At 43.6% G+C, this 72,089-nt stretch overlaps 1 protein-coding gene across 3 annotated transcripts; it reads left to right on the top strand.

Annotated features, from left to right (window-relative positions):
- The first annotated feature begins 44,539 nt into the window (after positions 1 to 44,539).
- POMGNT2 (protein O-linked mannose N-acetylglucosaminyltransferase 2 (beta 1,4-)) lies at positions 44,540 to 71,397 on the top strand. Of its 3 annotated transcripts, none has more exons than XM_033212239.1 (3): positions 44,553 to 44,777; positions 45,996 to 46,112; positions 69,073 to 71,396. In XM_033212239.1, exon 3 carries the CDS (start codon positions 69,178 to 69,180, stop codon positions 70,918 to 70,920), a length of 1,743 nt encoding a protein of 580 aa, XP_033068130.1. In that variant the 5' UTR covers positions 44,553 to 44,777; positions 45,996 to 46,112; positions 69,073 to 69,177; the 3' UTR covers positions 70,921 to 71,396. The 3 variants fall into 3 exon arrangements, with proteins under 3 accessions (XP_033068128.1, XP_033068130.1, XP_033068129.1); XM_033212238.1 differs by having other exon boundaries at positions 45,910 to 46,112; XM_033212237.1 differs by lacking the exon at positions 45,996 to 46,112 and having other exon boundaries at positions 44,540 to 44,777; positions 69,073 to 71,397.
- Positions 71,398 to 72,089: the final 692 nt, after the last annotated feature.

The following is a 72,089-nucleotide window of genomic DNA, read 5'->3' as shown; positions in this document are numbered from 1 at the left end:
AGTACAGGCTGGCCTCCTACACATGGCTAGAAACAGCTGCCCCACTTTTCTCAGAACCAGCTAGAGAAATTCACAAAGGACTGTTTTGACCTTGCTTGCACCAGCTGTCCATCCTCAACCAATCTCAAGGCTGTCCCCAGAGAAGGTAGAGCCACCGTGAGCCAGGAAGCAGCTCTAACTGGAGTGTGTGAAGTCCCCTCCAGCCAACATGGATTCAGACGCTAGGGCTCCATCTTAAGAACCTCATAGCCCTTGAAACAGGGCTAAGCACATAGTATATGCTCAGTGAACATTGTGGCAGACTGTATTTCCTAAGATGTGTGCAGCAATATCTCTCAACCCACATTATCTTCTAAGTGATTTCTCTCAATGACACTCTTCTCATTGAGACATTGTGTTCATTCCATATTCCTTCCCCTCAATTTGGGGTGAACTTCTGAGAGTAGTAAAAATGACACTTGGTTATTCTGGGTCATAAAAGTCAATATAGCTTCTGCCTATATTGGGATGCTTAGTCTTGGAACCCAGCTATCATGCTATAAGGAGATCCAAGCAACCATATGGAAAGGACCCATGTAGATGCCATAGCTGGCAGCCCCAGCTTGGGATCCAGTCAGCAGCCAGCATCAACCAGCAGACATGTGAGTAAACGAGCCTTCAGTGGTTCCAAACCCCAGCTGTTGGATCATTCCCAGCTTTCAAACCTTCCTTCCCAGCTGAGACTCCAGATATCATAAGGGCAGAGAAAAGCTGTTCCTATTGTGTGATGATACGGCTAGGCTTTGTGTCCCCACCCAAATCTCATCTTGAATTGTAATCCCCATAATCCCCCCATGTTGAGAGAGAGCAGGTGGAGGTTCTGCAGTCTGGGAAGTCCAACCTCGAGGCACCAGCAGATTCAGTGTCTGGTGAGGGCCAATTCCTTGTAGTTGGCACCTTATATCTATGTGTCCTCACATGGCTGAAGGGGTGAACAAGCTCCCCTGGGTCTTTTTTATAAGGGCACTAATCCCATTCGTGAGAGTTTTGCTCTCCTAAGCTAATAATCATCTCCTAAAGGCCCTACCTCTTAATACTATTGCACTGATGATTAAGTTTCAGCATATGAATTTTGGGGGATACAACTATTCAGATCATTAGCAGAAAGTGGTCTCAACAAAGTATGGTAAGAGAAGGGGAAAGAGAGTCCAAGAAGGGAGGAAAACCAATAGAGAATATAATGATGATCAGATTGACTGTGGGTACTGGTGCTGTAACTGGGGTACAGTCCTACTGGGAACCCACTAAACAACTATGCAGATCATATCTCAGACACGTCTTATCAAGGGGTCAGAAGCTGAGGTATTTATTCACCAACTCTTTCCCCTTATTAATTGAAGGTTGCTTCTGGTCATGGACTCCCTGGAATTTCTGCCCAGCCTCTCATACATCAAGCACAGTTCTACAACCAGAGAACACCCTGGGCAGTAAGTCACAGGTATTGTGGTAAGAAACTGGTTGTGTGGAAGTCCTAGCCAGAGCAATCTGACAAGAGAAAGAAATAAAAGATACCCATATTGAAAAAGAGGAAGTCATATTATCTCTGCCAATGACATGATCGTATACCTAGACAGCCTGAAAGACTCTTCAAAAAGACTCCTAGATCTGATAAATGAATTTAGTAAAGTCTCAGGTTACAAAATCAATGCACACAAATTAGTAGCACTGCTATACACCAACAATGACCAAACTGAGAATCAAATAAAAAACCCAATCCCTTTTACAATAGCTACAAAAAATCTTCCACATATAATTAACCAAGAAGATCAAAGATCTGTACAAAGAGAACTACAAAACACTGCTGAAGGAAGTCAAAGATGGCACAAACAAATTGAAAATACATCCCATGCTGAAGGATGGAAGAATTAATATTGTGAAAACAACAGTAACACCCAAAGCAATCTACAGATTCAGTGCAATTACTATCAAAAGACCAACATCATTTTTCACAGAATTAGTAAAAAGAATCCTAAAATTCATATGGAACTGAAAAAGAGCCCAAATAGCTGAAGCAATCTAAATGAAAAAGAACAAATCTGGAGGCATCACATTACCTGACTTCAAAGAATACTACGAGGCTATGGTAACCAAGACAATATGGCACTGGTATAAAATAGATACAGAGACCAATAGAATGGAATAGATAACCCATAGATAAAGCCAAATACTTACAACCAACTGATCTTCAACAAAGCATACAAGAACATACAGTGGGGAAAGGACACTCTATTCAATAAACGGTGCTGGAAAGTTGGATAACCACATGTAGAAGAATGAAACTGGATCCCTACCTCTTATCGTATACAAAAATTAACTCAAGATGGATTAAAGACTTAAAGATAAAACCTGAAACCATAAAATTCTAGACAAAAACCTAGGAAAAACTCTTCTGGACATTGGCCCAGGCAAAGAATTTATGATGAAAATCCCAAAAGCAAATGCAACAAGAACAAAAATTAAAAAATGGGACCTGATTAAAAAGCTTCAGCACAGCAAAATAAATAATCATCTGAGTAAGCAGACCACCTACAGAATGGGAAGAAATATTTGCAGTTTATTCATCTAAGGACTAATACCCAGCATCTACAAGGAACTGAAACAAATCAGCAAGAAAAAACAAATAATCCCATTAAAAAGTGGGCATATGATATGCATAGACATTATACTGCTCAACATCACTAGTCATCAAGGAAATGCAGATTAAAACCCCAACGAGATACCCCCTACCCTAGCCAGAATGTCCATTATTAAAAAGTCGAAAAATAATAGATGTCATAAGTCTACTTTTGTGGGCTTTGCTTCCAATGACAATTTAATTTTCAGAGCCTTTGCTGTGCAGTTTGGCCTGCGGGTGTGTCTAGTGCCACTGGGGCTCCCACTGATCCCTGGATGCTGCTTATCAGGCAGAAGGAGGTTTCCCAGATCTCAACCACCTGGAGCCTCTAGTGGGAGAAAGGAAGTCTCTGGCTTACAAAAACAAAGATTGCTTTCTGGGCTGGGCACTTGTAGTGGGATACACCTGCCAGGGCCACCCAGTCACCAGGAGGAGGAAGGGAGTCTCCAGCTCACGGGGACGAAGAGACTTCTGGGACTGGGCCACCTCTTGCAATGAGATCACTCTTATCTGAGATGCCTGGCTGCCCAAGTGTCTCTTGGAAGGGGAGGCTTAGGAAGTCTTAGGCCCAGTGGGGAAGGAGAGTGCCATTCTTGGCTGCTTATTGTTATCAGGGATCCTCATCCATGGGGTGAGGGACTTAAGCCGCTCTGCTCCCATGTTGTTCCTTCAGTGGTGGGGTCCCCAACCCATCAGCTTCTGTCTTTCCACTGTTTAGAGTTCTCCTTTGGTTGGCCATTTCAGAGTTTATCACTGAGGCATTTCCAGAGTTTATAGTTGTACTTACTGGGGAGAAGCAGGGAGAAATGACTGTACACCATCTCATCTCTGTCTTGTTTTGTTCGTATAAGAACCCAAAATAGCCATGTGGCAGTTCCAACTTCCAACTTAATGGGCCCACTGTTGAGTGCCCTGGTATAGGTGTTCTTCTCTCAAGGAATAAAACCTAGACCAACAGAGCCCAACCTTGTGAAGAGTAGAATAGAAAATTCTGCATGTGTGTTTTCAGGTAGACGAATGAGAGGGACCACTGCCACTGCCACCCCTTGACTCCTGAATCTGTTTACTGTGGCTCTGGGAGGTGTGGTATACATAACAGTTGCTGGTTTCAAGCATATATCACACCCCAGAGGGCAGTGCCCCAGCTGCTCATGGTCTCCCAGCTGGTGCCATGATGGAGTCTTCAGGAGGTCATGCTACTCTTCTCCCAAGGCAGGTGCTTCTAGGTGGTGGGGTACATGGCAAGGCAATGAAGTCCGTGGTTATGAGCCCATTGCTGTGCTTCTCTTACTCTCAAACAAATTCCTTTGTTGGAAGAAATGAGAGATACCATGATGGTGAATAAGGTATTTTACAAGTCCATAAATGGGGCGGTTGGCAGGAGCACCATGAGCAGGGAATGCAAATTCATGTGCAGGACTTACATCTCTTCTAATGAGGACAAGTATCTGCCTCCTCTATGATGAAAGGGATCCAATGGACTCTACTCGCCACAAGGGAGCTAATTAATTCCTCAGGAAATGGTGGATCCTGAAGAATGAGCGTTGGCCTCTGCTGTTGGCAGGCACTTAGTGGTACCAGTAACCACAGCACCCACAGTGGAGAAGTCCAAGTTACTGAGTCCAGGTGAATCCTCTGTATCTGCCACCATGTTTTCTTCCTTCCGTCTCTCCTCTAATCTCCTCCTCTTTCCTCATTATTTCCTTTTTCCTCTTTTTGGTTTTCTTCTTTCCCTTGACTAAATGTGATTGTTTTCCTTATATAATAACTAAAATGAATTGCTATCTCATGTCTCTGTACCACTTAATGATCTAGATCTTCGTTTTGCTTAATTAAGGTTAACATGAGTTGATTCAGGTTTTTTCCATTCAATTCATAATTTTTTTCTCCATTCAGCACTTTAAGTATCTCCCTTTACTTTCTGGCTGGTATCCACTTGGGGAGTTATGAAGCATAGAGGCATTGTGATTCAGCGAATCTGGCAATGGGTCCTTCCTACTCTGACTTTGCTGAACTTGCATTATCCCATCACCCAGAGATGTCTTTATCTCCTCACACTGGGACCCTTTGAATCTTCTGCATTCCCATCTAGTTTTCTGTTAGGGTCTTCACACAGACCTCTGCTATTACTTCTCCTTGAGGTATTTTTCAAAGCATCTTCAAGGCCAATAATACTTTCTCTTTGCTAGCATTTTCATGTCTCCTCCTTGGGGACATAGGAAATATCTGACTGTGCTGCCTCACCTTCTGCAGACTTTGGGAAACTTCGTGAAACCATCAGAGCTCCCTGGCCACACTGTCATCCCTGGTCACTTCTGCTCCACTATGCGTGGCTTGATTTTTCAGCTCCCTCATTTTCCTTTCAGCTTTGTCCCTTCTTCTACGTAGTCCAGAGAGTGAATTTTTTCATTTTGGCAGAGAACACATTTTTCTTCATTTTCATTTTGTTTTTTGGTTTTAAGAACAAAACCTTGCAGATAGAACCACAGCATCTGTGCCTTCCTCGCTGGTCTTCTTTCCCACTCCCTCTCCAAAGGGAAGCATTATCCTCTAGTTGATTTATACTTTTCCTTATGGAAATTTTTATACTTTTAAGACATATATTCATCTACAATAAATTCTATCTACTGTGTTGCCTGTTCTATTGTGGTATTGCATCACAATGCACATAGGATTTTTCTATCAGCTTTATTCATTTAACATTATGGTTTTAAGATTATACATGTAGCTCTAATTCATTAACTTTACCTACTGCTCTGTATGAATACTTTACAATTTATCAATTCTTTCATTGATATGGACATTTACACTGTGTCAAATTTTTTCTTTTTGCAAGCATAAACTCTCCTTGTGCATGACCCCTTATGCAGAGGTGTGAGTTTTTCAAGGCATATACCTTTAATTAGAATTGCAGGAATTCTAGGACACAGGCTATCAACACCTTCAACTCTATGAAATATTGAAAGATTGCTTTGCAAAGTGTCGTAGCAATTTACATTTTCACCAGCAATGATTAAAAACCACCAAGCTCCAGTATCCTTGTCAGTATTAATACAGTCATGTTGTTTTGTTTTGTTTTACATATTTGTCAATCCAAGGAATAGTATTTCATTTTTGTTTAAATTTGTGTTTCCCTGGTTAATAAGAAAGTTGAAAACTTCCCATATGTTTATTGGCTATTTGAATATCTTTTGGGAACTGCCTTTTTATATCATTTGCTTACTTTTCGCTTGGGTTTTGGATCTTTTTGTCATTTGTGCAAGTACTACCTGAAATTTTGGGTAGTAATTCTTAATAACAATGTACAAATATCTTCTAACAGTCAGTGGCCTTATTTTTTTCTGCCTTATTTTTTCTACTTTATTTGTGATGTTGTTTGTTATACAGGTGGGCTGATAATTAAGCTCTCATCTCTCGGCTTCAAACTCACTTCACCAGCAACAGGAGATTTCACATTTAACGTAACAAAAATGCCATTATTTTCCTGTGAGGCTTATATTTCTGTGACTTGTTTTTTTTAAATTTCCTATCCCAGTGTCATATTTTCTTACATTTTCTTTAAAAACTTTAAAGTTTTGTCCTTCACATTTAGTCCTTTTTTGAGCTCACCTAGAAATTATTTTTTGATATAGCATTAGGTAAGGATCTATTTTTTTCCCACATGCATTATCTATATCTTCAGCATTATTTATTGGATAACCCGCCTTTCCTTTATTGATGTGTAATATCATCCCTGTCATGTTTCCTTTCCATGTACGTATAGTCTATTTCTGGGGCTCTCTGTTTTGTCCCTTTGGTTATTCTTTGTGTCATTAGACAAATATTATAGCATCTTATTACTGTAGCTTTATAATGAACTTTGACATATAGTAGGGTAAGTCCCCCCTCCTTAGTCTTCTTCAGAATTATCTTGAGCCTCCTTAGCCCTTTACTTTTCCATATTAATTTTAAGATCAACTTATCTCAAATTAAAACATAAAAAGAAATGCTTTGAGAGTTTAATTAAATTTATGCTGCATTTATATTTCTCAGGGGACAAATGACATCTTTACAATATTATATTTTTCTATGCATGATCACAGTACATTTTCCCATTTTTTTCAACCTTTTCCTCCTATGTCTTTCAATAATATTTTGAATTTTGTTTATTAAAAATCTTGTTCATCTTTTTTGTTTTACTTCTAAATAGTTTTGTTGTTGTTGTTTGTCCAACTCAATTAGTATCTTTTAAAAATTATATTTTGTAATTCTTTGCTGTTGTATGTATAGAAGAAGCACTGCTGGGTTTTTTGTTTTTGTTTTGGATTATTATTATTTTTTTTTTTAGCTTATCTCCTGCAATCTGAGAAAAAGCATCAGTCTTCCCTGTTTACCTAAAGATTTCTTAGGTTTTCCAGGTGGACTGTGACTCTTCTGCTTTGAAAGCCCTTCAGTGGCTCCCCATTTCACCCAGAGAGAAAGCCAAAATCCCTACCACGGCCTGTGGTCTTTCCCTTCCCCGATCTCTCTGACCCTCTCTCTTGCTTCCCTGCCCCCTCCCTTTCTGCACTTTAGCCACACTATTTACTATTCTTTGAAACACACCATGATTGTGCCTGCCTAAGGCCTTTGTACTGACTGCTTCCTGTGCCTGAAATGCTCTTCCCCAGATTCCCACGTGGCCAATTCCCTCAGCCTCTTCAAATTTTCAATTAAACATCACTTTCTCGATAAGGTCTAATCTTGGCCACCGTATTTAAAATTTTAATCCCACCCTACTCTACCCTGGACACTCTTTATCCTTTTATTCTCTTCTACCCATAGTTTTATCATCATCTAAGACATGACATCATTTATCCATTTATTATGTTTGCTGTCTCCCCCACAACTTCATTAGAATACAGACTCTACAAGGTGAGAGAATTTTATCTGTTTGGCTCACTGACATATCCCAAGTACCCAAAAGAGGACCTAGCACATGTTATGGGCTAAATAAATTTTAAATAAATGGATAGATATAGCATATTAAAAGAACCAAGATGCTTTGCAGTAAAGAAATCTGTTTGTTTTTGTTTAACTCAGCATTTCATGGACTTATTTAACTATAGGACACTTTTTATTTTTTGCCTGACACCCACTATCATCCCATGGACATTTTAAATATTTTGCTATAACATCTTCAGTCCAGTGACCAATCATTTTATGGGGCCTAATATTTGGAGTAAAACAAGGCTTCGTGGCACTCCTGGAACACCCAGAGCTGAAAAATTCAGCTTGCTCAGTGAGGTCACACAGTGAACCCAGACGTTAGCTTCCTCACCTGAGAAATGGGATCTTAAGAATCAAATGCCCTTGATTAGAGTCTTATGACATGGGGTGTTCTAGGTAAATCAGAGTAAGTGGATCTCGTACAACTTTCAGAAAGTTAGATAGTAGACTCAACTGTAGAGCCACACTGACCGTAAGGAAACATGCTTTAATAACTTAGAAAGCACAATGGGATCTCACAGTGCCTCATAATGTGGTGACTGGTGCTTAGATGTCACTGGGATACCTGAGAAGGCCAACACTTGGATCACATGAAAGCTGGATGTCAGGAGATGTCAGTAAAACCAAAAGTGTCCTTCGCAGAGCCTCAAATGTCATTCAGGATGCAGTTATTCCTAGTTCATTGGCTAAACCCATTTGCGGCAGGTTGAGATTCCAGGAGACTCTGAAACTCTGAAATTTGTATGCTGGTGGTATATTGAGGTGTCTCATGGGAGCAATATCTGTGAAGGGTGAGGGAAGTAGAATTGAGCAGAGGGAGAACTTGAACTGCAATGTTGTTGCAAACTCAGCTGGTCTCACAGTGGAACTTGCAACTGTGATGATCCTGTAGAGATATCTAACATTGAGGAAGAGGGCTGAGCCTTTGTATCCCCATATTAACAAGGAGCTGGGGGAATAAAACCACTGGCCTCACTCTCTTCCCATCCCCTGATATCCTACTAGTGTTTCTCATTGGCCAAATTTCTTGCTAAGCTGCCCCTTTCCCAGTCCTCTGATTAGAGAGAAGCTTTTGTGGGTACTTTTTCCCTCCGTTGGTGTTTCTGGCTTGTTAGCTTCTTCAGCTCCAAGTCTTAGATATATAAGGCAAAAAGGAAGCCCAGAGAACTCACTGCCATGTTGTTCCTTAAGTCCTGAGGTCCCTATTTGGTCTGCATTCTTCTCTCTACTTTTCAGAGCATTTTCATGTTCATTTTATATGTAATATCCAGGGAATTTAGTTGTACTTAGCAGAAAGAATAGGGAGAAGTACACTTACTTCTACTTCATACTCCTGGAAATCCCTGATCACTTTTTTTTTTTTTTTTTTTTTGAGAGAAAGTCTTGCTCTGTTGCCCAGGTTGGAGTGCAGTGGCATGATCTCGGCTCATTACAACCTCGCCTCCTGGGTTCCAGCAATTCTTCTGCCTCAGCCTCCCAAGTAACTGGGATTATAGGCACACACCACTGCACCTGGCTAATTTTTGTATCTTTAGTAGAGATGGGGTTTCATGATGTTGACCAGGTGGTCTCGAACTCTTAACCTCAAGTGATCTGCCTGCCATGTACTCAGCATTTTTTGTTTGTTTTGTTTTGTTTTGTTTTACAGTCTCCTTCTGTCACCCAGGCTGGAGTGCAGTGGCATGATCTTGGCCCACTGCAACCTCCGCCTCCCAGATTCAAGTGCTTCTCCTGCCTCAGCCTCCTGAGTAGCTGGGATTACAGGTGTGTGCCATCACACCCAGCCAATTTTTGTATTTTTAGTAGAGACAGTGTTTTGCCATATTGGCCAGGCTGGTCTCAGGTGACCTGCCCTGGCCTGGCCTCAGGTGTTCTGCCTGCCTCGGTCTTCCAAAGTGCTGGGATTACAGGCATGAGCCACTGCACCCAGCCCACGTTTTAAAATTAATATAAAAGAAGTATTTTCAGAAAGATGATATGACTTATTACAGTGGTTTATAATTGATAAAATGGATGCTGGCCTTCTCTATGGAAAAGTTCTGAGCTTATGTGACTTGATACTTTAAAGACTTGGCTTTCCCACAGATCTCTTGACTCTCTTGCAGAATAGGTGCATATAACTTCTGATTCCTTACTATAAGGTGGCCCATTAATTATGGATATCGGTTACCAATAATTCGGTAAGCCTCCAATGAGAACAGCTGTAAAATTCAAAGTGGTCTCTTTTTATATGTTTTTAAACTCAAGCACATTTTCATCCACAGGCCAGGCCTACGTCTATAATAAAATGCAAACAAGTTTAGTTAGAAAAAATAATTTGTCAACCTAAAAAAGAGGCTTAGAGAGACAGACAGGATCTCTAGAACAAAAGATTTTAATTGCAAATTGCAAAGGGTTGCAACTGGGGATATATGTGCTGTGAAAATTATAGGCCCACACAAGGAAATTCAGGACAAAAGGAAGTTTTTAAAGACAAAGAGAAGCCCATGCAAACTGCTTTGAAAGAAAGCTCATTGGTTACAGGCACTCATTGCAGGAGCTGCTGTTTAGTCCATCAGGGAAGAAAGCCATTGCTGTGCAACTGTCCTGGTCCAAGGGTACTATCTGAAATACTGTAGGCCAGAGGAAATTCCTGTGATGAGCTCTGCTTGCTCTGTTTACGAGATAGAGCAAGCAGGGCAGGCATTTCAGGACATCACGTCTGACAGCTTCTTCTTCATGACCCTCTCTGACTTCATTTTGGTTAGGGTTTTCATTTAAATGACTCTATTTTATCACTGTTAACTTCCACATGTTGTAGGAGTGACATCAATGAAAATGGTGGAATAAGGACATCTAAAACTCTCTCATCTATAAAAACCATGAGAAGGCCAGGAACGGTGGCTTACGCCTGTAATCCCAGCACTTTGGGAGGCCAAGGCAGGTGGATCACAAGGTCAGGAGATCAAGACCATCCTGGCTAACAGAGTGAAACCCCATCTCTACTAAAAATACAAAAAATTAGCCAGGTGTGGTGGCACGTGCCTGTAGTCCCAGCTACTTGGGAGCCTGAGGCAGAAGAATCACTTGAACCTGGGAGGCAGAGGTTGCAGTGAGCTGAGATTATACCACTACCCTCCAGTCTGGGTGACAGAGGAAGACTCTGTCTCAAAAAAAAAAAAAAAAAGAGAGAGAGAGAAACTGGCAAAAAAATATTAGAATAAACTTTGTCAGAACTCTGGAAATTAACAAAAGACTTGTGGCAATACAGAAAGCATTTACTTAAGAAAAACGGCTGAATTTGCAAGAACAGTGAATTTGGTGATATTTAATTTGCTCCACATTAGTCCCCCCTTATCCTCACAGGACATGTTCCAAGACCCCCAGTGAATGTCTGAAGCTCGGATAGTCTCCAATCCTATATATACAATGTTTTTTCCCTACATATATGTGCCTATGATAAAGTTTAATTGATAAATTAGGCACTATAAGAGATTAACCATAACTAATAATAAAATAGAACACATAACAATATACTGTAACAAATGTTATGCAAATGTGCTTTCTGTCTTTATCTCTTCTCTCTCTTTCTCTGTGTCTCTCAAAAGATCTTATTGTATTGTACTCACCTATTTTCAGACCATGGTTGACCTTGGAAAGTGAAACCGTGGATAAGCAGGGGACTCCTCCCATATCTAGTGGTGCAGTAGTCTTAAAAACTAGCGTCCTACAATCATGGTAAAAAACACTAGCAGCTAGGCAGCCACTGAAGGGAACAGAACAGAACAAAACAGGGTTAGAGTTCCTTCAGAGTTTAGTATCAGAGTATTGTCATTATTTGGTTTTTCTTTTTGTTCCCTGGAAGACATCACTTGCAAAGCTCTCTTTATTTCACCTGATTCAGAAGTCATTCAGTGGAATCCCCTTTTCTTTAGGGGCATTGATGGAAAAGATGAGAAGCAACTGTTAAACTATGCAGCTGCCTAATGGATAACAGTAGGACAAACAATAGGTTAACCAAAAACATAAAAGGAAAATTGAGGAAAGAAATGTTCACATAGAGGACTTGAAAAGCTCTGACCTATTCCTGGAAATCTAGAGGCTGTGCTCTAAAGCTGCGCGCATGGCCAGGGCTGTGCACACGTTAGGGGAAGACCTGTGAAAGCCCTAAGCTCTCACCTCTGTCTGACCTTGAGGCTCTGCATGAAGAAAGTGAAAGGTAAGGCAAAATTGTCAATTACCAATCTGAGTGTTGAAGAGGTACTCCACCCTTGGCAAAGTCTGGGAGACTACCAGTTCCACGCATTTGAGGAAATATCTTTCCAATCCATACCTAACAATTAAACTAACAGAGCAGGAACACCAGTGGCCACACACAACAAAGAATTTAGACTAATGCAGAATTAGTTGAAAAAAGTCATAAACAACCAACAACAACAATGACAAATAGCAACAATAAAAAAAAAAAACCTGGGAGGGGAAATCTGATTTTCAGAGTTGCCAAATTGTATTATCTAAAATGTCCACATTTCAACAAAACATTGTAAGAAACAAAAAGTATGACTTATACACTGGAAAAATGGGCAATCAGTAGAAACTGTCCCTAAGGAAGCCCAGGCATTGTACTTACTAGAAAATACTTAAATCAGTTATTTAAAATATGTTCTAAGGACTAGTTTGAGACAAGCCTGGGCAATATAACGTGACTTTGTCTCTACCAAAAAATGTTAAAAATTAACTGGCGTGGTGGCACATGTCAGTAGTCCTAGCTACTTGGGAGGCTGAGGCAGGAGGATTCCTTGAGCCTGGGAGGTGGGGGGTTACAGTGAGATGAGATTGCACCACTGCACTCCAGTCTGGATGACAGAGTGAGATCTGTCTCAAAAATAAATAAATAAATAAATTATGTTCTAAGAACTAAAGGAAACCAGGCCTATAGAAATAAAGTGTGAGAATAATGTTTCAATAAAGAGAAAATATAAAGAAAAAGGTAGAAATTACAAAAACAAACCAAATAGAAGTTCTGGATTTGAAAAGTACCATCACTGAACTGAAAAATTCATAAGAGATTCCCAACAGCAGATTTGAACTGGCAGAAGTACATAAGCAATAAACTCAGAGATAGGCCCATTGATATTATTCAGTCTGAGGAACAGAAAAAGGAACAAAGAAAAATGAACAGACTCTCAGAGACATGTGTGACACTGTGATGAACTGAATGTTTGTCCCCCTCAAATTTTTATGTTGAAACCCTGCAACGCCCAAGTGATGGTGTTAGGAGGTAGGGCCTTTAGGAGGTAATTAGATTAGATGAAGTCATAAGGGTGGAGCTGTCGTATTGCCCTTACAAGAGTTATGAGAGAGCCTTCTCTCTCTCTCTGCCCTTCTGCCATGTGAGCATATAATGAGTAGATGGTCGTCTATAAGCCAGGAAGTAGGCCCTCACCAGACATCATATTTACTGGCAGCTTGATCTTGGACTTCCCAGACTCCAGAACTTTGAGAAAGAAATGTTTGTTGTTCAAGCCACCCAGTCTATGGTTTTTTTTGTTATAGTAGCTCAAATGGACCAAGACAGACACACCATCAAGTGTATCAACATACATATAATGGGAGTCACAGCCACAGAGAAGGAAAAAAAGGGGCATAAGAATCTTTGAAGGAATGATAGCTGAAAACTTCCCAAATTTGATTAAAACTACACATCCAAGAAGCTCAACAAATTCCAAGTAAGGTAAACTCAAAAACATCCACACCTCTATACATCATACTCAAACTATCAAAAGCCAAAGATAAAGACAGAATAACTACCCAGAAAGTGAAAAAACAACCCACAGAATGAAAGTTTTGCAAATTATGTGTCTGATAAGGGTTGTGTATCCAGAATATTTAAAGAATTCTTACAATTGAATGATAAAAAGACAAATGGCAAAGGAGTTGTATACATATCTAAAGAAGATATGCATATAGCCAATAAGCACACAAAAAGGTGCTTGACATCATTAGTCATTGGGGAAATGCAAATCAAACCACGAGATACCACTTCATACCTACTTGCATGACTATAACAAAAAGGATAGAAAATAACAAGTTTTGGAGAGAATGTGGAGAAATTATATTTTATATATCATATGCATTAGAATATTATATATTATATGTATCATCATATATATTTTCATTACATATTATATATCACACATTATATTTCATTTTATATATCAACAAAAAAATGAAAAAAAAAGGCTGGACACAGTGGCTCATGCCTGTAATCCCAACACTTTGGGAGGCCAAGGTGGGCAGATCACAAGGTCAGAAGGTTGAGACCATCCTGGCCAACATGGTAAAACCCCATCTCTACTAAAAATACAAAAATTAGCTGGGCGTGGTGGCACGTGCCTATAATCCCAGCTACTTGGGAGGCTGAGGCAGGAGAATTGCTTGAACCCGGGAGGCAGAGGCTGCAGTGAGCCGAGATCATGCCACTGCACTCCAGCCTGGCGACACAGCTAGACTCAATCTCGAAAAAAAATACTGTAGTTGCCAATAGAACGATAAACATACCTGCAATATAAACTTAAGCAAAAGGAGAAAGGCCTAAATCTGCAAGTTCACTGCGAATGTTGCAGTGTATGTGGTGATTAAAAGACAGCAATAGTCTTATGCTGGAGAAATTAAAGATTTTTCTGAGGTATTACTTTTTAAACAGGTGAAAATTGAAAAAGGAAATATAAGCACTGCTCTAATTAGTTATTTTGACTTTCCTTGAATATTGCCACATCATGGCATAGATGCATGATAGTCTTGTACGTATCTAATATTCAGTGGGATTAATAGCCAACATTACCTAATTATTGGCTAAGTTTGAATATCCAATATTAACTTATCAAATTGTCAGAAAACAAAAACAAAATTGTGAAGTAAATCACTCGACTCGAAAATGGTGTATTTTTAAAATTTTGATTACCCAGCACAATCAGACATTTTCTTTCATATTGGACATCAGTCTTGTAATAAGCCTGAACTACAATGGATACACACACACTGAGAAAACAGAAGGAGAAAAGAAAGAGATGGAAAAAGAGTATAAGTGGGGAAGGCGGGAATAACTAAGAAAAGCTTGATACAATGTGCAGGAGCTACTTATGTCCTTGGTGAGAGTTAAATTCTGAGTAAGGGCTGTGATGAGAACCTGCCAATGGCTCTCTGTGGGTTGGACTAGAGTTTTGATGCCAGGATGATGAACAGCTCTCAAATCCTACATAAAATGCAACTGCTTTTCATTCATTTTGGAGCAAAAATAATTTGCTTCCTCCCTTCTAGAACTGTGTAGCCCAGATTTCCTTTCATTATAAAAATTTTCAAATATTCTTAAAAGCACAATAATACAATAGGCCTCTATCTACCCAATTTCAGTTATCAACATGTTGTCAGTCTCATTTCATCTACCCATCCTTTTGTATATTTGTTTTACGATGGGGCAATTTAGTGCAAATCCTAACATCATGGTATTTCCCCTCAAATTACTTCAGTATGCATTTCTAGCTAATGAAGACATTTAAAAACATGACCACCACGCCATTATCGCACCTAAAAAAATTAATAAAAAATTCTTCATATAAATGTTCAATAAGAGTGTAGTCAATATTTTGGCCAACAATGCCTCAGAGTTGGTGCTTTACACTTCACATTGCATCACATGAGTAGGCACATAATGCTTGATTATTCCACTTTTAGTAGTGCCGAGATGGAACAGTGGATCCAGGTGTTATCACCCTGATTTATTCTTATAAAGTTCTCCATCAACATTTCACCCAGTGGTTTCAGCATCCATTGAGGATTTTTGCCTAAAGTTACTCTAAAATATTTACTAATTGTATCCTTCCATCTGCCTTTATTAGTTGGAATTGTCCACACAGAACTTGCATCACCTATTTGGTTACGCTGAAAAGTAGTTCATGCAGGAGGGACAGGACGAATGCTTGAATCTTTCCCTTTCTTTGTCAGGATCCCTAGTAACATTGAAGATTGACCAGTAAATGTCTATTTTTTAAAAGTATCATTATAAACATGGATTTTGATTCAGTTGATGGCAATTTCAGTCTACTGCATTAATTTTTTATGCTTAAATTGTTTCATTTTTAGCCAGTGGGAGACTCTTCAAGTTGACCCCTGGGTGCCTTTGATATGACCCACTAAAATGGACAGTTACCTCCTTTTGTGGCACAGCCAGGACCATCTTGTACATTTCCTGCCCTGGGTGTGAAATCAGCCATTCCTCAGGGAACCCTGATTTCTTTTAGTGGGAAATGATATTTAGAGACCACAATTCAGGCATAAAAGTCACTCATTGTTCCTAGGTCCTTTCAGCAAACAGATCTAAGATACACACATGTCTTTTTAGAAACAAAGAAATAACGAGGTACTGATATGTCCTATTTATTCATGAGACTACAGGGTTTTCCCATTATTTGTTTGGTTGTACAGTATCTTTTTTTCTTATAGCCTGCCAGCTTTTTCTGCCTTCCTGAATTTGGTTGGATAGGCTCAAGACCTAACCCCACAGTGGCTTCAGATCCATCCTTTAGTCCCCTCCCCACTTTTCCGTCCCAGCACCTCCCAGCTCTGAAATGTAATGAAATGTCTGATAGTTTCCTCATTAGCACTAACGTAGTGAAAATGAAATGAACTTGAGGGCATGTGCTGAAAATCTTCCTATTCCAGGCCAGCCCAAGGTCGTGTGAGCCACTGGATCCCGTAACACTAACATTTCCATACAAATACCTCACAGATTTCCCAGGAAATTACTCCTGGCAGAAATGCCTCCCCAGCAAAATCACAAGCAAAAGTAATTAAATGAGCTTGGTAGTCAAGAGCATATCGCCAGAGAGCCCATCTCTGATAGTCCTCTGAGACAAAGCTGAGTGTTTTTCCATTCTTTCTTTCTTAAAAAAATTGGAGTCAGGTTGAATTATGTTCCATAGCAACTTCTGCCAATGAAGTTGTCATGGTTACAGGTGAACTGGAAAGTGAGCAGTGACAAGCTGGACTTGGAGTCCCTGAGCTACATGTCTTAAAGATACATCCATTTGTCCTCTGGTCCTGGCCAGAAAAGTAATGAGAATTAACAGCATTTCCCAGCAAGGTGTAACCTGTGGGCAGATGCCGACCAGGGGAAGACAGAGCCATGGGCCTCTTCAAATAAATATTCTCCTCCAGAACCCAGGGTCACGTTATTCCCCCATGCCTTCATCTGCTCACACATGGGGGATGGGGCTGAATCACTATGTGCTTGCAGCTTCCCAAATGCAGAAACGGTGAGCCACACCCAGGAATTCTCCTTAGATTAAAAATGGAGAAATAATATCTCCCTCTCATCTATGGTAGTGCTGTCCAATAGAAATAGAATGCGAACCACAAATGCAAACCATGTATGTGATTTTACATTTTCTTTTTTTTTTTTTGAGACGAGTCTTGCTCTGTCGCCCAGGCTGGAGTGCAGTGGCTCGCGATTTCTGTTCACTGCAAGCTCCGCCTCCCGGGTTCACGCCATTCCCCTGCCTCAGCCTCCCGAGTTGCTGGGACTACAGGCGCCCGCCACCACGCCCGGCAAATTTTTTTTTTTTTTTTTTTTTTGTATTTTAGTAGAGACGGGGTTTCACCGTGTTAGCCAGGATGGTCTCGATCTCCTGACCTCGTGATCCGCCTGTCTCTGTCTCCCAAAGTGCTGGGATTACAGGCGTGAGCCAGTGATTTTACATTTTCTAATAGCCGCATTTTAAAAGGTTAAAAGAAACAGGTGAATTTTAATGATTTATGTTTAACCCAATATGTCCAAAATGCCATTTCAATATGTAATTAATATTAAAATGAGAACTTTTACAGTCTTTTTTCATACAAAATTTTTGAACTTTGGTGTATACTTTACACTTATGGCACTTCTCAATTCATTATAAACTCTCATTGGAAATACTTGACCTATACTGAGATCTCATAAATCTTACAGTTGAAAAAGTTGATTCACGTACTAAAGTTAATCCAAACATACTTAAGGGTTTTAAAATAACAAACTGACGGCCGGGCGCGGTGGCTCAAGCCTGTAATCCCAGCACTTTGGGAGGCCGAGACGGGCGGATCACGAGGTCAGGAGATCGAGACCATCCTGGCTAACACGGTGAAACCCTGTCTCTACTAAAAATACAAAAACTAGCCGGGCGAGGTGGCAGGCGCCTGTAGTCCCAGCTACTCGGGAGGCTGAGGCAGGAGAATGGCGTAAACCCGGGAGGCGAAGCTTGCAGTGAGCTGAGATCTGGCCACTGCACTCCAGTCCAGGCGACAGAGCGAGACTCTCCCTCAAAAAAAAAAATAAATAAATAAAATAAAATAAAATAAACTGAGTATGTTCTAAATATTAAATTTAAATGAATTAAACTGAAATAAAATTTAAAATCTAACTCCTCCATCTCACTAGCCACATTTCAAGGGCAAAACAGCCACATGTGGCTGATGACTACTATATCGGACAGCATGAGTCTAAGGCTTTGCTACTCAAAGTGTGGTCCCAGATCAGCAGCATCAGTATCATGTGGGAGCTTATTGGAAATGTGTTCTTGGGCTCTACCTCTGACCTGCTGATTTAGAATCTGCATTTTAACATGATCCCCAGATGATCCTCATGCACATTACAGTTTAAGAAGCTCTGCTTTAAGGGAAAAAAATCTGAAACTCTTAATGTGGCTTTTAAGGCCCTTGATGAGCTGACCATTGCCCCAATTTCCACTCTAATCTCTCATACTCCAAATCCATTTTCTATCTCTTCTTCCACAGTTCGATATCTCTGTTCCTGCTGTTCTCCACTTACCTGGAAGGCTCTGTTTCTTTTTTTCCCATAGACTCTCACCTTCTTTCCAGACCCATTCAGATGTCACTTTCTCTGAAACCTTTTCTGATCCTTGCATTCTGGCAGTGTTAAACATCATTTCTCTGCATTTTGTATCACTCTGTACCTTTGCTACAGAGTCCTGTTTTTGCAGCCTGGCTTTAGCACCTATTTACTGTGAAGTCTTGGGAAAGTTACTCAACATCTCTGAGTTTCACTTTTTCATTTGGGGGAATGGAAATTATAATACTTCCTTCATGTACTTGCAGGGACTATAGATGCAATAATATTTCCATGTAAAGGTATCAATAGTTTCTAAGTCATGGGGCATCTTCGGCCACTTATCATTTATGTAACATCTTGGACAGTCACTTAAGCCCATCAGGCCTCAGTTTCCTCATCTGCAAATATAAGAATGTGACTAAGAATTAGGATTTGAGCTGGGCGCGGTGGCTCAAGCCTGTAATCCCAGCACTTTGGGAGGCCGATATGGGCGGATCACGAGGTCAGGAGATGGAGACCATCCTGGCTAACACGGTGAAACCCCGTTTCTACTAAAAAATACAAAAAACTAGCCGGGCAAAGTGGCGGGCGCCTGTAGTCCCAGCTACTTGGGAGGCTGAGGCAGGAGAATGGCGTAAACCCAGGAGGCGGAGCTTGCAGTGAGCTGAGATCTGGCCACTGCACTCCAGCCTGGGCGACAGAGCAAGAATCCATCTCAAAAAAAAAAAAAAAAAAAAGAATTAGGATTTGAATGTCTATTCCTCCAAAACTCATGTTGAAATTTAATTGCTACTATGGCAGTATTGGTGAGTGGGACTTTTTGTTTTTGTTTTTTTGAGATGGAGTCTCACTCTGTCGCCAGGCTGGAGTGCAGTGGCACAATCTCAGCTCACTGCAACCTCCACTTCCTGGGTTCAAGTGATTCTCCTGCCTCAACCTCCCGAGTAGCTGGGATTACAGGTGCCCACCACGACGCCCAGCTGATTTATCGTATTTTTAGTAGAGACAGAGTTTCACCATGTTAGCCAGGCTGGTCTAGAACTCCTGACCTTGTGATCCGCCTGCCTCGGCCTCCCAAAGTGCTGGGATTACAAGAGTGAGCCACCGCGCCCGCCCAAGTGAGTGGGACTTTTAAGAGGTGTTTAGGTCATGGTATTAATTAATGTCATTATTGCAGGAGAGGGTTCACCTGCTCATGCTCTCGTTCTCTCTGTCTTTTTGCTCTTCTGTCATTTGATGCCTTCTGCCATGGTTTAGCACAGCAAGAAAACCCTCACTAGATGCCAGCACCTTGATCTTGGGAGTCCCAACCACCAGAGCTGTGAGCCACACCTTTCCTGTTCTTTATAAATTACCCAGTCTGTGGCATTCTGTTATAGCTGCACAAAATAGACTAAGACACTGGAGCTCTAATATTATGTTTCTGAATTACATTGTTCAGTGTGAAATTTCCTTAAAGACATTAAATGATGCTGAAATTTTTGTTCCTTTCAGCTCATGTGAGCACAGTCTTTAATTTCCCAGAGTTTGCTTTTCACCCATCTCTTTGGCTCTTCTCTAAGCCCTTCACCTGGTTTTAATTGGTTGGATCTGCTTGTGGTTTCATTGACCGGTTAGAACATTAGTCTGTAACACCTATCCCCAAGAGCATAGTTGGGATGAACAATCTTGGTGAGAAGCCATACTCTATGCATTTTACATAGTCTGAAACCATTCTTATTCATTCTTAGTGCATATTTGACATGTCCAATCCAATGGATATTGAAGAAGAAACATCCAAAACACAAACTAAGACACCTAAATTATGATTGAAAACATATGCACGTCCATCTGCTAGAGCAGAAGAATGCAGGAATCTATGCATGTATGATGGCATCAAGTGCTCAAATTAGGCCAAGAGGTGGTTTGCTGTGATTGTTCATGAGGCCCATGGGCTAGTGAGGTCCTTTGGTGGATTCCATCACCACTGCCTTCTTCAGGGGTTTCTCCCTCCAGCCCCAACTGTCATGCGCATGTTGTTGCCCAGCAGCTGCCATGTTTTGATATGATCCTGACCCTGCCTACTTGAAGCAGTTGCTTGCTCCTGGAGAGGCACTTAATCTCTTCCTTGGGACTTTTTAGGAATTGGGAAATAGAGTAAGCTCCTCTTTGTGGTCCTTGCATTTCCAATAAAAATGTTAAGAATTATGGTTTCTCCCATATGGTAGAAGCTGATCTATGGTGAAGGGAAGAAAATGAAGCCAATATGTAGACAGAAGTTGAAACAAAAGATGGAGCACACCCATATGGCCTCACTCCTGCTCTTTCAGGATTTCATGAGCAAATAAATTCCATTTCTATCTATGGTATTTCCAATTGGATTTCATTTACTTACAACCCATAAACTCTGAATTCTTCTTACACTTGAGGTCCTGGTGGGGTTGGCTGGTTAGCCTTCTGCCAGTGCTACAGATACTGGGAGTGCTGACCAGGCAGTCCAGGGGAGGATGCTCTAGACCTAGATCATGACCTGGCATCCCAATGGCAGCAGCATCCCTATCATGCAGGTGTTACTTCAAACCATTAGAACACAAAGCTCGTAAGCATCCAGGTCACAAAAGTAGCTCGCCTTGTTCCAACTCATTCTAAGGCTGACTATGTGGGGAGAGAACATCAAGCCAGGCGACACTAGTGTCCAGGCCCCCAGTTACTACATTTGTCCATGTGAATTGAAATTCAGATCCATGGCTTGTGGATATCAGCCTTCTGTGAGGATAATCAGTTTGAATCAATTCTCTCCAATTGATCATTTCTGGGGCAAGTACACAACCGTTTCTGCACTGTTAAGTTTTTGTGGCACACTGAGTATTGACAGCTTCCCAGTACAGCAGCACCCTGAGGCCTTTTGCTGTTGCTCAGCCTTCTTCTCCTGGCACCTACAGCCTCCCCACATGTCTGACTTCAAAGTTCCTGCAAGCTCCTGAGCCTTGTTTGTTTATTGTTTTTAGAAGTTCATACAGTTTTGGGGTTTTTTTTTTTTTTTTTTTGAGGTAGGGTCTGGCTCTGTCATCAAGGCTGGAACGCAGTGGTGTGATCTCAGCTCACCGCAACCTCTGCCTCCTGGGCTCAAGCAATCCTCCAACCTCAGCCTCACGAGTAGCTGAGACTACAGGCACGTGCCACCATGCCTGGGATTTTGTTCTTTTGTTTTGTTTATAGAGACGGGGTTTCACCATGTTGTCCAGGATGCCTTGAACTCCTGAGCTCAAGCAATTCACCTGCCTACGCTTTCCAAAGTGCTGGGATTACAGGCATGAGCCCCTGCACCCAGCAGAAAAGGTCTTATAGCTTTCATATATCAAAAAGTAGGACTTCATGAAAGAATCTGATAATATTAACATTTTTAAACACAGAAAGAGAAAAATGTTTAGGTGAAGACGTTATTTCCAAGTCACAAACCTACATGATGTGTTAGGGCAACTCAAAATACTACAGCTCTGGAACGATTATGCAGACAATACAAGACTCTAGGGGGTAATTTGATAAAGTATACAATGGAATTTTTTTTTTTTTTTTAATTCTCATCTCCTCCAAAATTCTTTTAGGTTGACCCCAGATAAGTAGAGGATCTGAAGGTGAGGTTTAGAAGCTCTCTTGCTATTAGGAAGAAAGCAATGCAAGGGAAGGATATGGAAAATGGATGAGAATTGTTAACAAGCAAACATTTCCCAGTATCTGTACTGTCCATGTGAATTAATTATAAACAAGAGCAGTGCGATAGCCTGTCTCTAAAATGGCCCCTATAGTCTCCCTGGCCTGGTAATTCACACTTTTGTGTAATCTCCTTCCATTGAGTGCATCCTGGACCTAGTGAATCACTTCTAACATGTAGAATATAGCAAAAGTTATAAGATATCGCTTCCCAAATTAGATTGCAAAACGACAGTGACTCTGTCTTGCTGGCCCTCTCTCACTGTCTCTCAAAGCCTTTGCCCTGGAAAGCCAGCTGCCATCTTGTAAGCTGCTCTATGGAGAGGCCCATGAGGCAAGGAACTGATGTCTTTGGACAACAGCTGGAGGACCCGAGGCCTCCCATCAGCCACATGAGCGAGCATGGAAGCGAATCCTCACTGAGTCGAGCCTTCACATGTAACCAGTGGACCTTGGTCCAAACACCTTGATTACAGCCTTGTAGACACTCTGAGTCAGAGAAGCTGCATCCAGAGTACTGACCTATAGAAATTGTGAGATAATGAATGTTTGTTGTTTTAAGCTGATAAGTTTTGAGGTACTTTGTTATAATACAGATTAGTAATACAAATGACAATGTGAGAGCCAAGAGAGATCCCACCTACTTCTCCAGCCTTATTGTTCACCACTTTTATCCTGTGCTCCAACCATAACAATTTAATTTTTTTTGTTTGTTTGTTTACCATTTCCTAACACTCTATTTGCTCTGGCTCATTGGTAGGTTTCTGCATACTCCATTCCTACTTCCTAATATACTAATCTTTACCACCATCCCCCCAACTTCTTTGTCTGTCTAATTCCTACTTCTTTTTCAACTCTTAGCTTAAACATCATTTCCTTTGGGAACCCCTCCCTGAGCCTCCAGGTCTGGGTTAGTGCCCGTGATAGTGCCCCCATCACATCCTGTGTTGTATTAATGTTTACTCAAAAAATGGGCTGTCCAGCAACCCTAAAAGGCAGTGATGGCCACCATGGCAGAGATTGTGTCTGTCTTGCTTATCACTGCCTTGTGTCTCCTGAAGCAGGCACAGAGCCTGGCATATAATAAACAATCAATAAATATTTGGTGAACATTGTTGAGAACTAGGAAAAGAGGATTGTAAGGAAGGAAGATGGACTGCAAGCTAGAGTGATTAACCCCCACAAAAGTAATCAAAGCAACAACAAAGGAGACCCAAGCTTGGGATATTTCTGAAAGTAGAGCTCATGGGATAGGAGTTAGGTGGCTTAGCTGTGTGTAGGGCAGTTGAAACTGTTCTCTGAGGTTCACGTGTAAAAGCGGGGTGCTTTCCACAGATGCCCAGAAGTGAATTTAGGTGGGGTGTTGTGATCAAATCTAGGGGTGGGAAAGGAGGGAGGCTGTATGGAAGAACAAGTCGGGGGTGGGGGACTTTAATTGGATGTTCACACCAGAAGTACCTGTCTTGTCACAATGTTAAAACACTTCCAAATCTTCTGGTTATGATACTCTCACAAGGCGGAGGCATTTGGAAAACGTGCAAAGCATTTCTGGGATCTTAAAATGTGTCATTTGTCAGCCTTACCATCCAAGTCCAGTTCCATCATCTATCTTGGACCTCAATTTTCTGGCCCATAAAATAAGAGGTTCATCTAAATCATTGCTAAAGTCCCTTTAACCTTTGTAAAATAAATAATTCCTCTATGATCTGAAAGAGTGAGCAATTGGCTCATATTACTGGTATAAGTAGATTCTCCTCAGTGGAATAAAATATAATAATCTCAAACAAAATAAAAACATGCACCATAGCAACAAAGAAAATTAAGGGCTTATTAAAAATAGAAAATGATAATTTTACAACATCTGCGTTCATCTCTAAGGCACTTAAAGGAAAGTGGTTTGGGCCAAGGCAGATGAGTCAGTTCCCTTATTCCAATCTATTTGTGATTCCCATGAGAATTGCTGTCACTTTTTAAAGACTCCTTTTGCAAGACACTTGTGATCTAGGGGTAAATGAAAAAGGCAGGTTACAAACCAAAGCATACAGTATGACTTCTCTTGGCATGTTGATGTACTTACACAAAGAAAACCTTTTAGGAGGTGGTATACCAAAAGGCTAACTGCAGTGCTCTCTGGATGGTTAAATTAAGGTTAATTTTAAATTATGTTGTTTTAGCTTCTGTGGCTTTTGCTTTTGCCCATTAGAAACATATTATTACTTCTTCAATAAGTCAAGCACAAAAGCTTTGTCAAAACTCCTTTTATGTCCAAACTTGCACATCCGGAGTAGTATAAGCCTTGCAGAAAGAAGACTGTGCCACAGACATCATTTTATCAACAGGGCTCCAGCAATCTGCAATGTGAGCAGGCTGGGCTCCCCGGGGCCTGCGTCCAGTCCACTCTATACCTACAAGCATGTCTCTGATGTACCCTTTGGAAAACAGAGGGATTATTTCCTCATGTTTTCAGAATTTTGTGCAGTAGAAACTTTGATTAGGAAAAGTAGGCTTCTTCTAGCTTTTAATTATTATAGCATCCATAATTCTTTTTAAATAACATTTTCCAAAATTCAAACAAAATGCACTATAAGTTGATTGTAGACACTTTGGAGAATATAAAAAAGAAAAAGTAAAATAAAAATCACCTATAATCTTATCACTCACAGAAACATGTTTCATCCATTGAAACATGTTGGAATGCGTTCTATTTTTTTTCTTTGCTCCCTCCCAAGCTTACATATATGAATGTCTTGATGTGAACCAGTCATGTCCTATTTTTTCCATATAAAATTATATCTGAAGCATTCTTCCATACAGTTGTTTTTCAAAAGCATGGGTTTAAGTGGATTCATGAGATGCTGTCATATAGATGTGTCATAAGATACTCTCCTATTATTGGACAGTTGGGTTGAAGTCTTGCTTTCTTTCTTTTTTGGCTACTGTGAAAATACAGTTATTATATTTTCCTGGATTGATATTTTTGTCATGACAAAATGTACCTCTTTCTCCCAGCAATATACTCATTGGCCCTTTAACTCACTTTATCTTCAGTTTCTATTTGGTTAATGCTTACAGTGTTTGTAGTGTTTTCAATCCTTGTGCTTTCTAGTAAGCAGTACATAATTGAATTTTATTGTCCTTGATCTAGTCCAACCTTGTTTGTCTTTTGATAGAATATTTAGTTCATTTATATATAAATGTGGTTGCTGATATCTTAGGGTTTAAATCTACAATATTATTATTTGCTTTACCTCTGCTGTGTTCCCTTTTTCTCTTTCCCTGTCTCTAATTTAATCATCTTTGTTGTTATTTCATTTTCTCTCCTGTTAAGGTTTGTCCGTTATCTATCTTTTTGGTGGTTACCCAAGAGATTTCAACATGTGTCCTTGACTTTTGAGAGCCCAATATAAATTAGTACTCTTATCATCTTCTTCAATTTTGTAAGGTTCTTAGATCATATAACTCAACTTACTCCTCTTTTTTGTATAATTGTTGTCATATATTTTAATTCCACATGTACTTTAAACCCCACAAGACACTATCATTAAAATGGTGTTATACAGTCAATAATCCTTTATATTTATTCACTTATTTACCTCTACATTTTTTCTTCATTCTTTTGTGAGTTTCCATACTTCCATCTGGGATCATATCCTTCTGCCTGAAAAACACCTTCACTATTGCTTTTATTACAGATCTGATAGTGGTAAATTATCTCAGTTATTGTTTGTCTGAAAATGTCTTTATTATCCCTCTATTTTTGAAGGCTATTTTTGCTTGGTATAGAATTCTATATTTGTAGTTATTTTCTTTCAGCATTTAAAAAAAAACATTTAAATTTTTAAATTAACATTTAATTTAATCTGAATTTTATTATTTATTTTTTTTTTTTTTTAGAGACAGGGTCTCCTTCTGTCACCCAGGCTGGAGAGCAGTGGTGTGGTCACAGCTCTCTACAGCCTCAAATCCCTGGGCTCAAGTGATCCTCTTGCCTTAGACTTCCAAGTAGCTAGGACTACAGGTGTGCACCACTATGCCTGGCCAATTTTTTACATTTTTTGCAGAGAAGAGGTCTCATTTTGTTGCCTAGACCACTTAAAATTTTAACAACATTTTAAAAGTTTTTTTATTTTAAAAATGTTTAAATGTTTAAAGATGCATTTTTATTTCCATTATTTATTTTAAGAAGTCAATTGTCATCCTTACTATGACTTTTTAAAATGCAATGTGTCTCTCTTTTTTTCTGCCTTTTAAGATTTTTTTTCTTTAGTTTTGTTTTATAGCAGTTTTACTATGATTTGCCTAAGTATGATTTTCTTTGTAGTTACCTTACTTGGATTTCACTGTGTTTCTTAATATCTTTAATCAAGTTTTATGTCTTTCATCAGTTTGGGAAAATATTTTGCTATTTTCTCTTCAAATATTACTTCTGTACCATTTCCTCTTTCCTTTACAGAGTTCTAATTATATGCTTATTAGATTTCATTTTTACTATCTCCCATTTGTCTCTTAAATCTTTTCTATATATTTTTTCTTTTTTCTCTTCATGTGTCTATTAACTTAACCTCCATATTACTAATTCTCTCTTCAGATACATCATCTAATCAGCTATTAAACCTATCTAATGTGTTCTTAATTTTGTTTACTATATTTTCCAATTCTTGGATTTTCTTTAAATATGTTTAAAAATATATTCCAATTCTCTGGCAAAAGTTTTCATTTTGTCATCTGCTTTCTTAAGCATATTAATAATTATTATTTGAACGACTATGTTTAGTAATTCTAATATCTGGATCAACTCTGGTTCTGTTTTTATTGTCTGATTTTTTTCTTTCTGCTGTCTCTTGATATCCTGGGAATTTTAGTTGAACGTGAAATATCATGTATTAAGTATTGTAGAAACCCTAAATGAGCTTTTAGCTTATGGCAGGCGGTTAGAGTTAGGACAGATCACGTTAATCCAATTGCAGATTGAGGGTGAGTATCAGTTTTTTTGAGGTCTAATTTATTTTTAGCTAAACTTTACTCCCAGGGTGTAGGTCTCTAGGGGTTCCATCTGAAAGCCTGAGTTATTTACCAGAGTCTCTCTTTTTCAGTGGGACTTCAACACCAATTTTTATCCCCCATCTCTCTGAGGCTGCAAAATCTGTTAATCTCTTCAACCTCTTAGCTGACACTATCTGCTCAGTTTCTCAAAGCCTACACTATTAGTGATTTTGTGATTCTGTATCACATAAAAGTCTCTTTTTGTTGCTTAGCATCTCTGGCTACACCACTCATGAATCCACAGATCTTTTGTTTGTTTTTGTTTTTTTGAGGCAGAGTCTTGCTGTATCAACCAGACTGGAGCGCAGCAGCACAGTCTTGGCTCACTGCAACCTCTGCCTCCTGGGTTCAAGCGATTCTTCTGCCTCTGCCCACCAAGTAGCTGGGACTACAGGCACGTGCCACCACGCCTGGCTATTTTTTGTATTTTTGTAGAGATGGTGTTTTGCCATCTCTACAAGACCAGCCTGGGTTGGCCAGGCTGCTCTCAAATTCCTGACATCAGGTGATCCACCCACCTCAGCCTCCCAAAATGCTGGGATTACAGGCATGAGCCACCATGCCCAGGCTGATCCACAAATCTTTTGAGGGGAAAACAGCACAGTATGTCAGGTCACCTTATTTGATTTCCCATGTATCCTGAATCTTGGATCCTCAAGTTATGGCTGTCTTGGTAACTTTCCAATCCCTAAACAGATTTGCTCAAGTCTGAGCTTTCTAGCAGTTTTCAGTAGGAGGTTTTTTCCTGCAACAAGCTAATCTTGCATTATCCTCTTTTTTTGCTACTCTAAATATTACTTCAATTAGCATCCTTATACATAAACCTTTATCTATATATCTCCAGATTCCTTAGGATAGATTTGCCATAATGGAAATTTCTGAGTCAAAGAGTACACATTTTTAAGGCTTTTGATACATACTGTCAAATTTCTTTCTAGAAAGATCTTATCAACTTACATCGCCAGCAGCACTGTGTGAGGGTGTCCAACCCAAACTGTTAATTGATTGCTATATCATATAGTATGCCAAGCTTTATAATAAGCAAAGATAGCCTCAAACGCTTGGAACCAATTTATTTTTACTCTTAAAATCAGAGTCAATTACCCAACATTTGTTGAAGAGGAAAGCAGATGTAGGTATTAAAAACCTATAACATGATTGGCATGTTACATATGCTACCTAAAAAAGTTCTGTTTTATAGGTATAGTCCATTACATCAATGCCCCAATTCCTGACCTGTCTCTACATACATGTTCTTTTCACTTCTAAGACTCATTGATTCAGAGTTCAGCAATGTGACTTTCTTTGGCCAATGGATTGCTGACTGACATGATACAAGCAGAGGTGTGAAAAAGCATTTATACCATTGGGCCAGTGTTCTTGCAGTTTTGCCACATCCATTAAAAAGGCATGCTTCCCCTAGCTTGTTGGCACCAGGACAAGGGGAAGAGACATGTGGAGCAGAGCCATGCGAGGTAAACTTCTCCAGCCAACCCACAGATGCATGAGGAAGCCCAGACAGAATCAACAGAGCCAGTCCCTGCTGACACACAGACATGTGAGTTATAATCATAAATGATTGTTATTTTAAACCCCTGAATTTTGGGGTAGTTTGTGGGGCAGCAATAGCTAACTGATAAGAAGGTATCATTGTATACATTTTACGAAGGAGAAAACTGAGGCTTAGATAGATTCAAGTTTGTAGCCAACCTCTGTTACATACTTACTTATTTTATGCTAGGCGCCTTTCTAAGTGCAAAGCTTATGTTATCATGTTAAGTCTCCTCATAACCTATGAAATAGATTCTATTACTATTATTGTCATGTTACAGATGAAGAAACAAGTAACTTGCCCAAGGTTATACAATTAGTAAGTGGTGAGTCTGGCATTGAAGCCAGGCCTCTCTTATTCCAAATTCCATATTTTATCCACCTCATTATGCTGCTTCTACTAAACTAGATATAAGGGTGTGGAGGTCTGGCAAACATAGGGGGTTAAGTTAAAGGCCCTGAACCCACAGAGCTTACAACCTGTATGAGAAGACAAATGCTTTGTGTACACACAAAGCATTCAATGTGAGTATAAGGTAATGTTACAATATATCAATGCCAAAGGCTTTTAAGGTCATATCTCCAGTTCAGCGCACTTTGTCTGAGCTCCACACATGGAGATCTGCAACTCTGTGCCTAACATCAATCACTGTTTCCCACTCTGATTCATTCTCTGCTTGACAGCTATCTTTTTTCTTTTTTTGCATCTATCTTTTAAAATTCAAAATCTAATCACATTGAATCTTGAGGAATCTATGCTAAGTGAAATACGCCAACCACAAAAGGACAAATACCGTATGATCCCCCTTATGTGAGGTACTTAGAATAGGCAAACTCATACAGACAAAGTAGAAGCGTGGTTTCTGGGGGGTTGGGGGAGGGGATAATGGAAAGGTACTGTCTAATGGGTATAGAGTTTCAGTTTTACAACTTAAAAAGGGTTATGGGCATGGATGGTGGTGATGGTTGCACAACATTATGAATGTGTTTAGTGCCACCAAACTGTACACTTACAAATTGCTAAGATGGTAAATTTTGTTATGAGTATTTTACCACAATAAAAAAATTCAGAAGAAAAAAGTGTAATCACTTCCTAGCTTAACACTCATCAATGGCTTTCACTGCTCTGAAAATAGAGACCAAAACCATGAACACCACTTAAACAGCGCTGCATACTCTGTTCCGTGCTCACCTCTTTAGTCTTATTCAGCTCCAATTCTCCCACTTGCTGTTTCCCTCTTGTTCTCCAGCTTCACCACCAGGGTTCCTGGTGCTGAGGGCCTTTGCACATGTCATTCTTCCAGTATGAACTGCTTTCCAGAGTGCTCCCACCTCTATTTAGATAGCTCACATCTTCAAAGTAGCCCTCCATGATTTCTCAAAAGGAGCACGTTTTCCTGCCATCCTCTTTTAGAGCTCTTGGTTCTGTTCTTTCATTTCACTTTGTCACTGGTTTTATTATATACTTGTGTGCTTATTTGATTAATTTTGGTCTTTCCTGATAGATTTTGATCTTCAGGAGATCATGGACAGTGTCCGTCTTGTTATTCAATGCAGCTACAGCATCTGGCACAGGACTTCATATGAAGTGATAAATTAATGGCTCAATGAGACAAAGTACAGGAGATGCTGTTGGCTCCTGCTCCTACCACATCCCCTCAGCCCTCCTCACTCCCTTGTATATTGAAGGCTTTCTAAGGAAAGTACCTGGGATTCTCCATCTGAGGGCTTTCTCTGGAATGTTCAGTCCACAGCTGTGGGGCACAAGGAAGTGCTGAGACTCCTGAAAACAGCTCCTGCCAAGATGGATGGTAAAGCCTCCCCACTACCCTAGGGTGGCTCTAAGGAGCACTCTACACAGCCTGCAGAGTTTCCCTCTGGAGTGAGCTACCACTTCCTGCAGTGATGGCTTTAGTTCACCCTGTGTTTGGCTTCCTTCCCTTCCTTGTCTCACTTCTCACTCTCTGGTTAGCTTCCTGGTACCACCTCTCAAATAAACCAACTGAAGAGAATGTCACAACGAATGAAAGTCATGGGAAGGGAGAAGATATCCCCATAGAGGGGTGATTTGGACAGTTTCTATGCAGCACCTGGGATGTTAATTGGACTTTGCAAGCCTGGAATTGGAGCATGGATGCAGCTCTATTTGCAAAGCTGCAAAGGAGAGGTGTAGAAAAATGAGCAGGCTGTATTGGATCTCATTCCCTGCCCACAGAATGAATGACTTTTCTGCTCTAACAAGCTGTCTTTGGGTTGTGTTAAGAATTCTTTTCCATCACCTTCAGGAACCTTCCTTTTCCTAACTGGCAAATTTTAATGTGACAGTGAGATCATTTGTTCTTTAGGTCACATTGCCAAATCAGCCCCATTGCTATTTGTGCTTTTACAAAATGTCTTTTTCACAGTACAGGATCAAATACTTGACAGAATAACAAAATATGGGACAGAGCAAATTAAATAGCCTGGTCTCCAACCCTCAAAGTCAGGCCAAGGGCTGGCAATTTCTCCGGTGAACTAAGGAGGAAAGGGGTGACAGAAATCTAATCAGAGTAGCACAAACAGAAGGTTTATTCTCCTTCACCCCACAGTCATTTAAAATGTCTGTCAAATGATTGCCCCCATCCAGCTTGGCTGTGAACCAGTAGATTCAACCAGACTAGAAGAGGGTTTTTTGGTTTGTTTTTCTTTTTTTTTTTTTTAAATAAAGGAAGCGAAGCCGGCAAGCTTACAGTCTTCTCTTTGATGGATGTAATTCAGTCCAAATGCCCTAATGTACATTGCAGATTCTCCAAAACACTGATAAATATTCCAAATGATATATTGCCTACTGAAGGAAACTGTTGAAGAATGGTGTTCCCCATGCAGAACTAGGGACCCAAGTGTCCCTCTCGATTTGGTGCAAGAGTTCCAGCAGTGGCAAGACTGCTTACATAGCATCTGGGTAAAAGTCAACTCACCCATAGCTGGGCCTCCACAAGCTCATCTGCAGATGTTTTCTGGATAGAATTTGTGTATGATATACAGCAGATCGTTTAGGTTGTTTGAAAAAAATGTAAGGCAGACTCTCAGTGAGAAACTCAATAACTGAACATTCATTACTATCTTCCAAGCTTTCTGAGGCATTATTCAAGGCAGAGACCTTATCTATCTCGTTATTTTCAGAGTTTTTACCTGGATATAATGTATCCTTCAGTACTGCACCTCTTGACAATAAACCAAAAATTTGTGCAGGCTGATGGAGATACACAGTGGAAACTAAGTCAGGGACTACAGATGACTCTGGAGTCTTGTGAAGAGCTGACTTGTTCAGTGTTTCAACAGGTGGAGTCAATGCTAAGTGAAGCTGGTCATTCTAGTAGAATGAAAAGACATTCAGGGAGAATTGAAATGGACCATAAGGAGAAAATTAAAGGTCAATACTTTTTAAATGAGTCTCTCTCTCTCTCTTTCTCGCTCTCTCTCCCTCTCTCTCTCTCTGTTCTCCTTCTCTCTCTGCTCTCCTTAAGCATCTTGGGTTGGAAATCCTCTCCAACCTTGAAGGGCCAACTGACAAGGTACCTCCCTACTGCCTTACTAGTTAATAGTTAATATGTACTGAACCATCACTATGTGATAAACATTGTCTCAATAGCTTCCCGGGCTTATTCTATTTAATTTTACATTGCCATATACTAAGATAGAGAAAAAAGTCTTAAAATGTGGCAATAGAATTTCTGCTATGAAAAAACCTGTCTTTTGAAAGCATGAAGTATTTGATGAGTATAAGGAGATCGCACAAACTGGTTCACTGAGTGCTCTCTCCAACGCCCTTCCGCCGTGTCCTCCATGCTGGAGATAGAGAACTACAATCTCCATCTCCAGACTTCATGCAGGTTGGGGTTCACCTTAGACCCAGGCTCCACCAAGAAGATGCAAGCAGACATAACTTGGAAGAAGGAAAGGAATTCCACAAGGTGGTATCCTACATGGGGAAATGGCAGAGATGAGTTTGGCTTCTCTATGGCTGGCAGGGACAGGTCACTTCCTGCTCATAGGAGGGACAGCATGATCCTGGGGCCAAGACAGCAGTTGTTCCCTTGGCAGTTTAGTTCTCGGACATCGTGATTGTAGGACTTGTTCCTAGAAGCCCATCTAGAGTCTGTTTCTTTTTCATCCCAGTGAATCTGTGGGTTACCTAACATACCTTAATAAACCATTTTCTGCTTAAGCCAGCCAGTGTGAATTTTGTTGTCTGCAACTAAGATCTTTTCTGATACACAAGGCAGAAGATGAATCCTCAAGGGCCTGGGTCCAGCTGGTACTGAGGCTTCAGAGAGCAGCAGTGACTGCCTTGCATAAGGCAAAGAGAAGCAACTGTGCTGAAAACACCAAGGGCAGGAGGAGAGGAGAGGAAAGCAGACAGCACACACACGGCACGGAGTACAGGAAGCGGCAACAGAAGCCTCCATTGTGGTTGCAGACGAAGAGCAACTAACTTGGATGTTGTTTGTTATGTGGTGCATGGGACATGACACAACCTCAACTTTGTCAGTTCTTTGGTAAAGCCTATTACTCTTTGACTCTCACAAATGCTTTATATAAGTGAGGGTTTGTTGCAGGACCTAGCAAAACAGTAAACTTTCTTTGGACTGATTCATAATAGCAACCATGATGGACGTTCACTGAAGCCATGGGGTGGCCTTGCAACCAACCAGGCCAAGAAGCTGGGAGGATCCAAGTGCCTTTCCCTGATTCTCAAGGAGCAAGAAGCCCCCAGCTGACATCTGTGCATCATGCCTATACAGCATCATTGTTTCCATTTTCTGAATGAAAAATTTGAGGCTTAAAAGGGTCATACAGTGACTCAGGTGTTCATAGTTAGATCTGCCTGATTTCAAAGCCTGAGCTCCCACTCATAGTAAGCAGCCGGTTTAGCCATAAAGCCAAATTAAAGTACCAGGAAAAAGCATATGATAAATACCAAGCCAGCAAGTAGAATATGCAAAGGGGACAAGTCCCTGTGCTACCCAGTCACGGTCTGGGGATCTCTTACTGTCCACATGGACATTGCAGAGTTGAGGGTTCTCTATGAGCTGCCTTCCCCTGGCCTTTGCTCTATGTGGCTTTCCGATGATCTCACCTTCTCTTGGGTCTCAGCTGTGAGCTCCCTCCTGGTTCTCTCAGAGATCACTAGCATTGTTGTGGCCCTGGTCATACCCTTGACTGTGTTCTTTGCTCCCTAGAGTCCTTCAAAGGCAACATTTTATCCCTCAAGAACTTGAAAGAGGGGAAAGAGAGAAAGTGCCTTTCTGTCCTTTTTCAATGCCCTATCTTTATCACTTTGCTGCATGCCTAACACTGATGGAAACCTTACTCAAATTGGATCAAGCAAAAAGGAAAAAAAGAAGAAGAGAAGGGAATTGATTGGCTCATGTTTCTGAAAATCTCAGGGATTTTTAGCTTCAGGTCTGGTTGGATCCAGGGGCACAGAGCATCTCTCATTCTCTTACTCTGTTTCCTTTTCCCCTCCATCTCTTTACTCCATTTCTTTTATTCTCCAGTAGAGTCTCACCTTAGGTGCCTCTTGGCATATTCCAGGCTCACATTCTTAATGACTCCCAAAGAAAGGGGCTTCTCTTCCTCAGGAGATACAACTCAAGTCCTAGAACTGACTCTCGTTGTCCACTTCTTAACCAAATCCTGTGATCAGGGGTAGAACTGCTGTAATGGCCAAGACTGGGTTATGTCCCACCCCTGGCACTGGGACGAGAGCAGCCTACTCAAACTACAGGGACAGAGATAGAGAAGGAATGGCTTTTCATGAGAACTCCAGGGAGCGTCCCCATGAGGAGAACAGATGCTGGCTGAGCTAAAACAAGAAACATCCACTGTTTTGCCTTTACTGCCTTCTCTACACCCAGTCTTCCCTTCTCCTTCACCATATAGTCTGTTCAGAGCATCACTCCTGGGCTCTGTTGGAATCGATCTCAGCATTTCCTCCCTTTCTCAGTGGAACTTTCCAGATCATGGCTCTGCAAGGGACACACCCCTTGCTTGCTGGCCATGTCTGCCCAGCCTTACCTCATTTTATTCCCAATGTTCGGCATAGTGCCTGGCACAGATACAGTGTTTGGACAATGTCAGTGGCCTGACTGGATGAGGCCAGGGGAGCAGAGAGGCCACCGAGCTCTTTTTCATTGCTGGGGTGGACCCAGAACAACTCCATGGTGCTGTCTCAAGACTGCGAGGGAAAGACCCCAGATTCCAGACTGATGGAGCTGTCATGTTGGGATTTCACTTGGCTCTGCTTCTTCTTTCAAGCTGCTAAATTTCTTATAATAACATATGCCAAAGGGCTCCCCATACATGAAATTTCCCTTAGTTGAAGAGAGCCCCAGATCCAGGGTCTGGGGTTGGAGAGAGAGAAGCCAGGATAGGTGCTGCTTGGGAGTGAGGTACAGAGGAAAGATGTCCCAGGGATGATGCTCTCTTCCTACCTGCTGAGGCCTGTGATGTTTTCGTGGGAAGAGGGGAGGATGGAGGAGGCACCAACTGTACTTGCACACATGTTCCTGCCATGAACATACAGCATGGGATGAATTGACAATGCTTCACTGGGATGACCCTCAAATGAAAATCTCTACTCCACTGTGGCTGTTTGAACAGTCAGGGCAGTAAAAATGGTCATTTCTCCCCATCTTGATCATATCAGAACTTCGAGTCCTTCTTTTCCAAATGCCTCATGAATTTGAAGAAAGTACAAAGCCGTGGTTGGATGATAACCCAGGGCTTTCTTCTCCCCATAGATGGGGCTGTTCCCATACGAATTTCCAACAATGCCCTTCCAGGGGCCCTTTCAGGATTTCATTTAGCAGGAGCAGTTGGTAAATGGAGGCACCAGGGACCTCGAGAGCCATTTGCTTTGAGCTACTATATTAGTGCTGTGTCCTTATAGCCAGCCAGGCAGGGGGCCCACAGCACACAGACCCAGTGAGAAGACTGGGCAGCCCCCACGCATGAATTGCCAACTTAGTGCTACTGGCACTCCTCTGAGTATGGAAGAAAATGACTGCTGTCAACGGGGTAACAGTGATGACCTTAGAGTGTCTGAGAATCTAGTTTCAGACAGACAATCTCCAATAAGTTGACCTAGAAAATTCCTGTCACCACTGCCCCTACACCTCTCTAGGTCTCAGTTTCTTCCCCAGAAGATGAAGGGTAGACTGCATTGTCTCCAAGAGTCTTGAGTGTTGACAGCCGCACACTGAGCTTTGCCTTACCTGCTTCCTCTACCTGGAAAAGGACAAAAGGAGAACAGTTATTTACAGACCATTGAGCAGCCCTCTTCAATCTTGGAGATGGTCTGCCTGTCCTCTGACTTCCTATTGAATGTTTATTTTGGGGGCACTGCAGCTACAGGGGAAGTGTTTGTGTTGTCTCCCTACTTTTGTGCTTTGGTTCAGAGAAGGGAGCCTCCACCCACACTTCTGCTCCCTATCTCTTCCCATCTTCCTCTTGGGAAAAGGAGTTGATAATCCAATGGATCCAAGCCTGACATTCACTGGGGCTTTACACTTAGTACAAATGCATTTCCATGAGCCCTTTCCTGCTGCAAGTAACAGCTTGTAGTGTGTAAGTGCACGCACATATGTTAGAACACATCTCCAGGATAAATTCCCAGCGGAGGAATTTCCGAGTCAAGAGCAAATGCATTGAAATTTTTAAACTTCCGATTGTCCTCCAAAAAGGCTGTACCTCATGGCAGAGAGTGCTAGTAATGTACCCAATATCCATTCTCCCTTGGCAATCAAAAAGCTGCATATCTGGGCCTCTCTTGTAAATGGGGTGGCCAATGAGACGTAAGCAGACGTTTTGAGTAATACTTTTAAGAAGGCCCCTTTGCTTCTGGACCTTGCTCCACTTTCTGTGTGGATCTCTGTCTTGATGGCAGGAACTATAGCAACCTTGTTATAACCTCAAGGATGGAAGCTGTGTGCTAAGTACAGGGTTAAGAAAGGCCAAATGAGCCTGGGTCCCTGAAAGTCCTTGTAGAGGCTTCAAACAATTCTGAGCTGTTTCTCATTAAGTAGGCAAACAAAGTCCTAATTGTTCTAAGCTATCTCAGTCAGGCCTCTACTGCTAACAGCTCAATGTAGTCCCCAACTGATTCACACCGACTTTCTCACTAATAGCCAATAGTGTATGTCTACCGTGTGTGTGTGTGTATATATGTGTGTGTGTATATACACACATATATATGGAGAAAGAGAGAGAGAGAGATGGAGTCTCACTCTCGTCCAAGCTGAGTACAGTGGCATGATAGCTCACTGCAACCTCCGCCTCCCGTTTTCAAGCAATTCTCATTGCCTCAGCCTCTTGAGTAGCTGGGATTGCAGGGATCTGGCACCACACTCGGATAATTTTTTTTTTTCAGTAGAGACAGGGTTTCACCACCTCTGGTCTCTAACTTCTGACCTCAAGTGAGGACAGACCTGGCTCACTTGGCTAGGCTGGTCTCAAACTCCTGACCTCAAGTGATCTGCCTGCCTTGGCCTCCCAATATGTACACTATTTTTGACCATTACATTTCCGGTGGAATTATCCTCCAAGAAATCTAAGATGTGGGGCAAGAAAGACTGAAGTAAATTACTGAGTTGTAGATTTCAGAAGCAGCTATATTCAGGGGGAAACTGTATCTATTTGCATAAATGAGCCACTAAACACATCCAAGCAAGTGACCCACGATCGTCCTGTAGGGTGTGTGGAGGCCAGTTCATGGGGTTCTCAGTCATGTATTTCCCAGGATATGTATCAAATGGACTTTTTTTCAATGAAACCCGGAGTATTTACCACTAGAGGATTTATCTTCCTTCCCGCACATATTCAGAAAAATAATCTCCTTCCGTAAGCCTACACGGGGTGGAAAATTCAAATAACAGTCATCTGCAGGAGCAAAGGAGAAGGGCAATGTTAAGGATGAGGAGGTAAAAGAAGGGAATGATTCGGAATTATGCAAATTGCACATGACCACAACTTGACGTTTATTAAAGGCACTGCAATGAGTTAACCTTTAATTTCAGGAAATGAATGTCTTTTATAATTATCCTCCTCCCAGGTAGCATGTAATTATCTATAAAAATCAGTGCATAGCAGGGGCCTTATCGATGCCCTGATTTCACCTCCTGCTCTTGCAGGATGGTGAATACTCATTGTGGGAGGGAAAGTGGAGGGGCCTCATGGCAAACAGACTTGATAAACTCAGATGCTAGCAAAACGGCCTATCATGCCATCAGTGAGCTGGCCAAATATAACCTTGAATTTAAAATATACAATAGGGAAGATTTATAAAAATTATGTTATCAAAAATGATTATTACATTTTCAAATGCATTCTTTTAAAATTCCTTCAAAACTTCATTTCAGCACCATATCTGGAGAAAGAGTGCCTGGATGCTTGGCTGGGGGAAGGACCCTCATGCTTTGCCTCTTCTCTCACAGCAGCTCCCCCAGGCCTTACTCTGGCCTCATTTTTCTGATGTGGACACAGCTTCTATTGGATTATCTGGCTTCCCATTTCCCCACTTGCTTTGAGTCTGAAGATCACTTTTAAAGATTCAAATAGATGCACGGGTTTTAAATTGAGTAGAGTTATAACAAGTTGCTAGAATTTCTTCATGCATTTAACAGACAAGCACTTTTAAAAAATCTTATATACTTTTTGAAATGGCTAATACATATAGGGCCACCCTGTAACAGAAGAGTAGAAGCAAGACTGGAGGAGGATGAGGGGGAAAGATAGATATTGCAGGAATTTACACAACTTGGCAGTGGGGAGGGAGAGGGAGCAGAAGGGGTGCAGCATGGCACTGGGGAGAATGGAGGGAGAGATGGCAGGTCAGAGATGTTAGTGTGGCATCACACCAAGCTGGGTTTCATCTCTGTGCCCCCATTTGCTAGCTACATGGCCTGAGGCAAGACATTGAATGACTTAGCCTCAGTTTTTTCATCTGTAAACTAGGGACAAAAGTAATCTACTGCATAAAGTTGTAGTGAGGATTAAATGATATAATTTCTACATAAAACCAAACACATGATAGGCACTGAACAGATGGTATCTCTTATTATCATTGTGGTAGGTAGCCTCCAAGAAGGTCTACTATGATCCTTGTCTCTTGGTATTCAGCGCCTTGGCATGGTCCCTTCCCAAAATGAATCAGTGCTGACTGATGTGATCAACAGAAGACTGCAGAATTGATAATTTATAAGGCTCTGAGCCTTCTCAAGTGAGATCACAAAAAGGAATAGCAGTTTCTGCCTTGGCGTCTTGAATCAATTGCTCTGGAGGAAACAAACCATCTTGTCTTGAGGACATTCAAGCAGCTGCATAGAAAGGCCTGCATGGAGAGGTGCAAACTTGCCATCCCTTTGAGCTAGCCATCTAGGATGCAGATCCTCCAGGCTCACTCAGTCAATCCTTCAGTTGACTGTAGCCTCAGCTGACATCTGACTGCAACTTTATAAGAACCAATCAGCCAGGTCACTTGCAGATTTTGGACCTAAACAAATGGTGAGACATAACAAATGATCATTGTTGTTTTATGCCACTAAGTTTTGGGGTTGTTATGCAGCAATAGATAACTAATACGGGATGATAATATTCATTATCTAATGCTACATAATCAGATTTGAAAACCTAGTGGCTCAAAAATAACAAAAATCATTGATTATTTATTGTGGCTTCTGTGGCTCAAAAATTTAGATAAAGCACAATAGGGACAGATTAACTTTGCTGTGATGCTCTGGGTATCAGCTAAGATGGGTTGAAAGCTATGGGCTTGTATTAGTCTGTTCTTGCACTGCTATAAAGAACTACTTGTGACTGGGTAATGTATGAAGAAAATAGGCCCAATTGACTCACAGTTCTGCAGGCCGTACAGGAAGCATGGCTGGGGAGGCCTCAGGAAATTTACAATCGTAATGGAAAGTGAAGGAGGAGCAAGCATATATGCACATGGGGACAGGAGAGAGAGCTTGCAAAGCAGGAAGTGCCACACACTTTTAAACCATCAGGTCTCGTGAGATCTCACTCGCTATCATGAGAACAGCAAGGGGGAAACCTGCCCCCATGATCCAATTACCTCCCACCTAGTCCTTCCCACAACACTGGGGACTGCAATTCACCATGAGATTTAGGTGGAGACACACAGCCAAACCATATCAGGGCTGGAGTCATCTGAGGGCTCATTCGCTCATACGTCTGGCAATTTATATTGGTCGTCAGTTGAAAGCCTAGCTGGGGCTGCTGGCTGGTATACCCATTGTTATGGACTGAATGGTATCCCCCTGCCCTCGAATTCATATGTGGAAGCCCAAACCTTCAATACCTCAGAACGTGACTGTACTTGGAGATACGGCCTTTGAGAGGTAATTGAGTTAACATGAGGTGAATAGGCTCATTTTAGGGTTAGGCCATAGTCCAATCTGACTGGTATCCTCATAAGAAGAGGAGACTGGGACACACAAGGGACACAAGGTTGGGCATCCACAGGGAAAAGGCATGTGGGCCTCAGTAAGAAGGCAGCCATCCTCAATCCATGGAGAGAGGCCTCAGAAGAAACCAATCCTGCTGACATCTCAATCCTGGACTTCCAGGCTCCCGAACTGTGAGAAGTAAATCTCTGTTTTTTAAGCTTCCCAGTGTGTGAAATTTTGGTATGGCAGTTCTAGCACATTAATACACTCACGCATGTCCTTTCCATGTAACCTGAGCTTCCTCACAACATGGTGAATCTGTTCCCAGGGAAACCAGAGAGACAGCAAAAGAGAGAGGGGCGGTGGAGAGAGAGAGAGAGAGAGAGAGAAGCTGTACCACTTTTATGATCCAGTTTCAGAAGTCACATAGCATCACTTCTGACATTTTCTGTTCATTAGAAGTGCATCACTAAGTTATGACTATATTTGAGGGAAAGGGAACTAGACTCCCCCTTTCAAAGGAAAAACAGTCAAATAATTTATAGACATATTGAAAAACCATCCCAGTCTTTACCATCACCACCATGTTCATCATGCAGATTTTAAGATGCTGGCAGGCCAGGCAGGTGGAGGTGTGCATGCCCCAAGCAACTTGGATTGGGAATGCGGATCTGGAACTCAGGGCTAGAGATGTGGGCTTGGAAGGCATCCACACAGAGAAACAGGAAGGGAACGTGACCCTAAAGAAAGAGAGAGGGCTTGGCCTTGAGGAATGCCAAACTCAGCTTGGTGCGCATGAATATGGATTTAAAATGCTGGGAAAGACCTCAAAAAGCCAGCTACCTAACCCAACTTGGATATTTAATAAAAAGAAACATACTAGTTTTTTCCAGTCTACTAAAGCTTCCTACCAGCAATGCTCCACGGCCAGAATAGTTTTCAAAAAATGATGGACTCAAAGATGATCCGTGTGTGCAAACTGGGTCCTAGGTGACCTGCAGGCCATCCTGTTAGATCCTATCCAGGAGATTCGGCTTTGGCCAGAACCCAATCCCTGTCCACCTCCAGCAAGGGGCTGCTCTCTTGGGCTGTTAGGTGCCTCTTTCCATCAGTGACTATGACTGGCTATCTTGCAGAGACTCATAAATTCAACATAGGAGCTTTTTAAAATGTTGAAGTTTTTAAAACAACTTATATTTAAGATAACAAAACAATATATATTCATTTCAGAAATAAATTCATACAGGTAACCAGCAAGATGACAATAAAAACACACATAATCTTACCACGCTGGGTCATGGCTCATTGAAATTTTGTTGATATCCTTCTGTGCTCTGTGCTCCTCCTGTGCACAAATATGTTCTTTTAAAAAATGGGATCATATGGAATGTTTGATACTTTTTTCATTAAATATGATATAATGTGAAATGTCTTCCACTGCATTAAGTAAATATTATTTTGCAGCATCCTTTTAATGATTTCTGAGATGATCTGTGATTTTACTTCATCCTGTATGACTGAGAAATTAAGCAATTTCCAAATTTGTTTGGTTTCTTTTTTCCTACTTTTTGTCTTGAAATAATTATAGATTTGTGAAAATCTATAATAAGATAGCACAGAGAGGAATCTCTTCATCCAGTTTCCCCCAATGGTTACGTTGTACATAATTATAATACAATATAAAAATCAGGAATTTAACCCTGGTAGAAAGTTTGTGTGTAGTTTTAGTCATTTTATCACATGTAGGCCGGGCGCGGTGGCTCAAGCCTGTAATCCCAGCACTTTGGGAGGCCGAGACGGGCAGATCATGAGGTCAGGAGATCGAGACCATCCTGGCTAACATGGTGAAACCCCGTCTCTACTACAAATACAAAAAACTAGCCAGGCGAGGTGGCGGGAGCCTGTAGTCCCAGCTACTCCGGAGGCTGAGGCAGGAGAATGGCGTAAACCAGGGAGGCGCAGCTTGCAGTGAGCTGAGATCCGGCCACTGTACTCCAGACCGGGCGACAGAGCAAGACTCTGTCTCAAAAAAAAAAAAACAAAAAACAAAAAAAACATTTTATCACATGTGTAGATTTGTGAAACCACCACCACAATCAAGACAAATAACTATTTCATCAGTACAAAGATTTCCCTCCTGCTACCCTTGTATATTCACACCTACACCCTGTCTTCAACTTCTGACAACCACTAATATTTTCTCCATCTCTATAGTTTTGACATTTCAAGAATGTTATACAAATGGGAACCATACAGTATGTAACCTTTTGAGACTGACTTTTTTTCACCCAGCATAATGCCCAAGTTGTGGCATATGTCAATTATTGCTTTTTATTGTTGAATGATATTCTTTATATAGATGTAATAACAGTTTATTTAACCATTCACCTATTGAGGGGCATTTTGTTTCTTGACAGTTTTTGACAATTACAAATAAAGAAAGTAGGAACAATTGTGTACAAGTTTGTGTGTTAACATAAGTTTCCATTTCTCTGTGATAAATGCCCAAGAGTGTGACTGATGAGTCATATGGGAGGTATATGTTTAGTTTTTTAAAAGAAACTACCAAGCTATTCCCACCAGTCAGTAATATATGAGAGATCCAGTTCTTTGCATACTCACAGCATTTGGTATTTTATTTTTTGAGCTGTCTTTTGTTGTTGTTGTTGTTGTTGTTTGTTTTTGAGATGGAATCTTGCTCTGTCACCCAGGCTGGAGTATAATAGCATGATCTCGGCTCACTGCAACCTCCGCCTCCTGGGTTTAAGTGATTCTCCTCTGCCTTAGCCTCCTGAGTAGCTGGGTTTACAGACACGTGCAACCATGTCCAGCTATTTTTGTATTTTCAGTAGAGATGAGGTTTCACTATGTTGGCCAGGCTGGTCTCGAACTCCTGACCTCGTGATCCGCCCGCTATGGCCTCCCAAAGTGCTGGGATTACCGGCATGAGCCACCACGTTATGTCTTTTTAAGTTGTTTTAATAGATGTATGGTGATACCTCAGCATAGTCTTAATTTGCATTTCCTTAATGGCTAGTGATGTTGAACATTTGTCCATATTTGCCATCTGCATATCTACTTTGGTAAAATATATATTAATGCCTTCTGTATTTTTTAAAATTTATGACCCAGGATACAGTTTATCTTAATATATATACCTTGGTTCCTTGAAAAGAATGTGTATTCTGTTGGTGGGTGAAGTATTATGTAAATGTCAATTAGATCAGGTTGGTTTTAGTGTTGAGCTTTTCTATATCCTTGCTGACTTTCTGTCTAGTGTTCTATCAGTTGTTGAGGGAGGGATATTGAAGTCTCCAATTACAATTGCAGAGTTGTCTATTTCTAATTATAGTTCTATCATTTGATTTATTAATGTTGAGGCTATGTTGTTAGGTGCATCCACATTTAGAATTATGTCTTCTTGGTGAATTGACCCTTTTGTCATTATATAATTGTCCCTTTTTTATTCCTGGTAATTTTCCTTGCTCTCGATTCTACTCTCTGTGAAAGTAGTATCACCACTTCAGCCGTTCAGTTTATTATCATCTAAACAACCCTATTCAGCCTTTGCAGTCATCCACAATTATTAGAAATTCTTGGTTACAGGCTTTTGACTACATGTTTTTAAAGGCTTTTGGCTGAATTGACAAATTGCCCTGCATAAATTTACCAACTTAATACCTAAACATTTGGGCTAATTTAAAATCATTATAAACTAAAGGCATGGCTTTCCCAATTTGATAGGCAGAAATCTTATAACTCTATGGAGGTGGAGTTGGTGGTGATAGGTGCATCTTCAGATGACTTAAATTCAAAAAAAGTCAAGAGATCTAAGAAAGAAGTCAATAGATCTAAAATTCATAAATTGAGAAATAGGGGCATATGTATATTCTTAGAATCCGCGGGAATGCCAGATGCCACAGCCATAAGTAGCTGCCCTTGAGGACTGGACAGCCAGGACTGGACAGTGGGATAAGGTGACAGCTGGTTAATGAAATGGTGCCGCAGAGGACTGGTGCTTTTTTATTTAAGTTCTCTGTAGCATTACAATTTTTAAAAGCATGTAAACCTATTACCTTGACTTTACAAATGACATTTGGTTGTTCGTTAAGTTTGCATTTAAATTTATTATCAGAACTCCCATAACTGTGTAATCCTAATACTAAATAAAACTCAGCCTCTCTGGGAGCAAATTGTCACTCTCAACATTCCGCAGGCTGGTGGCGGCTCGGGCTGTCCTCGGACGCAAACTACACGTCCCAGGATTCCGCGAGCCAAGGGGGTGGTTCTGGCCGGGGCCAGAACTGAACTCGCGGTTTTGCGCACGCGCACAGGCTCCGCGCCGGGCTCGCCAGCCGGGCAAGCGCACGGGGGACACCTGCTAGCCTGGAGGTGGCGGAGGGTGCGAACCCGGTGGCGCGGCCAAACCGGCGCTGGCTGCCTGGGCCTCCTGGGCCAGGAGCTGGCACTGGGGGCGGCGGCGGTGTGGGAAAGTGGCGCCGCGGTGGGGCCTCCTGGATGTGTCGGCGGAGGTGGCTTCAGTCCCGCGGAGCCCAGGCTTCAGGTAAGACGCGCGCGCTCGGGGCTGGCGCGGACTCTGACACCCGCCTGGGACTTGGAGTGGAGGGGCCGAACCCTCGACCCCCTGCAGGAGACGACGCGGTGCCGGGCCCCAGAGTGACGGGGAGGTTCTAGGACGCCTTCCGGAGATAGGAGAGTTTGCAGAACGGAGGGATGTCGTGTGAAGCGGGATGAGGGAGGCGTGGGAGGTGGGCGGGGCGGGGGTGGACCCTCAGGGTCGGGGGCCGAGGACCGGGGCAGCGCCCTGGGGCTTGCCAGTTGGAGCCCTCAGCTCGTGGCAGGCACTGGCGTTGGGTCCTCAGGCCCTTTTGCTTTGGGAGGTAATGGGTGGTGCGCATTTGGCGCGGGCGGTGGGGAGCCACGCGAGGTGCGCGGAGCGGGCCTGGGCCTCCCGAACTGCCAACCCGGGCAGGCCTGCAGCTGATCCCTGGGCGCCTTGGGGGCGAGGGGCACCTACCATGTGTGTCCGGTGTAAGAGCTTGCCACGGCCTGCTTGGCAGTGCCGGGGTAGCCTCTGAAGTAGGAACCCAGTGAATTCCTGACTACGTGTGTGTGTAGGAACCCGTCTCCCGCTCGCTGATGGGAACTCTGCTAAAGTATGTGACCCTCAGTCTGGAGTCTTGCACCAGGTGCAGAGCGACCAGTGTCCGCCTACTTTATGCCAGCCAACACTTAGAGCCTGCTCTTGGGAGAAACAAGACTCCGCGTGGAAAGGGATGACTTCAGGGTTATGGGGCGAGCTTGGTAGACTTAGTAGCTAAGAGCGTAGACAGAGGAGGTTTCATTCACCAAATGTTTACTATAATATGTGCCTGGCCTTCAAATCCTGGTTCTCCGCCACTAGCGGTGTGCGCTTGAGCAAGTCATTTATCGTCTCTGAGCCTCTGTTTCTTTCTCTGTGAAGTGGAGATGAAAGTACAATGCCTTTATCACGGGGTTGCAGTGAGGATGAAATAATGCCAGGCAAGTTCGCAGCCCAGTATATCTAAACAGTGAGTGCGCAGCAAATATCAGCAGCCGTGGTGACTAACGATAGAAACTGTTTGAGGTGCTTGGAGTCCAGCTTCATCTTTACTGGCACTAGCTGCCCTCTCTGGCTCTCGTGAATCTTACAGATCTTCCAGCTCATCCTTTCATATTAGTCATGAGGAATCTCAGTCCCTACAGAGCTAGGAAAGAGCATAGGTCCCCTCATCCCCAGGGATGGTCAGCACGTTCCTTCCTGAGCCTTGGGCCCCTGCGAGAAGGAGAAGAGGAGAGTGGAGATCTTCAGCAGAAAGGAAGACATGGTGCTGGTGGCTGGACCCTCCATGGCCATGTAAGTATGCTAGTTGGCAAGTTCTTGCTCTAAGCCTTGCATTAGAAAATACTTAGCAATAAACAAAGCCTTCTAGTAAACGTTGCACTAACTAGAAAATTAGATTACCGAATCCCCCATTCCCCAACGGTCCTTGTCAATCTCAGCTTGGTTGTCAGTGGAATACTTTCCCCTAGGACCTGCTAATCACGTGATTCCCAGGGTTTCTTAAATTGGATGAAATAATGGATGTGAAAGGTGGAACCTACAAATGTCATCATGGGCTTTGGAGTCAGTCTTGGTTTTGAATCCTAATCCCTCCACTTAATCGCTGTGTGATGTTGGGCAATTCACTTAATGCCTCTAAGCATACTTCTTTAAATGTGAAATTGAATTAATAGCATTTACTTGAGATTTGTAGTGGAGAATAAGTGAGATAATAATGTAAAGCAGTTAGCACTGTGCCTGGCTGAGAGTGAAAGCCAGTGAACAGGAGTTATTTTACCATTATGATTAATAATAATATTAGAAAAATAATTGTCAGGCATGGTGCTTTGCCTTTGCTGTCTCTTTGAATTCACAAAACCACCCTGTGAAGTAGGCATAGTTTTGTTTTTCAAATCAGGAAATGAAGGCTTGGAGAGGTTAAGAATTGGCCTAGGGTCACATAGCGGCTAAGTGACAGGGATGGGAACTCATATCCTGACTCATCTCCAGCTCCAGAACTGGTGCCATGTAATTCTCCTTCTCTGCCGCCCATCATCCTTGCTGTTGTTGCATTCTTGAAGCCCAGTTATGACCTGGGGCAGCCTCCAGTCTTGCAGCAGGGAGTCTTCTCACACCAAGTGGGTGGGAGGCGGGACCCTGCAGCCTGGCTGTGTGCTTCCTCTCTGTGGCTGGTGTTGGATGCGTGGTGAAGCTGCAGGGGACAGTCCCTGAGTGAGTTCAGGGGAGGAGGTGTTAGGAAGAGGCAGCCCAGGCAAGGCCTGTGGCCTCTTTAGGGTCTCATCACTGGATGGCAGGGCCGGGTGAGGGTGCAGGCTGGTTGGGACCTGGGAAGCTTGTGTGTGAGAAGAAATGCCTTCGTTTAGCTCCTGGGAAATATTCTGGGGCTGCACAATTATCTGAGCCTGATCTCTGCTTTGCGAAGGAGAGCAGCCCTTGAGCTGTGGATGTGAGGAGAAGGAGCCCCGGACTGAGAGCCAATATGCTGCCACTTTAATCCTGGCTGCCTGTGAGAGCTCACACTGCCTCTCAAGATCTCTTTTGTGAAATAAAGAGTTGGAGGAAATCATTTCTAAGGGTTCTTGTAGCTCTAAAGGGCAGTGGTTTTGTAATTCTAAATTGATGGCTTAACCCTCTCAGCACAGTACTAGGGCACATGGGATAATTATCACACTAATATGTTACCTAGACTCTCCTTAGGGTGAGAGAATGTTCACCGCTCCCTAAGCCACCTGTCAACAGCCGGGTACTCTCTGCCTGGCTGGGTGAGGAGGCATTACAGCAAGAAGCCTTGGGTTGCTAAGTTACAGTCCAGGGCCTGTGGTTCTACAATTCCAGGGCACCATACCTGCTCTGCCCTTGACTAATAAAAACTCACAGCTCTACAGTTTACTCTGCTTCTCTGCCATTGTGTGTTCCTCCAAGTCTGATGACAGATGAGCATAGTACTAAGAACAAGACCTCTGGAGTGAGAGGCAGATTCAAATCCTGGTACCCCTTCTTGAGCTTTAAGAACTTAAGCAAGGTACTTAACTCTAGTAAAACTTAGTTTTCTCATGTTAAAAGAAAGTGGGGATAATACTGGTACTGCATTGGAGGGTGAGGCTTAAATGAAATAGGTCAGGAAAATGGCTTAAGACAGCACCTCTCACATAGTAGGTGCTCAGTAAAGTAAGATGGTGAGACCATTCATCTCTTTCCCCTACCCAGAGGCCAACATCCTCTTTCTTAGCTAACCTGGACAAGGATCAATCCTTTTGCTTTCTCTGACTTCCCATGTCCTCACTGGTTCATACTCTAGCACCTGGAAGAGAATCAGATCTTTCACTCTGCCCGTAGTGGCTGCCATTGGTACAATCTTATGCTACAAATTTCTCTGTTTTCTCCATTCTGAAAAGGCTAAGAGAGGGCCCATTCTTTGCTGTGTAGTTGCTCCTCAGCCCTGAGCTAAGCCTCAGGAAGGGGTTGGGGACCTGGTCTGCTGTATTGCCACACCCAGTGATGAAACGGACCCTGGGGTCCTTTGACCGTGGAGGTTTGTGGCAGGAATCATGGCACATCCTGGAGTGGCATCTGGAGTTGCCACAGTTGTGCTGGGTCCCAGAGCTTCCAAGAGAGTCACCCAATAGCCATTGTAAGGAACTGGAGATGCTGTCCGAATTTGCTCTGTTCAGGTGCTCCTTTCTCAGGGGACCTACCTCCTCTCTGCTGGCCTGCAGGGATGGCCATCTCCCTATGTCCCCAACTTGTGGCTGCTTTAGACCCAGGCTCCGTCCTTAGTCCATTTAGCTGTGGCCAAGAGATCAGGTCTCGTTTCTTGCCACTCCCATACCACAAGCGGTGCCCTTTGTGTGGGAAGGAATGCGTTGGGGCGACTTGTTTCAAAAGAGAGCTTAGAGTCTGGCAGGCTTCTCAGATTTCCCCAGAGCTTAGGCTTATGCATCATCTTAGCAAAAGCTGGGAACAGAATTTATTTAGCCTTTACTGATACTGATGGGGAGGGTTATTCTCAGTTGAATCAGTTGTTTAACCTGGGCTTGATAGAAATGCCTTGGTGAGTATCGCAAAATTGTGAAATGTTAGAAGAACCTTAGAACAGTTCTCTCAGTATTGTGCACACATAAGAATCACCTGGAAGCTTTATTAAGACACAGTTCCTAGGTCCTCCTCTCAGAGAGATTCTGGTTCTGCAGGTCTGAAGTGGGGCCCAGGATTCCGCATTTCTCAGATCCCAGGTGATGCTGCTACAACAGGTCCATGGATCCACTGAGTCCTGCTTTGGAGGACACCATGGCCAGCCCTACTCCCCACCATGGAGTAGCCCACATGGGTTGTTCTTGTTTTTTGCTAGACCACTTCCAGACGGGGTTCACTGCCCTACAAAGTAGCTGATTCCTCCATGCTCAAACAGTTTTAGTCTTTAGAGAAGCCTTCCTCCAACCGATCATGCTGAGCTCCACCTCCCCGTGACTTCTTTTTGCAGTTCTTACTCTAGGTCCCTGGAGCAGCTGGCACACCTGTGCTGGGCAGGACAGAATGGGAATCATATGTGCCACAGTCCACACTTGTGCCTGGGGCTTGGGTTGCACGTGTCACCATCATCCACGTGTGTCCAGTCACGTAGAAGGGGTTGCATCTACTCCTCAGGAGCGGCCTCCCTCTTGTTGTGCAGCAACTCAGGTATTTGAAGACGCATGAGTGCAGGGGCTTCTTTTCTCCAGGAAAGTGGCCCTACTCCTTCTAGGATCCTACACAGTGTAGGGGTTCTCAGTCCTTCCTCATCCTGGCTGCTCCAAGATGAGTATCCCAGAGAGACTCACATAGGGTGGGGTCGTATTAATGACTAATTGTACAGACTCTAATTCCTGACAGAAATGGGTAACCTGAACCTAATCGTGAGAAAACATCAGACATTGAGGAATATACTAGTAAATAGCTGGCCCTGACTCTTAAAGGTTGTCAAGATCATAAGTCGAAGATAGACTGAGAAGCTGCCCCAGATTGGAAAGGACTAGAGAGACGTGATAACTGGATGCCATGCTTCATCCCAGACTGGATTCTGGACCAGAAAATAGAAATCATATGTTAATAGTATTATCATTATAGTATCAATATTCATTTCATGAATTTTTGTTGTGTAAGAGAAGGTTTTCATTCTTAGAAAATACATGCTAAAGTATTGAGGGCTAAAGGGGCCAGATTTCTCCATCTTGTTTTAAAATGATTCAGAAAAGAGAAAGAATTTGTATACAGTTGCCCTCCTCAGGGAGACTTGTTCCAGGACCCCCCACAGATAACAAAATCCAAGGATGCTCAAGTCCCTGTTATAAAATGGCACCATTATTTGCATATAACCTATGCAATCCTCCTGTATACTTTAAATCATCTCTAAATTCTTTATAATACCTAATACAATGTAAATGCTATGTAAATAGTTGTTATACTATATTGTTATTAAATAGATACTCTTTTTTATTGTATTTTTAAGTTTTTTTTGAATATTTTTGATCCACAGTTGGTTGAAGTCACATATGCAGAACTTGTAGATATAGAGGGCTGACTGTATATAGAGAGAATGATAAAACAAAGATGACAAATTAGCAGTTGGTGAATCTGGGTAAGAGTGTAGAAGAGTTATTTGTCCTATACATGCCACTATTTTGTAAGTTTAAAATTATTTCCAGATAAAAAGAAGGAGATCGCAGACCCTGTAGCCAGCCTACCTGGGTTAGTCTTATCATTGCTTCCTCTATAAACCTGGCTTTCTAACCTCTCTGAGCTTTGATTTTTACCATCTATAAAATAAAGATCATCACTGCAGAGTGAAGAACCTGGCACCTAGTGATTGGCCGGTGGATCTTAGCTATGATAATATCATTATTATTAGGAAAGGGAGGAGTTGAGGGTGACACAGTGGTAATGAGACCAAAGGAAAACTCAGCCTTATCCTGTCACCTCCTTCTGCTTGCTGATGTGGGATCTCAGGCTCCCTGGGTGTATGGCAGGGACCTGGCTACTGTAAAGCGTCACCCTGCAGAAGGCTTTGCAGGTAGTCACCTGAGCCCATAGGGCTCCAATGTTGAAACCCAGGTCTCCTGACAACTTTATCCCCTGCCTTCCCTGGCACTTCTGTGCCTGCCCCACAGCCTGGGCTCCCCGGACTCTACCTGTCTGGGTATGTGGTACCCACTGAACTGCACATGGCTTTGGACCTGGCCATCACTGCCCATGGCTTGGAGGCCTCATGGTTTGCTGGACATATGTGAGAACTAGACAGTGATGCTTATCTTACTGTGGACAGATTTGTAGCAGTCATGAGTAATTGGGACATGTAGACACATAACAGAGATGCTCATCTTATCCTCCATCACCACCAAAATACCTCCAAAAACTTGCTCAAAACTCACCCACCCTCCAGCCAGCTTCCCTGGACGATTTCCTGTTGTGCACACTGCCTCATGTTTCTTTGTGAATGTTTTATGCTTCATATACAGGGTGTCTTCAGGCTCTCTTGATCAGTTCAACCCTCTCAAATTGGGCCTGAGGGTCCATCTGGATGTGTGTACACACTGGCGTCTGAGCATTCCCTGTAAGAATTGTTTTCATTTGATTTTGCAGTTCCACCTAGAAAACCTGGTGTAGGTGTGTTCTCCGTTACCTTTGTGAGCCACACAACAGAGGTTCCCACCATTCTGTTCCCTGTTTGCGTCCCTGTTTATGACCACATTGGTACACAGTGATGCCAGAGAGGACCAATACAGGCACATGTCACTTCCAGGTGACCCATTTGCGCTAAGCAAAAGCCAGATGACACGGTAGGCTATGTGGCAAGCAAAGGTTTCTGCGTTATTTGGAGGCTGAACACCAGTGAGAGGGTTGCAAATGAGCTGGTGGAAAGCCAAATGTCCTGCCCCATACTCAAGCCTTGGTTTATCCTCAACAAAGACTGACATCACCCTTCTCACCAAAGTAGTACTTTGTAGTAGTACACAGATGACTATGACTTAATTCTGTTGGATTTTTTCCTGCTTTGAAGGGGTTCCTTTTCTATTGATAAGGCAATATAGTCACAGTCATCAGCTATTGATAGTGGATTAATGTCTCCAGCTTTGACTTTGCTTTGCTCTTTATTCTAAAGCAAGAAGATACTACCCATGTCAAAGTTTTAATCTAAGAAAGTGAGCCCTTAACTAAATGTTAAATATGCCTTGATAATTAAACTTATTAAGTTTTACAAGAACCACTCAGCCTGCCAGGATTTTGCCAAAGGATAAATAACCTTGGTCAGAAAACCTGATCTATAAATGCCTGAATTTATCGATAGCATTAGGTTAATATTTAGGAGCAAATGTAAGCATTATGTTATTAATACCAGTTCCGTGTACTCCGTGTACTACTTCTGATAACCAAAAAAAAAAGAAAGAGGGGGGAAAGAAAGAGATTATTCCGAGGATAAGGTTGAGTTAGTGAAACATGTTTACTCCTTACTAATTCACAACATGTAAGATCACGAATCAATACAGGACTGAAAGCTTCCACAATCTAGCACTAGTACTTCAGGCTGCATTTAGGACAAAAACACATTTCAGTGACAAAATAAGAATTCTGTAATTTTCAATTGAAAGTGTGAACAATCCTTAAAAGTCAAATTGCTGTAAAAGTAATATAAAACCTTCTGCACCGTTGCTGACCCCCTCCTGGCCTGGGCCCTGCCTGATCTTCTGCAGCCTGGGTCTGGCAGGTGCTGGCTGTCTGGTCCCTCCACCTCTGTAACTCTTCTCATGGAGGAGTGACCAGTGAGCAGCTGGTTCTGGCAGTCACACAACTGGGAACCTGGGCACAGGCCACGGTGAGGCTAGCAGGACAGGGGATTTGCTTTAGACCAGAGCTTGCAAACGAGCGTCCATTTTTACCCAGCAGCAGTGAGGCCAGCAGCCCCAGGCCTTGGTGCATGTTGTCTTCACTCAATTTGAATAGTTGTGAGAAGTTACAAATTAGGACATTTCACATTTTCAATAGATTATTGCTTCTCTGGGAAGATCAGAAGAGTGTTGCTATGGACTGAATCGTGTTCCCCCCATTTATATGTTGAAGACCTAACCCTCATGTGATTATGTTTAGAGATAGGTTGTCCTAATAATAAAGCTTAAATGAGGTCATAAGGGTGGGGCCCTAATCTGATAGAACTGGTGTCCTTATATGAAGAGGAAAAGAGATCAGAGTGTTTCTGTCTGTGTCCCCACCTCCCTCTCCCCCCTTGCTTTCTCCCTCCCTTTCCCACTCACTCACCTGACCCTCTCCTCCCTCCCCGCCACACAGAGAAGAGGCCATCTACAAGCCAGGAAGAGAGGCCTTACCAGAAACCAACCCTGACCTGTGAGAAAATTCTGTCATTTAAAGCACCCAGTCTGGTGTTCTGTTATGGCAGCCCAAGCAGACTGATACAGATAGGTACCACCAGGCTGCTTTTGTGCCATTCTCCCATCAGCTGGCATTAGGTGTTCAGTCTCCAGGTCACACAGCGCACCTTCAGCTTTACTTTCTCCATTGGCTCAGGCCCTAGCAGTCATGTGAGTGTGCACCTTATACTCTGGGCCCAGAATTCCTGGGGCTTTTACTCCTTATCAAACCTCAAGGCCCTTATGGGCTTTTCTGTGCCCATGTCTGGGGCTGGCCAGGTCCCCCAGAAGTAGAGCCTGCACCCAGCACCAATGACCAGCCTCACATGGTGAGCCCCCCGCCCCAGGCAAGTGGCCCCACCCCAGCTGCCCAGCTGTTACTGGGGTCTGCAGATGTGACAACATTATTGACCCTATCCTCTGATGCTCACAACAACTGGGATCCTAGAAAGGAAGATTCACTAATTCTGGGAATCTGATAACATTTAGCTGCTCTTGGGAGCTTAGTAAAGTGGTTTGGGGGAGTGAATTGATAGCTTGCTTCTGTCTGCCTCAGTTTCTAAAGGGGTTTTCTAGGCATGTTTTTAATCTCTTGATTTCTTTTTTCCCTGTCTTTTGAAAAAAAATTTGTTTTATCATGCTTTGTCCTGGCTGAGTCACTAAGCTCTTTGTTCCCCACTCCAGTTGGTCTCTAAATTTGGTGCCCAATGTAGAGGAGGCAGAAGCAGATAAACATGGTGGTGTTGGAGTACCCTGGTCTGTGTGACCCTGGAATGCCAAGAAGGCGAGGTCCAAATGGTGCCTGGGCTGTTAGCATAAGACAGTGCTTAGAACCCATGTTCAAATCCTGCCTCCATTCCATACATGCTCAGGGACTTGGACACATTTACTTACCTTCTCCCAGCCCCTGTGTCCCGATCTATAAATGGGTAATAGAAATAGTGGTGTTAGCCTCTTAATATTGGTTTGAAGATTGAATGAGAAAATATACCTACAGTGTTCAGTATACTGCCTGGAACATAAAGTGTTGGAGGCTGGTGGTTCTGAGTGTGTATTTCAAGATAAGAGTGGGTTCATATTTAATAGTTGTTGATAATCTGGGAATCAGTTTTAGGTGCTGATTGGATCCTTGGTAGCAGGATGGGACGGGAGGTACAGCACAGGAATCAGTTGCTCATCCCGGAGCAGTGGAGGGGCCAAAACTCTGCTTAGGGCACTAGTAAGAGGAGTGATGCGAAGAGGCAGCTTTTCCTAGTTTGATTACCTCTGCTTTTCTAAAGGAAGGCAAACAAATAAGGATCAAGGTTGTCATGTCCCCCTTGAAGCTCTTTTGTCTCCTTCAAGAGTTTCACCACTGAACACGGTGATCACATCCACCCAGCATTCACTCATCTTCCCTTCTCCCTGCCCTACAGCCTGGTGACTCTCAGCTGGTCAGCTAGTGGCATTCTCTGGTCATTGTCATGGGTCCAGGAGGGGACTGGGCTGCAAAGTAAGGTGGGATGTGTGTGCCCTTATTTGGGCTCACTGCTCCCTGATTGAGTCCTCTGAATGTCTGAGGTGTTTCTTTCTCTTCTCTGCCCCTTGCCCCACTTTAATGAAGACTGGATCTTCTGTATCTTGAGGGTGGTTTTCAACACAGTCTTTAAAGTCCGAGAACACTGGGTTAAGACCTCAGCTTCACACATGTTGTAACCTTGGACAAGTCACTGAACCTCTCCAAGCTCCGGTTCCTCATCTAAAAATAGGGAATAATGATACTTCATAGGCTTGTGGTAAGTACATAGAGGAACGCTTTAGGGCGAGACAGCCGGGAAGCACTGAGCACACAGCTGTCCTGGCTTGGAGCAGGGGCAAGACTGGAGTACCCTTTGTTAGGGCACCTGCCATGTCCTTGCCCAAGCAGGAAAAGGGCTGATCTGTTTTTTTTTCTCTGTGTGGAATGGCTCGTGTCAGAGACCATCTGTCCTGTACCGATCCCATCTCACTGGAGGCTCTGTAACCCCAGAGGGTGGTGGGGTCCTTTGCATCAGTGACCCATTGGACCTTCATGCCCACCCGCACATCCTAAAGAATCAGCCTCTGTTTTCAGGAAGGCACTAAGTAGAGACAAAATGTATTATCCTGGGTGGCCCGTGCCTCCAAGTGCCACCTCTCACCTTCTCATGACAAGACTCTGCCTGGGCAGCCCTTGTCTCTGAGAGGCAGCACAGGTGGAGACGCTTGGGGTTGAATCCTGGACTGTCGACACGTGGCTCAGCCTCCGAGCCTCTCTCTGAATGGAAAATGGAGACAAAGTGCGCCACCCTGCTGAGCAGGGGTAAGGAAGGATTTAGCGAGGATGTGTGTGTGTGTGAGGGACCTAGCATAGCACTGGGACGTAGCAGGAGCTCCACAGGTTGGGGTGGTAGCCAGATCTGACTGCAGACAGGGTGACCTTGCATGACTGCTCAGAAGTGGGTTCGCTAGGAGACGGGATTTAAGGACAGCAGGTGCAGGAGAGGCACATTCCAGCTCTGCTTTTGTGCTCTCAGAGTAAGTGCACAAAGGAGGGTGGGCTGCTTAGGACTGAGAGGGAGTTCCTCGTCACTGCACGGTCAGATTTCTTGTGATGCTGGGATCCTGGCCGCTGCCTGTTTCAGCAAAGCCAGGAGACAGATGAAGGAATGGAGGTCTTCAGTCTGAAAGAGTTCTTATCCCTTTGTCGCCAGTGCTCTGGGGAGGCAGTTGGTGCACAGAGCTGCCCTGAATGATCAGACATTAGGACCAAGCAGACGGTGTCTGTCAGACCAGGCTGCAGTCCTGTGGAAGACAGTGGCTTAGCTCCAAGTCTCTTCAGTCTCCAAGGCCAAGGAGGGCCACCTGGGCTCTCTCACGCCCTGAGCCTCCTTGCTGCTATTCTGTTGTCAGTGAGACTGGCAGCCTCTCCAGGCTGTGATAGCCCCACAGCAGTGAAAATTGGCTCGGAGAAAGGGGAAATCACTGGGTCTGTTGCCCAGTAAGCAACTTGGCCCAGTTATTCTTCACCATTGTGAATGTTCCTCGTAGAGAAGTATGTGTTGATTATCCAGGAACATTTCGATATGGTGAAGAGGAAAGGCCTCTTTATCTTCTTTAGGGCTGGAGATCTGATTAATGTACTCCTTGCCTCCATCTGTTGTCTTTTAAAAATCTTCCTGAAGATTTTGCATGATCCTTCAGTTCAGCTGGCTTATGCAGGCTGTTGGGAGGAGGGGCAGGTGCCACCGGGGTGTGGGAAACAGGCTGACAGTGCTTTGTAGTGACACTGACTGCTCAAGTACTTGTTGGCTTCCTGCTACCACACTGTGGCTACCTACTTCACTGTAGGTAGAAGTGCAAGGGTGGCTTTCCATGTCTCCACAGTGACAAAATACAGTAATATCTGTTTATTAAGGTTCCCCTCTGGATTCAGGACTAGATCTATATTATTTTTTTTAAGTCTCCCAGGAGCAGATCCTGAGATCCTAAGACAAGGATTCTTTAGCAAGTAGATGATTTGTATTCAGTCCCAATGGACATGTAAACATGAATGGGGAGTGAGAAAGTGAGAGAGGGAAGGGAAGGCAGCCAAAAAGGGTGTGTGTCACGCTTGTTACCATTGTGGACAGCTGGGGCTTAATCCCATTGGGGAACCCTGGGAGCCAGTGTAGAACATGTCTCAAAGCTAACCTGCCTGCGGAGTATGGGAGTGGGGTATTCATCCGACAGTGGTGTAGGCTGCCTGCTTGTAAGTGGTAAAGTTGGTAGAAACTCCCAGGCAATCAGAACTCCAGGACCTGATTGTTGCTCTGTCCATCTCCAGCAAACCTTTCTTCCCGTTTTCCCCCTGGAAGGGTAACTCAGAAACCTGAAATGCCCAGTGCAGGTCCATGCAGGCCAGTCTGTCCTGCCTTCCATCAACACTATTCTAGCAGGGCCTGAGAGTGGGGATAGGAGGATGGAAGTTGGGAGGGATTAGGGACTGGGGGATTGGGAAGACTTAGCAGCTAATTAGAAGCAGCCCCCGTGTCCCCCAGTCTCGTAGGCTGGTCTCTGCTTAGTTGCCAGTTTGCCTCACAAGGCCCCCACCCATGTTTCCTAGTTTATGAGCTTTGCCCTAAGGCCCTGATATCAGTGCTTTGCTGGGATTGTCCACTGCATGTACAGTCAGTCAGGTCCAGATGTGGACCCTAGACTCCTGCCTGCCTGTGGCCACTGCCCCATATCTCCACCTGCTGCCAAGCCTGCCTTAGAGAGGGGCAGGTGGCAGAATGATCACTAGAGAGATGATGAATACCTGGAATACCTGGGGGCTGAGATGCCCACTCACGTTGGAGGTAAGTCTTTCCTCTCTTCTTTCCGTATCTCCGTGAGGGTCTGGCTATTTGATATTCCCTGGGTTTGTCTGTTTTGGCTTTAGCTTCTATTGGAAGCTATTCTTTGATCAGGGCAAAATGTGTGTCAGCTCATAGGACATGCATCTGCCTCCCATCTCTCCAGAGAGGGCTTAGTTTTGTTTTTTCTGAATATCAATTTATTTCTTGTTTACTCTTCAGAATTATCTTATTTATAAATAGTGATTTCTTTAATTCTTTATTGTTTCCTTTTTAATGTATTTATTATGTCAAGTAAACACAAAAGAGTACAAACATATAAAGAGCCCCACCATCTTCCACAGTGATCAGTATTCCCCTGTCGGGTTCTGTCTGTCTACTTTGTTTGCTGGAGCAAACCACATTATGTCATTTTACATGTCATTAACATTTATAAAGACTCATGTTCTCAGCTGGGTGTGGTGGTTCACACCTGTAATTCCAACACTTTGGGAGGTTGAGTCAGGAGGATTGCTTGAGGACAAGAGTTCAATACCAGCCTAGGCAACATGGCCAGACCCCTTTCTCTACAAAAAATTTTAAAATTAGCCAGGCTGGTGGCCCGTGCCCATAGTCCTAACTACTTGGGAGGCGGAGATGGGCGGATCGCCTGAGCCCAGGAATTCGAAGTTGCAGTGAGCTGGTATCATGCCACTGTGCTGTAGCCTGGGCGAAGCAACAGTGAGACGCTGTCTCAAAAATAAAAATAAAAAATAAAAAAATAAAAATTCACGTTTCTTATGTAATTTATTTTAAAAATAAATAAAATAACTTTTTTATTTTGAATACGTTTTAGACTTACAGAAAAGTTGCATAAACCACTTCTCCCCACTCCCCCTACTGTTAACATCTTACAGAGCATAGTATAATGATCAAAACCAGGAAATTCACACAACACATTAAACCACAGACCTTATTCAAATTCTGCCTGTTGTCCCACTAATGTTCCTTTTCTGGTCCAGGATGCAAGCCAGAATCCCACACAGCATTAAGTTGCTGTGTCTCCTTAGTCTCCTCCAATCTGAGGCAGGTCCTCCATCTTCCCTTGTCTTTTATGACTTTAGCCCTGGCAAGTACTGCCCAGGTATTTGGTAGAACATCCCTTAATTTGGGTTTAAGGTTTTCTCTATTAGCTAACCTACAGACCTTATTCAGAGCTAGAACTGGAGCGAGAACCATGGGTCCCATTTAGAAATATAGATTGAAGTTACACATTTTGGGCAGGAAAACCATAGAAGTGAGGTCCTGTCTCAGTGCATCTTATAAAGGGGTACATGATGTCAGTGTTACTACAGGTGATGTTAATTTTGATTACTTGGTTCGGGGCATATCTGCCAGGCTTCTCTACAGTAGTTTCCATTTTTACCTTTGTAATTAATATGCACCTCATCGGGAGATACTTTGAGACTATGCAAATATCCTCTCATCATACTTTTTCACCCACTAATTTTAGCATCTATCAGCAGATCTTGCCTGCAACAGTTATCACTGTGATGTTTGCCAAATGGTGATCTTCTATTTCCATGATTGCTTCTACATTTTTTAATTGAAATTCTCTAAGGAAGATCTGTCCGTTCTCTCCTAATTATTTATTCATATCAATATTGACTCATGGATATTTTATTCTATGGGTTATAATTCATTACTATTACTTTTTAATTTTGGTACTAAAATTATACAAGATTTAGCTGTTGGGAGCTCTTTCATGCTGGCTCCTGTGCCTTTTCATTGTCTCCTCATCGTTTTTTTTTTTTTAATACTTTTACATTCTGGCACTACAAAATGTTCCAAGCTCGTCTTATACCTTCCCTGCCCTAGCCCTGGAATAAACCATTTCTCCAAGGAGCTCTGGTTCCTTTTGTAGAGAAAGATTTTTAGAAAGCTAGATCTGGGTGCTGGTATACTGATTGCTGCTGTGCTGTCACTGCTCCCAGGCCCTCTTGGTGAACTGAACTAGGACACCTATAATTCCAACCTTTTCCTTAGCTATGACAGTTATCACTAGACACTTTGTGGGAGGAGAATCAGTGTCTGAAATTAGCACCTTGATCTTTTGTATATACAAAAAGTGTTTGAACTGTGCTTGACGTAGTTCCTCTTACAAATGTCAGTCCAGTCATTCCTTTAGGGTAAACACTCACAAATATTCCCACTGCTCCCCCTGCTCATGTTCCTCCCTGGTGCCTTCCTCCCTGCCACCCCAGCATGAGCTCCTCTTCAGTTCCCTGGTTTAGATCTGAGCTGAGGACCTTGGGGTGATCTCCCTTACCCCCTGGTAAGACAGTCTCTCCCTGTCTTTCCAGTCTCTTTTTAAACCTTTTTGTCCCTTTTCTAATTTTATCCTTTGTTTTTTTTCTTCTCCTAACCTCAAATGTCAATGAACTCTCCCTCTTCCTGGTCTCTTTCTAGCTCCTGGCTTCTCCTCTTTCCTCCTAGAGATCAGATGTCAGAACTCCAGCTGAGGGCATGTCTTACTGGTCACACAGGTGTTCTTGACCTCTTCTCTCTTGAGAAGAACTGTCCATACCTTGGTGGTGGTAAGGATAGCTGGTTCTTATGGCAGGACCATGGGACACTGGTCAAAAATAGTCATATCAGCACTTTAATGTGGTTCAGCACAGTGGTTCTTAGCTGGTGGGGTTGTATGGAGAATGTCTACTTGGGGGCATGCCTATTTGAAAGAGCATATGCAGTGATATAATTTTACATTGAAAAGTGAAATATGTAGATGGATGTTGATACAAAATACTAACATCAGAAAGTAAAGGTTGATGGAATTCACTGGTCTTGAGGAACAGACATTGCAGAAGAGAGTCTTCTGAATGAGGGAGAAGGGGATGTTGAACTTTACAGGTCAGTTTGGGGCATGAGAGAGTTTCTCTTTATTATCAATAGGTGTATGGGTTGAAAAGACTGAGGAAACACTGAGTTTAATTAGATTTCTCAGCTTCAGGGTTTCTAGGCTCACAGAGACACTCCCCTAGAGATGAACAAGGCTGACTGGAGGTGCTATTAAAACCCAGCTAAGAAGGCAGCCACAGAGCTCTGGCCTCTCACCTGTGGCTGGCCCAGAAAGTTCTCAGCCCATGTTCCACAAGAGCCTTGAAGACCTGAATGAAGGATATGAAGTCAGGGCCCCCCTATATTCTCCTTTCTGCAGGGCCGTCAAGATAGCTGTGACTTTATCCTCTTCTCTTACCACTAAGAAGGCCCATTAAGATGTGAAAGAGTGGAAGTTTTATTAAAGGATGAGCTTTGAGGTCGTGAGAATTTATTTAAATTTAAATCATCTGCAGACTTTGGGACTTGAATTGCCATCAGGAACATGCTCCTGTGCCCCCTTCATGCAGAGTGTGAACCACCAGCTTCCTCTGTGTGCTCCCTTCTAGGCGCCCCCATTCTAACACTCAGGCTCTCCTCTCCTGTATTAAATGGGGGAGACACTGAGCTTGGGAGCTCCTAATTGGTTTTTTTCTACCTCTGTTCTCCTAGAGAACCTCCAGGCTGCTCTGTTCCAAGACTTATAATAGCTCCCCATTGCCTATAGGATATAATTCAAACTCCTGATCTGGCATCACACCCTCAGCTGATTTTTCTAAGTTTCTCTGTACTACTTCTCCTTGTGAACCATCCATTCCAACCAGACCGAACTGTGTGGTGGCCTTAGGTCACATTCCCTGGACTGCCTCCTACCCCCTGCCTTTGTACTGTTCAGATATCACATCTCTGTCCCTCTGAAAGCTCCAGGAAACAGCCACACCAGAGAACTTGTTTGCTCCTCAGCAGGGGTCTGGCACTTCCTGCCTGCAGGGCTCACTGAAGCCTACCTTCTGCCCGTGCTGTGACACTTTGGTGGCCTTAGTTCTCATTCCCTACTGGCAGACGGCACCTGTGTAGAAAATTGTCGCAGATCCTCTATTTGATTGTTTTCATGTCTCATGAAAAGATTTCTTAGGGAGAAGGCTTCATTCACCCAAGTTATAGAAGAGTCCAGGGGAAACTGATGTGAAATAATCCCCCTAGGCTAGAGCACAGAGCTCAGAAACAGGAGACGCAGCCAGACCCTGCATGTTTGCCTCACCCATGACACTTTGCAAACAGGTTCTCCTTCCATACCAGTTGGAATGTTCTGGCTGTGGGAAGCCAAAATCCCAACCCAGCCTAGCTTCAGCAATGAGGAAAGTTACCATTTCTCACAGCAGGATGTCCGAGATGGGGCTCGGAGATGTCACCAGGTTCCTCTATATCTCTTTGGCCATGCCGTCCTAGGCATTGTCTTTGCCTCAAGCTGTTTCCCTCGTGGTCAGCAGATGGCAGCCAGCAGCCCTGGGACAACACTTTCTTTTTCTGTCCAGTGAGTGGGAACATGACATGCGACACCTCATTCCTCAGCTGAATTGGTCCCACTCAGGTAACCTGCCATGGCTGGACCAGTACCTGGCCCCAGAATTAGGCTCTGCTGACAGTCCACCTGAGGTGCAAGGTCTGAGCTTCTCTGAACATCATGGGTATCAGCCGGAGGGTGGCTTTCTGGACACACTGGGGTTGTTATTAGGAAGAGGAAGAGGGCAGTGGCTGCTGGGGGAAGCAACAGTGTCCATTATGTCGTCTGTCAGTACACTCGACCTGGATGCCCAAGAAGCAGAGGGTTGGCGACTGACCAGGCCCAAGGTGCCACCAGTGACACAGTGACAGCATTCACTGTCTGGTCTGTCTCCATCTTCTTTGGAAGGAATCTTCTCCTGCTTAGCTTTAAAATCCTTTGTTTCAAATGACTGTGATGAAAAGTGGCAGTTCCTGCCTCACCACTGATCAGTTTTTGCTTTGAGTCAGATGAAGGCAGCCAAATGTGTCCAAACTGTTTTAAAATGCCAATGTTTTGTCTATGTCCCAGTGGCCCTTTATTAGCTACCTGGTACCTTAAAACCTTTTTATTTTCCTCTCCGCTATATACCACACCTGTTAGGTTGAACCTGATGGAATGAAATTGTGGTTTTTATAAGATAAAAGTGGTTATCAGCATTCACGAAATTCAACTAATACATCATTTCTGACTTCCACTTTCCTGTGAGGTGGGTGCTGTATCCCCATTTTCATCGATGAGGAGCCTGAGTGTAGAAAGGACATGCAGTAGGTCGAGGAGCTGGGGTTTGAACCCAAGTCTTTCTGTCTTTATCCTCACACTTATCCAGACAGTGCATATCCTCTTCTGGGAGCTACCTGCAGCCGGTAGTGCATTGGCAGCTGAGAGCCAGGCTGGTTTGGGAGACGATGTGATAGCTACTGATTGATCAGTGATACCTTCAAAGGTGTCTCCAGAGGAGCAAACCCACAAGTCAAACTAATGTATGGAGTTGGCTTCCCAAGACTGAGGTGTTCTGACCGTTCTAGATCCAAGTAAGTTCCCCACCCCTCAAGAGGGTTCGAGCAGCTCATCCATATCAGACTAGCCCAGGCCCTGGAGCTAGGCAGGTAGATGGTGAAGCGGAGACTTAATTTCATGAGAACCTGATCACAGAAGCTGCACCAGCTGGGCCTGCTGGTGACCTGCTGGTCTCCCCAGTCGTCCCCACTGGGAGGCAGCACTGCAGCAGGTGTGTTTTAGAACACTTCCATTCTTATTCCTGATTTGCTATGTGATGTTGGGCAAATTGCTTTTCTGGGCAAAATGAGGACTTGCTTAGTGGTTGTTAACCTTTGTAGCAATGGAATTCCTTCTTAAGAGCACAGAACCCCTTTTTCAAATGAATTATTATGGTCCCTATATTAGTTTTCTAGAGCTGCTGCAACAAATTACCACACATTTGGTGGCTTAAAATGAAAGAAATTTATTCTCTCCCCGTTCTGGAAGCCAGAAGTCCAAGATTGAGGTGTCAGTAGGGCCACGCTCCCTCTGAAGGCTCTAGGGGAGAACCCTTCCTTGCTTCTATTTTGCTTCTAATGGTTTTAGTCATCCGGGCTGTTTCTTTGACTTACAACTGCATCACTCCAGTCTCTGTCTTCCATCTTCACATGGCCTCTGTTTCTCTGTATGTCCTTTTCTGTCTCTTTTAAGGGTAGTCACATTGGATTTATGACCCATCCTCATCCAGTATGATCTCATTTCAAGATTCTTGTCTAATTGTCTGTGCAAAGAGCCTTTTTCCAAATAAGGTCATCTTCTAAGGTTAGACATGATTGCCTGAGTGGGAGTCACCTCTCCTTTCTCCCTTGTGAGAACAAAAAATGAAGCTACTCCTTTATATCCTGGCTTAGCTGGGCTTATGTTTATTGCTGGCATCCTGCTTCATAGTTGATTGCTAAGCAGGTGAGAAGCCAAGGTCAGCCTGATGCTTTATCTGATCATCCAGGCACCCAGGAGCCAGAGAGGCATAGCAACATGTCCAGTGTCATGCAGCAAAGTGATAGACCTGATCTGAAGTTCTGCAGGGTTCTGGCTGCAACATTTGGCCCTTTGTCTTTCCCCCATAGTATGTGATAGGTAAGAGTCACATGTGTAGCATACTCCTATGGGCATACAGGTGTTATTGAAACCCAAAAGATACTTTGCAGTGAAGTAGAGCAGAACAGTAACTCATACTAGCTGTTGCTATTAATAAGGCATAACTAGCATGTAGGCTGCTCACTGCTGCCCACAGCTTAGGCAGTGGGGTTGTGGGTTCTTGTGCCAGCTAAACAGTGATCCTCATCTTCCCGACTCAAGATGTACCAGAAAGCAATTGAGTGATGGTGATGTGATTATAAGGATAACATTGAGCCTACTTTAATTTATATACAAAAGAAATAGGAAAACATTTCCAAGCTTTTAAACTGATAAGTGGTAATATGATTCATGGCCTGCTTCTTTGGTTAAGAACTGCTTGGTTTTCCTCAAATCTGTTTGTACCCCAGAATCACCTGGGAGCTTGGTTAAAAAAAAAAGTAGATGCCAAGGATACCTCAGGTTCTGGTCAAAATGGAGTAGACAAGTTTATCCCTATCCCTCTTACTAATATAGCTAAAAATACTGGACATTATATATAAAACACTGGAAGACTGAAAGGTGGAGAAAGGAGTGAACCAGCTAGGGACTCTGGAACTCACAGAACAATGTAATGGTGAATTCTCTGGGTTTTCTTCTTGCCTCCTATATATTCTACCCTGGGTGCTAGAGAAGCCCACAGCCCAGGAATGCCAGTGAGCACAGAACAAAACAAAGCCCCAAGGAAGCTTGGTCTCTTTTGTCAAAGGACTGGAAGAAGGAACAGTATAGTACAACTTTTTTTTTTTTTTTCTATAAATACTCCATTCCTGCAAAACACCAGAGAAAATTGCCTGCCCCTCCAGTCCTCAGTTTTAGTAAAGGCCAAATGGTTAGCCTATTAGTCAGTTTTCATGCCAATAAAGACATACCCGAGACTGGGCAATTCACAAAAGAAAGGTTTATTGGACTTACAGTTCCACATGGCTGGGGAGGCCTCACAATCATGGCAGAGGGCAAGAAGGAACAAGGCACATCTTACGTGAATGGCAGCAGGCAAAGAGAGAGCTTGTGCAGAGAAACTCCTGTTTTTAAAACCATCAGATCTAGTGAGACCCATTCACTATCATGAGAACAGCACAGGAAAGAACCCCCCCAAACCAAGATTCAGTTATCTCACACCAGGTCCCTCCCACAACATGTGGGAACTACGGGAGCTACAAGATGAGATTTGGGTAGGGACACAGAGCCAAACCATATGAGATAGCTGAGACTTCCACCTTTGCCTAGTGGTAACCGCTGCCCCACACCCTCCCCACTTGATGGGAAGCCTAGACTTCCACCACCGCCTAGTAGTAATGGACATACTTCACTGCGATAGTCCTCTTGGGGCCTAGACTTCCATCCACACCCGAGGGTGTCATCGGAGGCCAACTGCAGAGCCTGGGTTTTGACCCCCTGACATACACTCTGTGCTGGGTATCCCTCACCCTCTCAGCCACGATGGTGTTGGTGGAGGCTGAGTAGGGAGCCTGGACGCCCACCCCCAACCAACAGTTAAGAGTCAATGTTCTCCTTTCCCCGACCAGTACGGTTTTAACAGAAGCTACTAAAACAGAAGATTTAAGTAAGATCCAGAGTATCATAACATTATAACCAAAATGTCCAGGATAAGTTTTAGCAAAAAAAAAAAGTTATAAAAACTAAATGGAAATTTTAGATACGAAAAATAGAGTAACCAAAATTTTAAAATTACTGGATGGGCTCAATCGAGAGTGGAGAGGACACAGGAAAGAATCAGTGAACATGAAGCCAGAATGATGGAAATCATCCAGTCTGAACAACAGGGAGAAAAAATACTGGAAAAAAATTAACAGAGCTTCAGAGATATGCGGGACAATACAATTTTTTTTTTTTTAATCTACCATTGGTGTAATTGGAGTCCTAGCAGAGCAGTGTAGGGCTGCAAAAGTTTTCAAGGAACTAATGGCTATTTCCCACATTTGGGGGAAGGCAAGAGCCTACAGATTCAGGAATCTGAGCAAACCCCAAATAGGATAAACCCAAAGAAATACATGCCAAGGCACCTCAGAGTCAAACTTTTGAAAACTCAACAAAATCTTAAGAGCAGCAGGAGACAATGCATTCCCTCCAGGGAAAAACAATTCGAAGGGTAGCAGTTCCTCATCAGCAGTCACAGAGGCCAGATCACACAGCATCATTTTTCACGTATTGAAAGAAGGAAAATCTGTACCCCAATTTCTATACCCAGTGAAAATATCCTTTAGGAATGAAGCTAAAATCAGACATTTTGACATGAAGGAAAACTAAGATAATTTGTTGCCAGGAAATTAATCCTAAAAGAATAGCAAACTAACAGAAGTTCTTCAAAGAAGGGATATAGGAATGGAAGGAAACCTGGAACATCAGGAATGAGGAATGAACATAAAGAGTAAAAATATGGGTGAATATAATAGATGATCCTTTCCCTCTTGAGGAAATCATACTCGACAGTTGAAGCCAAAATTACTGTCTGATGTGGGTCTCATTATATGTAGAGGAAACATGTAAGACAATTATATTATAAAAGAACCTAGGTGGAGCTAAAGTTTCTACACTTATTTGAAAAGTAAAATGTCAATACCAGTAGACTGTGATAAGTTACAGGTTATAATATGATGCCTAGAGCAACCACTAGAAAATCTATATCAAGAGATGTACTCAAAAACACTACTGATAAATCAAAGTGGAATTCAAGTAATTCACAAGAAGGCAGGAAATAAAAGAAACAAATAGGGCCGGGCGCGGTGGCTCAAGCCTGTAATCCCAGCACTTTGGGAGGCCGAGACGGGCGGATCACGAGGTCAGGAGATCGAGACCATCCTGGCTAACATGGTGAAACCCCGTCTCTACTAAAAATACAAAAAACTAGCCGGGCGAGGTGGCGGGCGCCTGTAGTCCCAGCTACTTGGGAGGCTGAGGCAGGAGAATGGCGTGAACCCGGGAGGCGGAGCTTGCAGTGAGCCGAGATTGCGCCACTGCACTCCAGCCTGGGCGACAGAGCGTGACTCCGCCTCAAAAAAAAAAAAAAAAAAAAAAAAAAAAAAAAAAAAAAAAGAAACAAATAATGCAGTGCCTGAGCCATAGTCCAGACCTAGTGAATCAGAACCTCCAGGACTGGTGCCTGGGAATATGGATTTTTATTTAGCAACTACTCCTGAGGATTCCAGTAATCAGCCAGGCTTGAGAACATCTGGAGTAGACCAGTATTTTTTAAACAGCAAGTTGCCAACCTGGTGAGTTAATTAAGATGATTATGGGCAGGTTTTTTGTTGTTGTTGTTGTTAATAAACTTAGACTAAGGTATACTAGAAAAAACTAGAATGTATGATACTTGTTCAGGGTAATTCTCATTTCCTGATATTTGGGGGTGGGGAGTATATAATATATTCATATGTGTGGGCTCAACCTTTGGATAAGAGTAGGCCAGAAGAGATCTCATGCCTCCAGGAATGGCCTTCAACTAAGTAATGCCCAACAGGAGTTGATAGACATGTATCCCAGCTTCCATACTATATCCAGCATGTGATCATGGGAAGAAGGCTACACATGGCATTAACTGCTCATTAAGGTACCCTGTATGTGTTGGCTTTGGTCCCTTCTCTGTCTCACTTTCCCACTCTCCTACAGGTGTTTCATGGGATAATTTCTCAAACTGTTTGGATTCAAATCCTTGCCCCTGACTCTGCTTCTTAGGGAACCTAGCTGAAGACACCTTCTCTTTCTAGGCAAGATGCACTTGGATTCTTTTCATCACAGGGAGGTAGGAATTGCATCAGGACCTAGCCACAAGAGAATAAAGGAGCAGCTACTCCCTCCCGGTGCGGTGCCAGGCAGGTGTCAGGTGTTACCTGTGCGGCTCCTGTGTCACAAAGGATGAGCTTCTTCAACTGTCTGAATAATCCTGGGTCCCAGAGCAGGCATGATACCCTTCACAATACTGCAAGAAGAGGGAGTAAAAGCTCACCCCTAGCCAGGCCTCTCTGTCAGTGTGTGTATGTGGGAGAGGGCATTTAAAACCCTACTGGGGTTTTTTGGCTCAGTATATGAAACATTTTTCAATGATGACACCCAGATACAATTATCTTACCACCGAGGGGACGAGTTTCTACCCTTCTCTTAAGGGATTCTAAAGCCAGCAGGCATGATTTCTAAAGGAGCTTTAAGCAGGAGGAAAGCTTAGCTGACCATACACATGTGTGTCTCTCAGAGGTGGCATACCAGGGTCTTGTACAACCTGGGAACAGTGTTCACAGATCTCCAATGCCAGTTGTTCTCATTTAAGGAAAAGTCATTACCCAGAGTCCAGGAATGTCAGGCCCCTGCAAGGGATTTTCCTATGGCCTGTCATCACAGATACCTCTCTTGGTTAGCTTTTGCTGCAGCAGTGCTTCATCACAAACAGCCCCAGAATTTCAGGGATGTTTAATCAGCTGTTGTTCAGCCCCGATGTCTATGTGTTAGCTGATCTTGGCTGGGTTTGGCTGATGGCACTGCTGCTCTTGGCTGTGCCCACTCAGTCACGAGGGATCAGCTGAACTAGAACAGGGTATGGCCGGAGCAGTTGTGCTTCGTGCGTAACTCGCTCCTCTTGGGGCCAGCAAGTTAGCCTGAACACATTCTTCTTATGCCAGTGTCATAAAGAGGGCAAGGCCAGGCCAAACACTTTCCAAACCTGTGATTATGTTCTGTCTGCTGACATCTCACTGGCCAAAGCAAGTTAAATGGCTAAGCCCAAAGTCAGGTATGGGGATGCACTCTCCAACATGGAGGCTATGGGGAGGGAGTGAATATTTTAAACAATGGTCTAATCTACTATGCCTACCAATGTGCACAATGGCTGCAAGGATCCAGTGCTGTAGTGGGCACACAGAGCCTAGCACAGTGCCTGGCATATAGCAGGAGCTTGTGATGATGCCAGGCACACTGTGCCAACCCCTTTTTCTTTTCCTTCTCCCCTGCAGGCTTTCACCAGTTCTCGGGATGCCCATAGGGATGGGTGAAGCCCGCCTGGCCTGTGGTGCTCCCCAGTGGCCGTCATCTCACTAGGGCCCCACAGTGGCATTAGGATGCACCTCTCTGCGGTGTTCAACGCCCTCCTGGTGTCGGTGCTGGCGGCGGTCCTGTGGAAGCATGTGCGACTGCGTGAGCATGCAGCCACACTGGAGGAGGAGCTGGCCCTCGGCCGACAGGCCACAGAGCCAGCCCCAGCGCTGAGGATCGACTACCCAAAGGCACTGCAGATCCTGATGGAGGGTGGCACACACATGGTGTGCACAGGCCGCACGCACACAGACCGCATCTGCCGCTTCAAGTGGCTTTGCTACTCCAACGAGGCCGAGGAGTTCATCTTCTTCCACGGCAACACCTCTGTCATGCTACCCAACCTGGGTTCCCGGCGCTTCCAGCCAGCCCTGCTCGACCTGTCCACCGTGGAGGACCACAACACCCAGTACTTCAACTTCGTGGAGCTGCCTGCTGCTGCCCTGCGCTTCATGCCCAAGCCGGTGTTCGTGCCAGATGTGGCCCTCATCGCCAACCGCTTCAACCCCGACAACCTCATGCATGTCTTTCACGACGACCTGCTGCCACTCTTCTACACGCTGCGGCAGTTTCCCGGCCTGGCCCACGAGGCACGACTCTTCTTCATGGAGGGCTGGGGCGAGGGTGCACACTTTGACCTCTACAAGCTGCTCAGCCCCAAGCAGCCTCTCCTGCGGGCACAGCTGAAGACGCTGGGCCGGCTGCTGTGCTTCTCCCATGCTTTTGTGGGCCTCTCCAAGATCACTACCTGGTACCAGTATGGCTTTGTCCAGCCCCAGGGCCCGAAAGCCAACATCCTCGTCTCGGGCAATGAGATCCGGCAGTTCGCACGGTTCATGACAGAAAAGCTGAACGTGAGCCATACAGGAGCCCCCCTAGGCGAGGAGTACATTCTGGTCTTTAGCCGAACCCAGAACAGACTCATCCTGAATGAGGCAGAGCTGCTGCTGGCACTGGCCCAGGAGTTCCAGATGAAGACAGTGACAGTGTCCCTGGAGGACCACGCCTTTGCTGATGTCGTGCGACTGGTCAGCAATGCCTCCATGCTGGTCAGCATGCATGGGGCTCAGCTGGTCACCACCCTCTTCCTGCCCCGTGGGGCAACTGTGGTAGAGCTCTTCCCATATGCTGTCAATCCCGACCACTACACTCCCTATAAGACACTGGCCATGCTGCCTGGCATGGACCTCCAGTATGTAGCCTGGAGGAACATGATGCCAGAGAACACAGTCACACACCCTGAGCGGCCCTGGGACCAGGGGGGCATCACCCATCTGGACCGAGCTGAGCAAGCCCGTATCCTGCAAAGCCGTGAGGTCCCACGGCATCTCTGTTGCCGGAACCCCGAGTGGCTCTTCCGAATCTACCAGGACACCAAGGTGGACATCCCATCCCTCATTCAAACCATACGGCGCGTGGTGAAGGGCCGGCCAGGACCACGGAAGCAGAAGTGGACAGTCGGCCTATATCCAGGCAAGGTGCGGGAGGCACGGTGCCAGGCGTCAGTACATGGCGCCTCCGAGGCCCGCCTCACTGTCTCCTGGCAGATCCCATGGAACCTTAAGTACCTGAAGGTGAGGGAGGTGAAGTATGAGGTGTGGCTGCAGGAGCAGGGGGAGAACACCTATGTGCCTTATATCCTTGCCCTGCAGAACCATACCTTCACTGAGAACATCAAGCCCTTCACCACCTACCTGGTGTGGGTCCGCTGCATCTTCAACAAGATCCTCCTGGGACCCTTTGCAGATGTGCTGGTGTGCAGCACGTAGCGAGCGGGCCACAGCCTGGCCTCGGGAGGGTGGCTTCTGCAGTTCAGCATCCCTGGGCCTGTTAATCCCACTGTGGAGACTTCTGGGAACTGTCTATTTATTGGGCAGGGCTGCCCCAGGCCTGTGCCTCCACGTCATCTTGTTGCCCCGGGGGTGTGGTGTCACAGCACTCCTCTTTGCCCTAGAGATATGGGAGCCCACTTCCCCTTCTCCCATCCTGAACATTTATACCCCTGGAGAAGTTCCTTAGCAGGGTGGAGGAAGAGGAGAGGAGGAAGGAAAGAAAGAATCACAAGGAACCTCTGGCTAGGTGATCCTGATGTTTCCTACTGAGTTTTTCTGGTATCCAGATTTCTGGAAACCGAGTAATCATGTACTGTTTGATTGGGTGGTTCATCTGCTTCCATCCCAGTGAAATTTACCTGTAGCCCAGTTAAGGGTGTGTTTGGAACATTCATTAAATGATTCTAAGCATCTTGGTCAAGTCTTCTTATTGGATGGGAGGAAGGGGAGCCGGTCTTCAAAACCCAGGTGCCCTTTAATCTTGATTGTTAACTGGGGAGACATGGCAATGGGAAAGCGTCCAGGACGGCAAAGTGAGCAAGCTGGTTTGATTTCATCTTGACTAGCTGGACTAATATCACAGTTCCACCTACATGGGATAAAAGTCTAGAAGTAGGTAGGAGAGGGCTGAGGGGAGAAAGAGCTGTATCTACCATGGGTTTTTCTTAGGCTCAACTAGACATTCAGACTCACAAGACCTGGACAGACCACACCTGGCATCAGAGTTTCTTAGAAGGGTGGAGATAGATGCTCATGCCAGCAGGGCCGTGTCAGCAGTTCCCTTCCACACGAGCAGTCCTCACATCAGTAGTCCTGAGGGCCACCTTGATTCAGAAGCCCATGTCCCATAGGAGTTAACGTGTTTTCAACAACCCACAATCAGAGTTCCTAGGGTACCTCAAGGGACATGCCCAGTTATGAGTTTCTGCACTTAGGGAAGCCTAAGGCCATGCTTTCTTACCAGATGGTGTAGCTTATTCTTTGTCCTTCCAGCCCAGGTGTAGCTTATCAATCAGAGGTCAAAAACTCCCATGGGCAGTTTGGCCTAATACCGCACCTGACATCCAGCTAACTGGCTTGTCTGACTTCCCTGGGAGCAGAGCTAG

The sequence above is a fragment of the Trachypithecus francoisi genome, unplaced genomic scaffold (assembly GCF_009764315.1).
Source record: "Trachypithecus francoisi isolate TF-2019V2 unplaced genomic scaffold, Tfra_2.0 Lachesis_group0, whole genome shotgun sequence".
Taxonomy (NCBI): domain Eukaryota; kingdom Metazoa; phylum Chordata; class Mammalia; order Primates; family Cercopithecidae; genus Trachypithecus; species Trachypithecus francoisi.
This window is presented reverse-complemented; position numbering and strand designations above follow the sequence as displayed.

What these genes read in the sequence shown, in the direction of transcription:
- POMGNT2 (XM_033212237.1), top strand. Translation starts at nt 69,178, where the DNA reads ATGCACCTCTCTGCGGTGTTCAACGCCCTCCTGGTGTCGGTGCTGGCG.